At 39.9% G+C, this 72,089-nt stretch overlaps 1 protein-coding gene across 2 annotated transcripts; it reads right to left on the bottom strand.

Moving 5' to 3' along the window:
• Positions 1–566: 566 nt before the first annotated feature.
• On the bottom strand, positions 567–55,177 carry PPP2R3B (protein phosphatase 2 regulatory subunit B''beta). 2 transcript variants are annotated; one of them, XM_086460321.1, is made up of 14 exons: positions 55,002–55,177; positions 54,830–54,950; positions 22,387–22,572; positions 20,570–20,673; positions 19,906–20,008; positions 19,114–19,188; positions 16,033–16,119; positions 15,479–15,635; positions 13,525–13,573; positions 12,149–12,238; positions 11,270–11,445; positions 7,074–7,192; positions 6,882–6,988; positions 567–711 (listed from the first exon to the last, which is right to left on the bottom strand). In XM_086460321.1, the coding sequence occupies exons 1-14, from the start codon at positions 55,175–55,177 to the stop codon at positions 567–569; spliced, it is 1,695 nt and encodes a 564-aa protein (XP_086316447.1). The 2 variants fall into 2 exon arrangements, with proteins under 2 accessions (XP_086316447.1, XP_086337953.1); XM_086481827.1 differs by having other exon boundaries at positions 54,830–55,177.
• Between the last annotated feature and the right edge of the window lie 16,912 nt (positions 55,178–72,089).

Here is a 72,089-nt window from a genome sequence, read left to right on the forward strand (position 1 = left end):
CGCTTTCCTTGTGCACTAATACGCTCAGCTCGTCAAACGAAACTGCTTGTGAGCGAGCGCTGAACCTTGCGCTCACAGTCACGCCTCTGCCTTGCCGAGGCATAAAACCCCCCCTAGGGCTGTCTGTGAGCGTGTCGGCATCGCAGGCCAGGCATCAACTGTCTCTGCACCTCCCATGCCAGGACAGGAATACCTGTTCCCGTGGGATGGAGACTGTCAGTGCACCACACATCAACTTCGAGTTATTTACACAGTTCTCTTAAAAACAGCAGATTAATTTCCTCTAAGGTCAAATATTGTTATTCTTCCAAAAAGGAATTATGCAACATCTGTAAATAAATATTTTAATCTATTTTACAAACTATAGACTATTGAATAAATACAAAAGTTTCATCATTCCATACAAATGCGCTTCTTTTATTTAAAACGTAGTGTAGTGATTAAATACTTTTAGCACAAAACTAAGCTGACTTCTTGGAAACAAACCCCGCTGAAACGTACAGGTATGTAGCAGACCTGCTGCAGACTGTCCCTTCTCTTCTGCAAGTGTCATCCGTAAGCAACCACTACTCAAAGTCCTCTTCATAGTCGTATTCATCCAAGTCTACATCTGCCAGGTGGGAAGGCATTTCAAAAAATGGTCTTTTTTCCATTTGATACTTTAGGACGTTGGCCTTATGATGGTCTACAGGATTCAGTTCTGCTTCATACCTAGGAGTGGGCAAAAAAAAGAAAGTGAGAGTCTGGCTGTGCCAGGAAATGCCTAGAAGTCAGAACACAAAACAAGGCACCTGTAGGAAGAACACGATTTCCAATATTTTATATTTACAGCAAACAAACATGTAACCATGTCCTGGTTTGGCTGGGACAGAATCACAGCCCAGCCATGCCGGGCAGGCTATTGGCAGTTTCAGGTCAGCCAGGGCAGCTGCCCTGAGGCAGCTACAGGTGCAGCCCGTACCGTACGGTCATGGTCGTTATAAAGGGGGAAGGTTTGCTGAGGAGGGGGAGTTCCTGGGCAATCCCTGCTGGGGTTCCTCCTGCCCCTCCCCAGACTTCTCCCTGCTCCCGAGGGCTGCTCTCCTGTCAGCTGTGAGAGCTGCACATTCCCTTGGCTGCGCACAGCTGCGGGTACCTTTGTTGGTGCTGCAGATGTTGCACTACATGTGTTCTCAGTTCTGCCCACGGGTCTCCTCACCTTTTCCCCAACTCCCCTCCCTGGCTGCTGAGGGGTCACCGGGTGACAGAGCAGCTGTTACACTGTAGCCCTGGGTACAGGCTAAGCATAGGCAAACCAGAAGCAGCACGAGGCTTCCGCACCAACTCATTCCATTTAAGCTAGCCTACTCTCCCATCACATGCAGAATTCAGTGAGATACGCAGCTTTAGCGAAAGGATTCAAAGCACGTACTGCTCTAGTGAACTACCTGTGGGTTAGAAATGGTCAAACACGAGACTTAAGTACTTGACGGAAACCCCTCGAGGTGTTTTCAAGGAAGTTGAAATTAGGTTCGATTAGGAGGCACAAACTACACCTGCAGTAGACACAACAGAAGAGCAGGAATACTGAACTGAAAGTCTTATTAAAGCGTGCATGGGCACAAGGCAGTGATGGAAACCCTGTACTTAAAGCAGCCACTAGAAAGCAACAGCCAATTGTTCAACCAGAAGTTACTGATAACCACCTGCTGCTGCTGACAGTGAAGAGAAGGATAATGAAAGGTAATGTTTAACTAACTCAAGTCAGTGAAGGCTGATACTTGAAAGCTTCAGCACTGTTTAGGTGGGATCAATCTATAATTGATTGCTGCTTAAAAAGAGAAATGTAAATCTCTGGAGGTTTATGATGTCAGATTAAAGAGCTGACCATTTCCCGCGCTAGGCTGACCCCGGCTCATGCACATCTTCCCAAGCGCTGCTGAACTTCGCCTCAGCATGTGATTATTTGTATCTCCTTAACAAGACTAGGCGAAGAACGAGCTCTAGGTACTGCAATATCTGTCCTTCAAATGCGACTTTAACGGCACTAGGTGGTGACCAGGAGAAGTATTCTTTCAGAGAAAGACAGGGCAAAGAAGAGTTAAATACCAAGAATCCACTATGAACACTACAACAGAGGAGCATTAACAGCAGAGGTGGGAGGAAGAACAACATTTTCAATTGTGAATGCAATTCTTTTGAAACACTTCATAGATAAACCATTAAACATATGAAGGCGGCTTCACCACCATTTTGCGTAAAAGAAATCTAACAAAGATGCTTTGATAACATCAGGTAAAGATTAAGCAGCAAGTAAAAATAGTTCCTGATTCTTTCTCTTTTTTTTAATTTGTTATTTCATCCTTCCCACAGGTATTAAAGCCTCAATTACGTGAGCATCAACCAGTGCTCAGGCAGTGAACAGCAGAACAGCATACCTTGGGTTTCTCCCACAAGCTCACCACCGATTTGAACAGGAAACAAAAGTCATTCCAAGATTTACTTCACTGAGTTACACGTTTGAAAACAAGGATTTGGAAGAACGATGCAGGTTCTACCAGAACAGGTCTGGCTCACACCTGTAATGTACAGTCTTCTACACCAATAATTCCTTCTTTTTGAGAAGGGTTTTTTTTTTTTTCTTAAACAGAAACACCTCGAATGCACATTTTGGATTTGTTTATTGCATAGTGATACAGAGAGGTGACAGCAGCTTTTCCAGTTACTAAAAATGGCAGCATGAGGATCTCTCGGGTACTATTTGTAGTTTCCACCCATCCTATGCTCGGAATGCTGTTATTCAAACATTATTGCACCAAATTAAAATCCCGCTCTCTTCCAAAGCACTGGTGGCCTCATGGAATATCATTTTTACTCCTTTCCAAGATATTTAAGTTAAGGAAATCTAGAAACACCATCCCAGTTTTACGCATCTGGGCACTAAAATAATTTGAGTTACTTATGACAGTATTAGAAAGTCTATTGCTACTTCCCAGCGCAGAGGTTTTTATAAAAAGACAACCGTACAGCTACAGCACTTCTAAAAAGCCGTTTTATCCCCTCCTCGCATTTCTAAAGCTCATGTACATGTAAAGAAAAGAGCCTATTTCTAGAGTTCTGTACACCCCTCCCAACTTTCAGATCAACTGAAAGGAAAATATTTACCATGCAGGTAATAAAAAATTCATACTGGGTTGTCAAACAGTCACTTCGGTTTGGGAAGGCATTACAACCCTTTAAGTACAGTAAGCAGTTTTAAGGAAGTTTTTGTACAACACAGTAGCTTAAAATGTTCATAATATTTTTTTTTTTTTTAATGTTTTTGTTCATTAAACTCTCCTAACAGCAGCAAGGAAACTTTTAGCAGTCTTGTGTTTCTCTTGGCAATAGAAAACAAGCTTCATTTTTCAGAACAATCATAGGAAAAAAAAAAGATTCAGACAGTCCTACTTCAATTAAGTTTTGAAGATGCTTTTGCTGACCTTCACTTTTAGAAAGCATTCAAACTTTAAGTCAGGTTTGGCTGTGCCTCCCTGAGCCAGATCAGAATACTTTTGTTCTCTCTAGGTTTTCATCTGTTTGCTCACAACTTCGATCCAGTTGCTTATTTGATACAGAATTTGGAAACTATCCTAACTTTGCTCTTTATTAAAAAAAAAAAATCTCAATTCAGCAGTTTAAATGCAACAGCCTTCACAAGCTTCCGACACAAGGGCAGGCAGAAGTCAGTAAGATGAAGCGTAATACTTGTTTCTATTTAGCCAGCCCAAATACATCTGACCTGTGGTTGTGTACGATGCTTGAAACCTCCGACAAATTACGAAGCGGTAGCTAATGGAGACAAGGAGCACTCCCATCTCTACTCCAACGAAACAAAGCAGCAAAACCTCAGGAACACTTGGATAAAAGCTTTCATCCATCCCTGTGGATGGCCAACAGTTAAGCTATGGCCTACGCATCGAATCCAACTAGGGATACAGAAAGTAGCTGCATAAAGTGCGTGATTTTTTGGGCTGTGCTTCCATAAGACACAATGTTTTTCTTTAATTGTCAGGGTTTTTTTCCCTACAAGATCTGTAACAAATCTGCTAATGCCAGAAGAACAGGCAACCTACAACCAAAGAGTTGCTTGAGTTTACAAACACCAGGCTCAAAAGAAATGAGAAACTGATGTTTTAGCATCATACACCTCCTCTCCTCCATATCCCAGCGTACTTCGCTACGTTATTCTTACAATAACACACTGGTTTTCCCTAAGGGCTGTATTTGCAGTTGCACTTTAAGGTGCATTTTTTTTTTTCAAGTTTTAGGATTATTAGGATTCTGCTTTACATACCATAAGTTCCACAATATCACTGAAGTTGTAACTGCATGGACAAAGAGGACAACTGTGCCTATACCATGGAAAGAACAAAATTCATAGAAGCATCTGACACACCAAGTGTCCAAGACCCATTAGAAGTTTACTGAAGAGTGAAGATTTACATTAGATCTTTAAAAATAATATTAAAGTTTAACTTGAGAAATGCTTTGTATTTTACTTTTTATTTTGCCCACTGCCTGTGTAAAGCCATAAAGCCATGGCTTCAGGTACACTGAATACATTTTTTGTGGAAAACAGAAATTATCTGACCCTAAGAATAATGGCTGTGAATTTTGCAGCTTTTGTCTTCACCAAGAGCAAACATCCTGGGCAGAAAAGGGGGACGGGAGTGGGAAATACACAAAAATGAAATAACTTAGTCTAAACAGTAACGACGGAGCAGCACTTCGCTCAAAGAAATGACTGCAGCCAACGAGCTTGCAACTGAATCCGAGTAAAAGCACCTTGAGGCTCACTCTTCATATCTGGTTTGTGAGTGGAAGTGTGCCTAAACATTATCTTAGAATTTTACAAAACTACACTTGTCTACAACAGCCCAGCAACTTCGAACCCTTAAATCGGAGGTGCAGAGTAACGTGACTTCCTGACATGCAGGTCCCTTCCTGCCCACGTCAAAAGGGTATTTTGCCTCCAGTGAGTTTCAGTTGCCAGCGATACTGGCTACAGTCTCAGAACAGAAGGCCAGAGGAACAGCTGAAAGCCGTCCTTGGCAATCTAGCTAAGGACCAGCTTTTACAGACCATACAGTGCACTTCTGAACCCTGAGCCTGCCTTAACTGACAGAAGAACTAGTTTCTCAGGGTATGCCACAGCAACGCCGTAAGAGGCTTTAAGAGCTCCAAGACAGAATAGTAGGATCTTAATGGAATCAAGAAAATCTACATTTAACTATCAACTTTAAGATGAGCTTGAGGCAAATTTAGTCAAAAGCCAACTGAATTCTGCAACTTCGTACCTGAAAATGGGCTTACCACTCAGATTCTAAAAAGTCACAACAGCAGCTGAATTTAAAACAGGAAGGTGGAGACACACAGCTACTGCGGCAGCAGTAAACAAGCAGACCATCAGAAGAGAGAAAATAAGGCTAAAACAGCAAAGGTGTAAAGCATTTGAGGAGGTGGTTCTAGTTAAGATTTAGGATGTTCAGACTTAACAGTACCTCAAGTCTCCTAAATGCTATTTGTTGGTGTCAGGCCTGGGCTCTCACACTGACATGCTGATGCACTGGTTTCCTGTGTTCTATTAAGGGGCCCCTCAGACACTGAGATGATGGCAGACACTGTAGGGGCTGGTCTGACCCTCTCAGGAGCAGCCTAAGTCCACCAGTAACTTCTTAAAATTTTGACTCCTGATAGTTTAAACATGTTAATTTTATCAAGATATTCTGAAACAGAGGGCCACAAATCTGAATCCTTCACTGGTTTATAACAATCCCACTAGTGTCAGATGAGTTACAAATAAATAACATTTCACAGCCAGTAAGACTGTAGAAACTGTTCTTTCCTCTGATCCATCACATTTAAGATATTATACTCTGCATTGCAGTGTCCCAAACAACTGCCAAAAATGTACATACGTATTCTGTACCTTCCCCAAACTTGATAAAGCCTAAGACCTTAAAAGATTGAACGAGACAAAAAACATTGAAGGCTTAACTCAAAGCTCCAGTTAATTTTTTGGCTTGTTAATTTTGTAATATTAATCAATTCTAGGAGAGGATTCCATGAAGAGTTAAGAGTATGATCCCTCTTAATGCTGAAGAGGCTGGGTGATAGTCGCAATTCTCTTCCTCCCCTCATATGCTTTAACAAAGTTCCTTGAAGTCAATGCATTAGGAGGATTTTACTTTCTCACTTTCTTAAATACCAAGCTAGTCATTCTCTCAATGCTTGGCAAGAATGAGAGATTTTTAAAATGGAATACTGATGCAGGAAACACAGGAAAATGTGTTTTCTCTAGATGGATCCATCAACTTAAAACAAGTTATATTTGTACTTGTTTTCCTTAGCTTTTGAAATAACAAAAACAATGAATGGCAAATTCAGGACTTTGAAGTCCAAGAGATTCTGGAAGCTACATAGAAAGAGTAAAGGAGCGATTTTGAAACAGGGAGATTTATTACCTTATTTACTCTTAGAGAACTGTGAGAAAATACTTCAAAGCTGATATAATTGAGTACAGAAGTGAGATTCCCCCCCTCCAAGCTCTTCATGAAGCTCTTAATGCATTTAACAACAAGCTACAAAAACTAATGTAGTATTTTGTTTAGAGTTTAAGCTTTTTCAAATGTTTCCTCCCAAAGTTTGAAGTAGGACATTTTCTTTGGCAAAACCAATGTGATCACAAACTGTCAAGGAATATTTAATTCGAGATACGAGAAAGGTTCTTCTGCCCTCACTGAGTACGTGGCTAGACACGACAAACAGCAACGCTCTACAACAGCATCAGGGATGACAGCGATGGTGAGGCTTCATGCTAGCAGAGAGGATTTGTACCAACCCTCCTGCTGCCATCTTACCCGTCATTCCACTGGTCACTTGCTGCCTCTTCTGCTACCAAGATATCGTACTCTTCAGCAGCGTACTTCTCCCAGTCAGAGACCTCTTGGCTTTCACCTTCACTATCCTAAACAATTACATTGCAAGTTACACAAAAATCATATTAACTGGTAACCACATAGCTAAAAAGACATTCAAAGTTTCATACTCACCCGCAACATAGAAAACTGATCCTTCTGTTCATGGTCAAGGTATTTTTCAACGTTGAAAAAAGTATCAAAAAACACATTTGTCAGCTTACATCGTTTTAAATCATGCAGAGTAATCTTTCCTGTAAAGAAGAGATAAGATATTTAAAGCTGAAATTATCCTTTCTCCAAAGAGGAAGAATGTTATTCAAACGTTAAGTCATCATTATGCTCAAGAACATTTGTCACTCATGCTCAACACAATGGGAGAGAAGTGAATAGATGAAATACACACGATGTGTCCTTCAAAGCGGACAAAACTTTTAAATATTTCAGATTTGTTACTTGCTTTAGCTGTCATCCTACTGTCCTTCAATATGTTGGAGTGAGGTGCAGTCTACCTCGCTTAGCTAAGATCATTTTAAGATAATTGTCTCAGCTTCCTCAAGAGACAGAAGCCTCCTGTGAGCTAGCCATTCCTCCCGAAGGAGTGCTTGGGTAGCAGGTAGGAATCTCCTCTAGCAGTGGCCCTTTCTCTTCCCTGACTTGAAAAGAAAAGTGTATGACAGAGATGACAGCGTGTGACTATGCTTCACGCAGACGAATTTTTCATAGAGACTGGTTTGCCACACTTGTCCAGCCTGATCGATATTTACTGCTTGAGAGGAGAGCTAAATGCTCAGAGGTAGGGTTCTTTGTTTGTTGGTGGGTTTTTTTTTTGCCTTTTTTTTTTTTAATAAAGTGGTACTTTAAAGACTCAAATCAATGGATCTGTTAAGTGTTAGAAGTATTTGTCAAGCTGCTCAGAAACGTTACCTTATTTCAAAGCTAAACATTAAGCTGCTGCAGAAAGACTGAAAAATACCAGATATCCAGGGAAAGACAGATGGCTATCCTTAAAACTCCCTTTTGTTGATTCACCTGAAATATGGCCAATCCTCTGTTGTCAATCAAAGAGAGGCTTACTGCAGATATTATGGAAGAGTTCAGTAAAAGCCAGACTTATAACAGCTTACTGTCCCAGCCTCTAACCAAGTATAACTCAAGGACATCGGAGGAAAGCAAAATCTGACTCCCAGTTGGAAATGGTTGCCACACTTGTGTCTGTCGCCACATGAAGTGCCTTAGTGTATTCTGCCTGGCTTATAGCTGATGCTCCAGAATGACACAAATCCCTCGTGGCACCTGTGTCATATCTGTCAGACCCACACAGATGTCTGATGTATTGGGCCATCTCAAGTGGCAGCAACTCTCCACAACCAAGAAAATGATTTGAGTCCTAGTTACATAAGCTCCCAGTTTAAGTTAGACACCTATATTTGGTCCGTTGATTTGCTCTCCAGTTTCCACTCATTGCAATAGGAGCTTAGACTCCTAACACTCATGTAGATGACTACCATTCTCTCTCAAAGTACAACCAAAAAAGAAAGAAATTGAGATAATTAACTTGGGTCTCCGCAAAGTAAAGAATTTGCTTTTCAGTACACAGAGCATCCTGTAGCAAACTGTGTCACAGTTTAGCCATAACTGTCTGAAAGTACCTTCTTTTATTTCAAACCTACTGAGTGAAGTGTCATTTTATGCTGCTAGTTTTTGTATTAGGAAAACAGAAGAGTTTTTCCTTAATCCACCTTTAAAACATCACTCCATTTTTATAAACTAAATCGACCCTTCAAAACCGGCTTTCATTTTTCTTGCCCTAAACTCTTATCTTGGTTGTGTTTCACAGCCTCCTTTTATCATCTTCATGATACAGAACAGAAATATCAATCTTGTTTCATTTGAAATGCAGAACAGAAACACTATTGAAAATGTGTTTTAAGAGAAGCATAACGTACAAGACTCCAAGAACCCCTGAGTGTGGGAGGCCATAAAACATAAATGTGTTCCTCTGAGCTTACTTCACTTCATCACAGCCAGCAGGTCAAGGGAGGTTCTCCTCCCCCTCTACTCTGCCCTGGTGAGGCCACAACTGGAGTACTGTGTCCAGTTCTGGGACTCCCAGTTCAAGAGAGACAGGGAACTACTGGAGAGAGTCCAGCAGAGGGCTATGAAGACGATGAGGGGACTGGAGCATCTCTTCTATGAGGAAAGGCTGTGAGACCTGGAGCTCTTTAGCCTGGAGAAGACAAGACTGAGAGGGGACCTTATCAATGCTTATAAATATCTAAAGGACAGATGTCAGGAGGACAGGGCCAGGCTCTTCTCAGTGGTGCCCAGTGACAGGACAAGGGGCAACGGGCACAAGCTGGAGCACAGAAAGTTCCACCTCAACATGAGGAAAAACTTCTTTACCCTGAGGGTGTCAGAGCACTGGAACAGGCTGCCCAGGGAGGTTGTGGGGTCTCCTTCCCTGGAGATATTTGAAACCCGCCTGGATGTGATCCTGTGTGACCTGCTCTAGGGGAACCTGCTTTAGCAGGGGGGTTGGACTAGATGATCTCCAGAGGTCCCTTCCAACCCCAACCACTCTGATCTTAAATGCTCCCCACACCCCATGCATTACACAATGTTGGTCTAAGACTTAATTCCACTGATATCTAGGATTGAGGTTCCAGCCAAAACATACCTAATACTCCTTTTAATTTACAGTTTCTTAATCTGCCTTTAGAAATGTATTTTCACCTTTCAAATCCATTTTAACTTAGTTTAAATAAGAATATTAAGCTTTAAGTTCTAGTTTTGAGCTATTTCAATTCCCTTAGCAGGCAAAGAAATCCTGTCTCAATAAAAGACAGCTGCCCTTAAAATAAAATTGAGTTTCTTGTGATCTAAATAGTCTTAATACTAGAAAGAAGGTGGGCAATAAGCAAGACTATTATTAATTGATTCTCTAACCATAATTGTACAGACAGTTAACAGAACCATCCTCTTACTCAACTAAAGTGGCACTTGACAGTCAAGTAGGAAAAACTCCATGCTTCATCTAGAAGTGTCTAAATGTGAAACACTAGCACATTACATTTGCTAAACAAAAGCATTAAATAAGATGTTCGACAGTTTTCTTTTACCATAAAACCCAGCAAAGATTAGTATATGCGACCAAGATTGCTACTCCTTCAAGAGCAAATAGGCAAGTTCTAGATTTATTGCAATGCAGAGTCTGTACAAAAACAGCAACCACGCTGTATTCCAAGTCCTTTTACACACTGAAATTCATACTAAAAAGTATAGCCATAATAAGGGTTATTAGTGCTAACTGTGGTCAAGTGTTGAGACATTAAGTTTAGATACAGGTTGACCTCAGTTATGTTGAGTTCAACAAATCCCTGAAGACAAATCCATCACAGCTACAATAGTTTTATCAACTTGCAAGACAGATATCAGAAGCCAGTCCTACGTTATTTAATCTAGGTGGTAGTCAACCAGGTGCTTCCTATAAAAGCTGCAAAAGCCACAGGAGCAGAGACCAATGAGCTCAAAGCCGAAAAGCTTCTGGAAATAACAGTTATCTGTTCTGACTTTGGCCAAGTTTCAAGCTGAGAAGTTAGAGCAGCACCCTGAAGGCCCAGCAGCGTGGAAGTCAGCTGCTTACAGCTGCACAAGAATTCCTCTGGTTTTGGGGAACATACAGGTGAAAAACAGAGCTGCCTCTACAGTGAGCATCATGCTCACTTAAGGTTTTTTTTGTGTAAAACGTAAACTGAAGCTTCATCAGTTAAAGATAATATATGTCAAATGCAGGAGAGTAGCATACAGGTCTACAAAGGTTCAAGCAAATGTAGAAACCAGCCAAAAACTAAGAACAGTTTAGTATTCCGTCATTTTTAAGCCCCTTGCCATGAATTTCCTAAGGGCAGCTTAGGCTTCTAACCTAAAATAAGTCATTACTGATCTACAGAGACAAACACTGTTTAGAAACCATTTCCTCTGAAGAAAACTCAATTAAATGAGTACAGGAACAGGTAAGAGGCAAGTGAAGAGAACACTCAAGAGCTTTTCTTGAGAGCATCAGCTCAGCCAGATAGTGACAAGATTTCATTTAAGACTAAACATAGCTACAAGCCCAAAATAAAAGCATAGGAGAGACTTCAGAGCAGCATGCTAAATTTTAGTACGAAAACAAATGCCTGCCTGCTGTTGGAAGTCCATTCGATTAATAAGCTCTAACAGACTTTAGAGAGAGAAGACAACCTACAGGCATATTCTTTGCATGACCAAGTGCTCTTCACTCCTAATCCAGAGCAACAGAAGTTACAGGTAGAAAAGGAGTTTATTACCTTCATATTGAGGCTTCACAAGATCCAGCATCTGGCACAAACAGTCTTCAAATGGCAAAGGTTCTATGGCCATGTTATCTAATTTTTGGCACTGTTCTTCATAAAAATACTCCAATTCATACATAGACAAAGCGCCATCCCCATCAAGATCCATGCAGCGAAACCAGTATTCAATGCTGAAATTCAGTAACATTAAAGAACTGTTTACACAAACTTGCAGAATTTCAACAGTTTTTGTTGCCTATTTTAAAGGCTACGCTACTTACAGATGCAAAACCAGACCTAAAACTACATTCCGTAGTGCCATAGAAAGTCATTAAACATCACCTACCGCGGTAAGGGTTTCTGGTATTTGCCATGCCACGCATTACTGCATTTGAAGACACACTTGTTAATTGAGTGGGCGGAGGAGGAGAGGACTAAAAGATGTGGGTTTGCATAAAAGCTCAAGGGAGCCAATGAAACATTGAACTTTGCATCAAAACCCAAGCTCTTTTTTCCATATTGAACAAGCCACTGACACGTCATGCAATATGTTTCTTATCAATCTCCTAGCTGTATAGTTTCCTAAAGTCACTGGCATCATGACACAAACTGCAGTTGCCTTTATCTGTGACCCTGTCTATAAGCAGGCCACACACACCATATGGAACAGTAACATTTAATTAGCCTCTTAAAAGTTATTCAAACAGACTTCTACAGCAACATGAAACACTGATAAATAAGAATGATGCAATGAACTGGGCCGGTTTTCCACTCATGTTTTTGTAGTTTAGCTTCTTCCAGCAGAGTTCCAGCTGAGCATCAGCAGTCCCCCTTTAAGGGCTGGAAAACCAAAAAAGTCAGTCTTCATTTCTGTTAAAACAAATTCATTCTTACCTAGTTGGTGTCTTCTTGTCCTCTTCAGATATCAAAAACCAGACAAAATCAGCGTAGCTAATTTTCCCATCTTTTTGTGCTTTTCTACCTCTTGAAGGCCAATGAGGAAAAAGACAGAAAATTTATTTTAAAATACCTAGCTTTTACTAAAGAAAAATCAAGGATTATTTGTGCTACTAACTATTTACTCCTAAACGATGCTGTGTTCATAAGGCGACCTGTCACAGACTACTTTGATCATTCAGGATAAGGAGCTTGTATGCTCTGTTCTGTTTCTACTGCAGTCGGTAATAAGGAAGGGAGCAGCTGGAAGAGAAAGGAAGGGAACACGCTGTCCAGAAGAACTTACAGCTTTCCTTCCTGGGCAGCAATACCCCTGCTTAATTGTTAATAGAAGAGATATCTTCAATTTTTAAAAAATACATTATATACAAATACACACGCTTTTTAGAATTTCTGTTCAGGTAGAAGTGATGAGAACTTAAAGCTCTACAGAACTCCACTAGCTGAAAGTGTTGTAATGGAAATCTGAAGACAAAAGTGAAATAAAAATATTCAGGAAGTGCTCATGGCAAGAACATAGTTGTCTGTTTCTACTCTCATACCACAGAACACAGCATCCAAATATGTTCTGAAGACACATGGTCAACCTGTCCAGTAAAAAGTCAGGTAGGCAGTTCCCAAACATATTACACTTAATTCCTAAAATCCAGTTTTTGCTGTCTTATCCTCACGACGTCTAGAAAAATACGGTATATGTTTTGTCATGCCCAAAAAACTTGCATAAAGGAGTAAGCTCTAGACATATGCCTGCCAAGTGTCATTTCACTCATTTCAGCTTGTTATTTCTGTTTATCAGTCGCTTTCTAGCTGCAGATATTGTGCTAGCAAAATGTTTCAAAAATGAGTAAAATGCCATAAATGCACAAGAGGAAGTCAATCCAAGTGGGAAAAATGAAGAATAACTGTCAAAAATGTGAATTAACTCAACTGGAGGCATTTCTGTAAATTTGTTGATGTGGTAAGCATTGATTCCACAAGTAGTACTGAAAAGCCGAATTCCCTTCGAAAATTTTACAGGTTTGAGGGATGGAAAAACAATAATGCCAACATTTCTTCCCTTCCTTATTCCCATCCCTGCTAAACCACATGATATCCAACAGCAAGGTTCATACAAGTAAAGAAAGGAGAGTAAAAACTTGGACTGAGCCAAAGGTTCCAAGAGCACTCTAGTACTACCAGAGTTTAAACTGCAATACTGAACCTTGAAATTCACTGCTCCATTTCAAGGGGAAGGCATTTTTTTTCCTGAAAATGTCACACAATTTAGCAAGCAAATACTAAATTGGATTTAGATCGGCATACAAAATAAGTACCTTGTTACTGCTCCTGAGAAGATCCGCTCTATCATCCTACTTGAAATTGCTGTGAAGCAAGGTTTAAAATAGTGTCAGTTATATGTAAGTTATTTTTGCTTTGTATTATCTAGTTGAAGAGTTTACTGGAACCCCCTTATATATACAGATCTGTGAGTATGATCAAGTGTAGCGCTCATTAATCCCTTTCAGTCCTCTTGGAGAAAATCACTTAACAGTTTTCAAAGCAAAGCTAGGAACAACCAGCTTTGAATGCAGACTTGGTGGAGAAAATAGCAGTGTAATAAAGGTAATAAAATCAGCTGATTAATACGACAGCATTAACCAGTTCTTTGACAAGTAAATCATGTTTTCAAGTGCCATTACATTTTATGTGACCTTGGCAAAGAGCCAAAATAGAATTGGCATGTTCACACGTAATGAGCATACCAAACTGATTCTGACATGGGTCTATTTCTGACATGGTTCTGACCCATGCTTCTATTTTGAAACCATTTCAGGGATTTTTAGAGACACGTCTTAACCAAGCACTACCTCTGTAACGGATACTCAATTTATCCTGAAGAATTTGTGGAGGGTACTCAAAGCAGCACATGATACTACACTTGCAGGAGAATTAGTTCTCATTATTCCAGCTCTAAAACGCTTTTTCAGCATTGTAGAAATACTGATAATTAAAGCAGGTGGTTAACCATTCAAATAGTTCACCTGTTTGATGCACTTACGGTGATGCTATCACCATGTTATTCTACTAAGAACACTAGAACACTTAATATTTATCCCCAGAACTGTAGGACAGCCAGTTTGTTTCAGACATATGTGGTGCTGCTTTTTCTTATCTACTTTCAAATCACTGAAGTTGTTCAACCTTCTCAACAACAGCTACACACTTTAATATTTTTTTTATTACATACAAGTGTTTGATCTAGCCTAATTTTAGACCAGTGACAGTACGAAAGGGATTGATGAAACCAGATTAGCCAATTCTGACATGCAAAAAAAATAAAAGTTTAAGACTAAAGTTGGGTTATCATACCCATTTTATGCTCTAATTTAGTCTAGTTCTCATTAAACAGCAGCTGTTAAGCTTTAACCAATATTCCATGGTTTAAAGGATGCAAAACTAAACTGGAAGTGACACTGTATCAGTGCTGCTTCCTTTCTATAGTGTACTACCTCAGTAGAGCAACGACTCAAACGAAAGCAGCTTCACTTCCTCAGTGTCCTAAAGCATAGTCAGACTTCAGCAAGCAAATTTTCAGAAGCAATCAATCAGAATTGTGTTTATTTTTTTTAGTGTGGGATAATATTCCATAATCACTTCATGCTTAAGTAAGCTTTCCAGTTCTGAAGGGAATACTTTTAAGATGACAATAGGCACAAAGCATCCAAAAAACCCAACAGTTTCATACAATCTACAAGAATATTTAAAATAGGTACGTGTGCAAGACTACAGAATGACACGTCACTGAATATGGTGAATGCAGAAAATTTAAAGCTGCTAATTAGTATTAAAACAAAACTTACTGCAGCTGAGTTAGCAAAATTTTAAAACAAGCAACGTACCCAAATGCACGTTTGCCTTTTTCTGCTCTTTCCATACCTTGCCATAAAGGCCATGCTACTTGAATAATATCAGTGGAATGGATTGTTTCCAAGATAACAACCCAAAACCACCAGTGCAGCCATTTATAACATACCACAACCTAAGTGATTTTTTCCTCTACTTCTTTGCCAAGATCAGAATTCAAGTTCAGAATTTTCCTCAAATTTGGTATTGCTAAGACACAAAGCAGCGTCACAGATGACTTGTCCTGCTTTATTTCACTGAGTCAGCAGGATTAGCTGTACCGACAGACTCACGAACACTGGCCTTGGCCGTTAACCACTTCCTCAGTTGAAAGTTTACAGGTCATTTAATACATGTAAACACAAGGCGCTTCATTTGTCATACCATGATCATTATGTCGAGCTAAATCCTTCCGATCAATATAGAGGTCATGGTCTGTATCCAGCTCCCAAAATTTGCAATAGATAACATAAAAATGTTCATATGAGAAGTATTCTGTCAGCTGGTTAATATCAGCTTCCTCTTCCAATAATGCCACATTCTATTATCAGAAGGATAAATAGAACACATTAAAGAATTTGTAAGACATTTGTTGAATGATCAGAGGTTCTCATAACCAAGTTAATATCTAATGGTATTTCAGCGGAACAATGCACACCATGCAGCATGACAGCAAAGACTGAACCCACAAGGTAGAAAACTAATGCATCCACAGAAGAATGAGGAGATCAGCCGGACTTCTGCTAAACATATATGCATATATACAGCTCTAGATAAAAGATGACATTTAAACATACTCTGTTGTATGAGAACTAAATGCAATGGAAGTTTTCGGAAAAGGAAGAAATGCTACTTATGTTACTCCCTTAAGAATTTAACTAATGCTGATTTAAAACTTGTAGAAACATCTGTCTTGCAACATTTTAGATATTATGTACCTGCAAAAAGTTGCTTTTCCTGAGCTCGTTACAAGTTATTTTCCCAGACCAGGACCTATTTACTGTGTAAAATATTCTCTGTATAACCTGCAAGAAACAGAAAATGGAAAGGTGATCTTGGGTATGCTAACCAAATACCCTCCCAAACATTTGTCAAAGATAAGCCTCAGCTCAGCTGCATTACAAAACTCCATCTTCCCCTATTTTTATTATTCTCATTACTTAGCAGATTGATGCTTCTCTATGTCACATGACCAAAACATTCTAAATCTATGTCTAAACTCATCTTGATAAGTCTTATTTCAATGCTGCGGTACCCAGAAGTCACACAGTTGCAGAATACTCGTATGCTATCCAGAATATGTCTATTGGCAATTTTAGTACCTCCCAGTCTTCCAGGCCTACAGGATATAATCTAATAAACCTATTAATATGCCTCATTATTTCAGATTTAAAGACCTATATTTACTATAAGAATATTTTACTTCGTAAATGTAGATACGAAATAGAATTGGGACTGTTTAAGGATCAGAGTACAGAGGGATATTATTTTGCTAAACTCATGCATTCAGCGTAATTTGCTTAGCTTTAGTTTACAAACAAAAGGCTTTAAAACAGATTTTTTTTCTGTTTCTTAACTAAATTCAGTATTCACCTCAGTTTGACTTAAGTCAACCAGATATAGATTTCAAGTCAGTTGTTCACCACTAACAAAAGCAGACAAAATAATATAAACATATTATGAACTATAACTGCTTAATTGGAGATTGATTATACCAGCTAATTAGCAAGACTAAATATTGCATATGTAGCATTTAATTTGCACCACAGTAGTTACTAGCTAAAAAGCCCCATCTCTTTAGGAACCGTTTCGCCCCGAATAAAACCTCTTCTCAACTAAAGAATTAAATAATTAAGTTTTTATCACTTCAGACTTCAATTGCAGTAAATCAATAGTTTAAACAAACCAGTCATTTCTAAATTACAAATAGAAGAGTAATTTATTCACAAAGTTTTAAGACAAGTCTTAAACTGTAGCATGCAGCAAGCTCTACAGCTCTTATTTTGAAGAAGAACAGCTGGTTCAATAAATCCAGAAATCGGAATAGACTAGCCTACTTCTGAAACTTAATTAGCTTAATTCTAATTGTAAGTTTAGGGAAGGCCCATTTTTGGCTTATACTACAAAGCAATTTTTTCTAAAAAGGTTTTTGCCTTAGCTTTGCAACTTAATCCATCTGCATGTCATTATCTCATCTGTTACACATTTAACTGGTCTAAAAATAAAACCAAAATTGAATGTTTGCTAAAGACAACTGGGAACAGACTTAAAACCCAGTTTTCTAAAGTGAATTGAAGCAGAGTATAAGCAAATTGTCACATAATTGTCGTCTTTACTATGCTGCACAGTGGTTTGTCACAAGGGAGAGGAAATGGGGCAATACAGAGATTACAACTTCAAGAACTCAGCGTTCAGACACATACATTACATCCTTGCAGCTTAAATGCAATCTCTCATTTGTCAGGGCAAATGTTTTTCATATATTTCAGCTTTATTTTGGATATACGTACCTAACCTTACCATTAGACAGACCAACCAACATATACTATAGCCTAGCAGACAGAACTGATTGCTTCCATGGTCGAATAACACTTACAAGACACTTGCTTCACTCAAGAGATGTATGTAATGTACATATGCACACGCATATATGTACATAGTTATCTACAAACTCACACAGCAGAAGAATGGATCATTTAATTTGTAACGAAGTCAGCATGAACAGACATTAAATCTTAACTGCAGTGCTTACAAAATCCATTAGATAAAGCTTCATGTAGGAGAGTAAAGCTAATTGAATACAGGTATGAAATGCCTTATTTCATTTTAGAGAATATAACCTATAATTACTAGCAATAACTTGCAGGACAGAATTTTAGAATACTGTATTGGGCAACAGTTACTCCATCCTAAATTATAACAAGAAAGGACAGAGTCCTCCTACTATTTCTTGATCTGCAGAATAGTATTCCAAATATTATTGCTATATTCATAGAAATACTAGTTTACTTTGGGATTTTTGATTAAACACTGATTTCTGTTGAAGACTACACTAAATTTTGTCAGTAAAGTACTGCCAGTGCCAATTTATTCAATATTGCTAGACTCAGGCCTACTCAAATAAGCTGTTCCTCTAAAAGAAATGTAACTGGAAATGGCAGGACCTTTTCCCTCCTACAGTCCTTCAGGACAGGCAGCAAGCTTCCACAATTTTAAGCAGAGCAGGCTTTGATACAACCCAGAATTCATTAAGAAAGAAAACTACTCACAGGCAGAACATTTCCTTCAGTCACATCTGACAAGTAAGTTCTGGGAGCTCACAATCATTATAACAAGAAGCAAAACCTAATGCAGCAGGACATACTTGATAGGCCAGCAAGTCTCTAAGAAGGATATGAGGAACCAAAACCAAATCCTTTCAAAAAAGCTTCCAGTTTCGGTCTGGGTCAAACTGTACACTGGATAAAAGATGATCAACTCTGCATGTTTTTTGTTGGAGAATATTCATTATGCTATTTTTCACATGCACAAGGAAAGTGAACTGAATGTCATTTTGAAGACTTTTGAGACTTCAATGGAATCTGCTGTCTAGTCTACAGTTGAGAAAATTTAATGTCACTGATTTTTCCCTTGGGTACAGAAAGAATACTTCAGTCACATAACCCTAGGAAGAGAGAAATGGAACTTTTCATGTGTAAAACCTGCTTAGAAAGAAAAATCCCCAGAGATGAAAGTGGCAAGCAGCTTCAACGTTATCATTATTTTACTTAATACTGAACATAATCACGTTAATACAGACCACTCATTCAAAATTCCATTTAATTAATCCCAGAGTAAGGTCAGGATTCTAATGAGTACAATCTATAGCCACAATCAAGTGTTTAAGATAACAGTCTGCTCTTCCTTTAATGTTCATTAACTCTAACAATTCAGTGTTTCCTTTACTAGTATTAAGGTAATCATTTTGATTTTCCTGCTTTGTTAACCAAAAATAGCTTTTCCAAACACAAATCACTTACTGTGGTGATGTACCGAGAATGAAATTCAGATGCTTCTTTTAAAAATGATAGGCCAGGATGACTATTCACCACATCCTACAAAAAAAAAAGAATAACAATATCCCAAACAGTACTCATTAGTGACAATATAAAACCATTAGCACAGAATAGCACATCTGCTTTAACCAAAACAGTTTAAATTAACTACCACAATCATTAATGATAACTTTATTTACAACATGCTTCATGTGAATAACACTGCTCACTCTTTAAAAATGAAACTATCTTTTAAAGAAGCCAGATAAACAAAAGCTTTCCCATATTTTAGGTAGGCTGAAGATTTTGAACACTGATGACAGTTCTAGCTTGTAATTCTCTGGCTGACTGATTCAGTAAGAACCAATTTAGGGTTTAATCATTCATTAGTTAAGGTGGTGTTTGGCATTCAGAGGAACTGTATTAGGTCTTGAATTCACATGTCACTTTTCCTCTGCCATCCAAAGGCCCTCCCTGACTTCAAAAACTTCAGCTGCCTGTCTAAACCGTAAGGATTCTCCGATATATGTGCTACTCCTGCAAGTAATTTTAAATTCATGCATCTTACTGTAGCTCTTAAAAAAAGACTTCTCCTTATTAAAAATTATTAACTGTAAAAGAAGTCACTCACTAGCACCTCAGTGGAACACACAAAGTGAGTTACACAAATATTGTCAATAAACTTTAATGAAAAAGTATATTTCACTCTAAAAAAAATTCAGGGCTTTGCCAGGTAATCATTTTGTGTTTCTGGAACTAGTTTCAGTTGCAATTTACTTGTAAAAAAGGAATGAAGTCTTCTTGCACCAAGTAGTTGCATCCAGGGTTCATTAGAAGATGAACAAACTTTGCAGCATCATCATAGCAGGTCTGAAGTATTCTGAAATGTAAATATTTCCATTTAATACTCTACATAGAAAACTGCTCATACTACCTTGTACAGGCATCCTAGAGCAAGGCCTATGAAACTGCAACCACAACATTTAATTTAAAAGCTAGTTACAAATGTTAAAGTACGCTCCAAGTGAACTTATCAAAGCAGTACTGTCCCATACATTTACGTTAAAGGAGGTGGGTACACCATGTAATTGATTACATGAAAGGACATTTTAAAGTTAGAACTGGAAGGAGAACTAGAAAGAATAAAAAGCATTTTGTCCAGAACTGGCATCTACAAGTTAGAGCCACGGTTTTCACTTTTCCCATACACAGCCAGTCATTTACCAAACATTTTAAAGTCTACAAACCCTGTAAATACAGATTTGTTTGTTTATGTTAAAGTGATGATTTAGTTACATTTTCCCAGGTACAAGTTCGCCATCAATGGCTGATTATGGGAGAGGGTTTTATTCCCCTTTACAGATTGGATCTCATTCAGAGCTTAAAATATCACATTTCAATTAAAAAAAAGCAGTACTTCTAAAAAAAGTAATCTACTTACTTCCGCCACATTGCAACAAATTTATGAACTGACACGTATCCTGTTCGTTCACCTCCAGCACAATAAAACAAAGGACCTTTCCAGTAAAGTGGGCATTCACAAGCCTAGATTCAAAGTATACATCAAGTCAGTTTATTGATTGCTTATCTGAGGGTTAATCCCTTATTTATAAATATTTCAAAAATTAAATTTTTACAAGTGTTAAGAAGAAAACATTAAGCCACAGATCTTTTTAAAACGGTTTCCAAAACCAACTGCACCTTCCAAAATAATTAATTTTATGCAACTGCTTTAGGCTGAAATCCAGAAGTAGAAAGCAAAACACAGGGCAACTTGCAGCATTCCTAACAGATGAATGCAGTCACATGTCTGCTCTGTCCACGCTCCAAGCAGCTGAAGAGAGTCCACGCTAATAATCTCTGCTAAAGGGCTGGATATCTTCAAGCTCAGCTCAAGACAGCACAAACACTTACACAGCTTCTGAACTGGAGCAAATTTACATTTGTCTGGCTCAGAGGATGGCTCAACTTGTTTGCATCCTTGCATATGCAAGGCACATCTGCTACCCAGTTTTAAGTAGTAGGCCAGCCTGCCCTCAGCAGCAGTGTCTTGCTTCAGGATACCCAACAGTTACGCCTTCACAGCTTCAATGCTCCCACATATACCTACAGGGCTGCTTCTGTGTCTGCTCCAAGCTCCCTCAGTCATAACAGCTAAACACCTATCTCTTGCCTAAACCTGACTGCGACTTGAAGTAGTCAGACATGCTGGCGTACGAGAACCTCACATGGATCTCAGATAAGATTGTGAATACTGTAAGATGTGTAAGGTCACTGGAGCAAAAGGACAGCTACTTCTCATGCAATCGTTTAACCAGTACTTAAAAAAAATAAGGAAAAGTGAGTTTGATGAATACTGTCCTCAGACTAAGAGGCTTTTCCCTGTTCTTCAGGAAGGTGCCTTTCACCACTGAATTGCAGGTGCCTGGACCCTTCCACCTTTCTTGCTGAGAGGGAAGGGTATCTTCCACCTCTCCCAACTTCTAGGTAGAAAGGAGCTGTGGAAGGCTGGAATCCTATCATTCAGCTTAGTAGTTAAACACTTCTGGTGAGGCAAACAACAAGTTTCTGAACCCTCAGTCCTGCTCTTGTGAAAAGTCTTTGCTTCTAGACCCTGGACTTTAAATGCAAAGTGACAGGACAGTGACAAGAACCTGAGACTCATTATCAAGACCATGAGTTGCAGTGATATTTCAAGCATTGATTCAATATAACGAAATAGAAATTTAATTTAACTAGCTTATTGTCTGTTACACAGAAGTTTAAAAATATTTCCTGCTTCCTAAGCTCAGTATTTTGTCACTGACATAATTCTAAATTAGTTGTTCAGAAATAACTAGACGGCTATAATCTCGAGTTAGGAAACCATCCTGTCTTTCAATGTCTTTAAAATGGAGGTTCATGACACCGCTGAATGAGAAAAACCAGTGTGGACACCTTTTGGTTCAAGTCTGTTGGTCCATATAGAACACATATATGTGCCCTTCAGTATTTGGTTGTTTATGCAACTAAAAAAATAGTTCGAGTTTTGTTTTAACATTGGTTTCTTTTTGTAAGCAAAACATAGGGCCATTTGAGACATAGTCAGTGCAAAGATTTCCACACATAACTGTGCTATCAACAATATTGAATATGATGTCTTACTGGTACTACCTTGTAGGAGATGAAAACACAGAATGCAAGAAATCAAAGCACACAGGACTCATGTTTCCTTTCTATAGGTGTACAGTACCAAGCAGACAGGCAGCAAGTTCTCACCTTTGCAACCTTCCCCATGTCTTCTAACGTTGCCCTCTCATTTGGAAATTCAGAGAATGTTCTCTCAATTTTGGCAATCACAGCATCTATATTCACTTTTTCCTTAGGACATCCTCGAGGAAAATAGAAAGTTGGAATGTTTTGACTAAGTGATGGTGGCAAAGTTTCTTCCTTTTTTGTCTGAACCTAAATAGATAAATACACATTTGACAGTCAGGTACAATGAAATCACATATAATAGTCATCCTCAGATGATTTGAATCTCTTGGTATTTTATGTTACAACACACCTTCAAAAAGATTTCTGATGATAGGCTGAATGAGCTATTTAAGAATGAGAGCACATTGGAAAAATTCATGAGTATTTTCAAAAACTGTCATTTAGAAAGATTTCCAGGATGTTAAAAATTTAAAAACAGCTTCAGTCTTCAACATATCAAGTTTCAAGATTAATACACTAGACAGCTTCTTGGAGACAGCTGAAATAACTCAGGTTATATTATCAGTTTCAGAAGAAAAAACTTCAACTTCTAGCTTAACAGACAGGTCATGAAAGATTTTGCTTTTGAATTATTTCTAGTTTTACAGCTTCAAATTTTTGAGATAAGGGTAACAACTTTGTTACAAATTACCAACCTGTTTTAATTTAGTTATAGTGGAGAATTTTTTTTTAAATGCTTAAAAATGCTCAATTTCATAAAGGTAGTAATTATCAAGAATTTGTGATATACCATACTACTATGAAAAAAGATGACCAGTTACAAAAGAAATTATTTATTTAAATGGATTTAGCTTCAGTAAAGAAGAATTTACCTTGTACTTAGTTTCCAAAATAAAGTCCAATAAGGCAGAGAAAGAAAGATAACAAGCAAAGTAACAATAGAGATACGTGGCAACTCAAAATTAGCAATTAAACATGAAGTCTTTCATCCCAAGACCACTATTCAAATGAAGAAACAACAGTTAATGCTATATGGTGGCTCATGCTAGTGTTAAGTATGTTCAAGACCCTAAATTCCATCTCTCATTTCCAAACAAAATCAGAGGGGGAAAAAACCCCCAAACCCCTCCAAAAAAACCCCAACCCTCACTTTACTCCTTATCGCCTTTGCCAGAGTGCCTGTAAAGGCACCCAGCTTTCCTATCATAACCAAAGTCCTTCCTTAAGACAGTGAAAGAACGAGGTGCTTATAGACAGCAGATTTTAATTCACAGGGTTCCAACCCAGGAGCCTTCACTGGAATGCTACAGATACTAAAAAAAGCCTGAATTAACCTTTCCTTCCCTTCCTCTGCATTTGAGGCAGCATTCCCGTCCACAGCTGCAGAATTACCTCAACTGAGTTACAAATTTTATCTAACAGAGAAAAAAGTTACCTTGAACCTGTGACACCTAGAGTCAAAGTCTATCATTTTTTAAGAATCCTGTAAATTACTTTATGTAAATTACCTGATCATTAGTTCAGTGGTCCAGCTAATGAGGCAACAGCTTAGAACAAGAATGTCACAGGGCATCAAATATCCCTTCCAACCATTATACTTCCCAAAAGTTTGTAAGTCTAAGACAGCAACATTTTATTCTTGAAGTAACATTACCACCATCACTACAAATGATGTATGTCATTGGATTAACACCTTGTTTCATCCTAGAAACCCAGCCCTAGACATCAGCACTTCAGCAGCGCCCTAGCAGTTATCCTATGCAAAAACCAGACAAAAAGACCTATTCCTTGGACTGGAACCACACAGCCAGAAAACTACTGTGCTTTTGAGCACCAGCAAACAAAACGTCTTTTACTGGACAAAATCAAACTCTTACATTCATTCCAAATGAAGCAAGGTTATTTTATTTCCCCTTTTCCTCATTTACAAGATCTGCCTAGATAGGTACTCCCACATGAGCTGCTCAAATTGCCACCGAAGCGGCAGGTGTTCCAGTTCTTCAGAGCTGGCCCATGAGGTGCATCTCATCTGAGGAAAGGGTAAGTGTCAATTACAGACTAACTAATGTCCCCTGAATGTTTCAGGTAACATGAGGTAACTCAGTATTTCAAGAAAACCTAGTGCAGACAGACAAGACATTTTTAAAATCCACAGCTAGAAAAATTTAGAGCCTCAAATTAAAAAACCAGTTTCATTTAAAAGGAAAGGTAGGGACAGAGAGAAGATTACATTGGAAAAGGTCCCAAGAGAAGAAGAAAGGCTATCAACAGAACTATTTGTTCATTGGAAACTATTTTTTTCCAAAACTACTAATTTACTTCAGATACCTCAGAGAACACGATAAATTATTTCCATTAGTCCAGAGTAAAAGCTGTTCTTAAATGCATGTGGACATCTCAGTTCAGGATTTGTAGTAAGACCTGTCCTAGTATGTATAACTTCCCTGGGTGTTATTTAAAAGATTTATACAATAAAGGATTGCTTATTTATTTATTCATCATCTTTTTGTCTGTTTTAAACATGTTCCAGACCATGATTATGAGGAAGAAGTCAAGCCACAGATTCAGAACTGAAGACAGACATACACATGATGAAAACTGATTTTTCTAAGATGAAAAGGTTACGTTTAAGCACGACTTTGAATTCAGTATGCTTAGTGTAAGTATATGCAATATTTAATCTGTAACACCGTGTATTTATTTAACTCTAAACCCAAGTATAGAATACAAACCTCTCACAAAATAACTCTTCCTATATTGAATGATGTTGCCTATTTCTACATGCTGATTTCTCAAAGTTGGTGAAAGAAGAAACTATAAAAACGCTTCATTCACATCACAAACTGTATGATCACTTCACAATCATTTCTGATAGATTTATTTGATGCCTACATATAGGCATCTAGTGAGAATACCATCTAGGGCACAAACCAAAACGCCCTTAAATATTCCATGTGGTATCCAGCAGCCAGCTCAGAGCACAGCTCTCGCTCTGCATCTGCCACGCGGGTGTTCTGAGCACACTGATGCTTCTTAAATGCCACTAGCAACTTGCAGCTGGACAACTGAATTGTACTGTTAACGTCAGCCCACAGAGGGGTAAGAGCCTGTACCAAAGAAAGAAACAAGTCATCCAAAACTATCAGCTCCAACTAATGCACTATGAAGTTAGTATCACATCTCCTCTCTCTCCTCACCCTCCCAAGAAGGGCCAGGGATTCTTCTCTTCTCTCAGCCTGAATACCATTCCACAACCAAAAGGCTTCTTGTATAACTGAGGCTGCTCTGCTGTATGTGCTCCAATGAAGGAACATGCGATACTAAAAGGGCTCTAAACTTCTTTCTATAATTACAGCTAGTTACTTCTGTAGGTGCACATATTGTATACAGCTGATGAAAAGAGTCAGTTCTGTTATTTCAGGGTAATCAATGTACTGAATGTGTGAGATTAAGCAGTTCTAAAATTAATTATAACTTTAACCAGGGTATTTCTTCATTAACAAGAACTGCTAGAAGTCTGCTAACACTGAATCTTTGACCAGAAAATCTGCAGCAACAGTCCATTATTCTTTTTACACAACTATTCCATTTCAGTGGTCAATTTGACATTTAGAAAGTGATCTACATTTTCTTATGGCTTTAAGTTAAAACTTTTAATACTGGTACCAGTAAGCTAAACTGATGAAAGAGACCGGTTTGGTAAGTGAAGATTTTCCCTGCAACTTGCTGAGAAATAGCATAAACAATAACATGCTTGGAGTTAAGGATAACAGTTCTATAAGCTTGTAAATAATTCATACAAGCAGATGTGTGCTCCAGTGTCAGGACTGAACGGTGCATGAACATTTGAAGTATGTATATGTGAAGTCCAGAATCTGTAATTAGACTGCAGTGGCAACTTCACAATACAAGTTTTACGTAAAAGAGGATTCCTTGAAAATTTCTTCTCTGTAATAACTTAAACTTATGTAAGATTTGTCTGTAACAGAACTCAAAAAAAACCTTCAACACATAACCACATTTCATTCCTGACATATAGAACCATAAGGACTGTCCACAACTATCCAACACTCACTTGCCTTGACTTTAGAAAGGAGGAAGTGGAAGTTTATATCCCACTAGGGTCACTGTTCAAAGGGCAAACTTCCCATTTTATTTTGCAACTCTCCAGATCCTTTTCCAATTGTTTTCCAGAAGTTGCTTATAATAAAGTTATAAAACCATTACAATTACAATATAGTAGCATATCAGTAGATACTAGAGAACATTGATATACCTCAAAGAGAGAAATTCCATCTCCTTGCTACATAGTCTTCTTCTACCTACTCAGTTAACTTGATTCTAAGCAAGACAGCGAGGATATTAAAGTGAAGTGCCCTTTTTCCTCTCTCAACTCAAAGAAAGAGCTGATGCCATGATGGAGTCATTAAGTGACAGGATATATTTCTGAAATAAAAAGGAAGGGGGTGCTTGTTCCCAATTTAAAACTGTACACTCAGTAAAGTCTAGATCTACATCTGCACATAGAGACTACCAACCAGAAGTACTGAACCCCACAGAAGGCTTGAATATGTGGATTCAAATGCAAGTGAGTGAAACCTCACTTAAAAAGCACTTGCTGGAAAAGGAAACAAGGTAAATATATTTATGAACGTAATATTTTATAGATAATTTAAGACGCAAGTTCATTGAACTGATTTGGTATTCCCATTGTTTTGACATGACTACAGAAAAAGGTAACTTCATTTAGAAGTGCTGATGCTTTCTAACATCTGACAGACACCAACATTTGTTACACCTACTTCTCTGAAAAAAACCCATTTTAAATATGTTTACAGAGTTAGCGTTCAGCTCTTGCTGTATTATTTGACGCGAATTTCCACAAGGATGTCCATATTAGAAAGAAGTCAATGGAACACATTCCACAGGGTCAAGACAACAGGACCCCAAAAAATTCTACCTTGCACTTACGCCCAACTTCACATTAAGTTTTTTTACTAAAAAGTGGTACATTGCAATCCCAAACAAAAAGTGGCATTAAATACTGAAAATACCATAAAGATATTTTTACCTATCAAATAGGTAAAAGTTTGGTTCAAATCCTCAGTACATTTAACTAGGGAATTAAAAAAGGAATGTTGCAATATTTTTTCAAATGTGCAATGCCTAAGTTAATTTAGTTCTTCAATAAACTGGGTTTTCTATATCACACTTTATGCTAATCTTACCTGGGTAAAACAAAGTGCATAATAAGCTAAGAGGATTTTCCGCAGAGGTACGCTGCTCAGCCTTTCAAAAACCTACCATCCCTGCAACCACCCACGTACAATGCTTATAAACCACCCAACAAACTGCATGAGGCTCCCTGATACACAATAGAAAATGGAAGTCAGAAACCCAGAGGTCCATAGGGTGGTAGTGATGAGACCCAAGTGCTGTTTGGGTTGAACTTGAAATTTCTAAGCTTATGTTATGCCTTTTTTTTTTTAATGAAAAAATTAAAAAGTTTATTAAATTCACTAAGTTCTTACAGAATACAAGGTGTCCTACAGTCTATCACAGTTAAATGGTCTTTCTAAATGGAAGAAAATCTTATCAGTAAGCAGGCTCGAAAGGAGTACCTGACCAGCCTTCCCATCTCTCTTAGCCTTCAGGCTAACTCTGACCAGTAGTCACAGGAAAATTTCTTCTTTAACTTACTTCCTATTTGATTGCACAGTGAAACAACATTTCCCTCTAGATAACAAGTGACATGATCAGTAGTTTTATGGAATTTAAATCTTGAAAACACCAGGTTTATGCTACTATTGTCTAGAAAAGGGTTCAGTCTCATTTGGAAGCAAAAGATGTTAATTTAGAAAAATCTGTCCCAACACCTCAAATATTCTGGCATGTTAAAGTGCCTTCAGAAGTCTGCTTCAGGATAGGTAAAGTAAGCTTACTACCAGAGCTTCCCTCAGGACAAGCGCAAAGAAACATTTGACCTTGGGGTAGACATTTAGATCTCCAATTACCTAAGTTAAAGAAGTGATGTTTTTCCCTTGTTGGCTGGGTGCTCTTCATTAGCCTCTTTCTAGCCAAACTAAAGAGACAGATTTATTACTGCAAGAATTCATTGACTGTACCACTTCCCATTCAGCTTGATATACTTAACAGTATTTTTTCCTCTGTGAAATGTGATCCTTTGACAACTTAAAGCTTTCAAAACTAGGTTTTTTTTTTCTTTCAAGCTAGCTTTCTCTAAAATCTAGCTATTGCCCTGAAAAATAGCTTGAAAACAGTAAGTTAATCTAAAAGCTTGATAATAACGTTTCACAGCATGGCATAAGCTAAACTACACCATAGTACACCTGCATCTGCCCCCACTCCCATAACCAGAGTTGACTGACCTGTGTGTCAGTACCAGTGATAGTGAAGCAGTATAGCAGTATGGTGAATCACCTCAGGTCACCAAGACAGCTAAAAAGCAAAGTTAAAAAACCCTATTTGTCCTCATCCAATCTCAAACAGTTGATTCCACTTAGAAGCAACATGGTTCTGATGCTAACATAAGGAAGATTAGAAGGAGGTGAGACACTGGCTCAGGTTGCCCAGAGCAGCTGTGGCTGCCCCCTCCCTGTCAGTGTTCAAGGCCAGGCTGGATGGGGCTTTGAGCCACCTGGTCTGGTGGAAGGTGTCCCTGCCCGTGGCAAGGGGGTTGGAACTAGGTGATATTTAAGGTCCCTTCCAACCCAAACCGTTCTGTGATTCTATAATACTGTGGCAGTATTGTTTGAAATAAGCTTACATTAGGCTTAAAACCATGCTAAGATTGTGATTCATCTTGCCTAACTTGGAAAGTTTAAGACATGTGAATGGTCAAGCTCAGAGAGACACCTACAGAGAATGAACCTATGCTAAAAACAGGTGTTGGGGGTATATATGCAAAAGTCTTTCCTCTGGCAACAAATGTTTTAGTGCCAGTTGCTTCGTCCTGTCCCAGACTTCAGTTTGCTATCCTTCAGTCACTGGCAGCTGGTTTTGGATGTGCTGTAGAGACTAATTTTATCATACACACCCCTCTTTCCACAGTAAGAGATAAACCTCTATTAATTTTAACCCTGATGCAGTTTTAGACTAGCTTACTTTTGCTGTTAGCCTTAACTCGGATAATTTCTCTGATCCAGTTTGGTCTGTAGTCACTTAAAATTTGTGCTACAATGAGGGGAAGGAAATGGAAAAGTTAATATAGTTTCCATAAAGTTCTAGCCATATACTATTAGAAGAAAAAGTACTTCAAACTGCACTGTTTCTGATTTTATACATATTGGTCACCTGAATTAACACAAGGGAGTTCAGCAGCCTTCCCAATGCAGTCTGTGTTCCTGTTAGCAATTCTGTGCTCACCTTCAAATTCCGACCAAATACGCTGGCATTCTCCTGCCCACGTGCCAGGTTTGCACTCGCCTCAGTTTTACACCGACTGACTGCTGTCATTCTCATCTCATTTATGCATGTTCTTGGCAGTTTACTCTCAAGCCTATTTCTGTACATGAGTCTATGGTCATTTGGTCTTGTGATTCAAAGCAAATGATCACCTTGATGCTAAACCAACTTTACTCTAGAGACTGAGCCACACACTGCTCTGTCCCATTTTGGCAGAATTAAAGTGCCCTGACTTTCTGGGATTGACGTGTTCCAGGAAGTAGCAATTCCATAAGAAAATCAAAAGCGATTCAGGGAGCTATACAGCAGTCAGGAATCCAGGATCCTTCTTCATGTTACAACAGCAAAAAATGGAGTGTAAGGAATACCCTAAACTTGCACTACAGATTGCAGAAGGAACAATATTATGGAGTTAGAACTAGACTTCCATGGCCAAAAAATATATTCAGTTTCTTATTTGCTATAAGCATATTAAACCAGCTCTAAGAATGGGTAACCTTTTGTACATTTGGTTTAACTATGTTAACCTCATCATGTTCAGAAGTTCATAGTGCAGACACTAAGCTGAGATAAAACAAATGGTGAATCTAACTGATTTGTTCCCTCTTCTGTCTACTGACCACCTGAGTCAGGCAAAACCCTTCCTGGTTTGGCAACTGGCAGCCAAACTACAAATAGAAAGCTCAGAAGAGTTAGTTGATTTGCATGCTTTTGGGTTTTTTTTTTAATCACTTGGTATCAATTTCTACTGTACCTTCAGTGCAGTAACTCACCACTACTGTGGTTCATGCTGACAGGAAACATCAACTTCAACAGCAAAATACAGAACAGAATCATAGAATCACAGAACAGTTTGGGCTGGAAGGGACCTTCAAAGGCCATCCAGTCCAACTCCCGTCCAGTGAGCAGGGACATTTTTAGCTAGAGCAGGTTGCTCAGAGCCCCATCCAACCCGGCCTTGAATGTTTCCAGGGATGGGGCTTCTACCACATCTCTGGACAACCTCTTCCAGTGCTTCACCACACTCTCTGTAAAGAATCCCTTCCTCATATCTAGTCTAAATCTGCCCTCTTTTAGTTTAAAACCATTACCCCTTGTCCTATTGCAGCAGGTCTTGCTAAAAAGATTGCCCCCATTTTTCCTACAGGCCCCCTTTAAGCACTGGCAGGCCGCTATAAGGTTTCCCCAGAGCCTTCTCTTCTCCAGGCTGAACAACTCCAGCTCTCTCAGCCTGTCCTCATAGGGAAGGTGCTCCAGCCCCCTGGTCATTTTTGTGGCCCTCCTCTGGACCTGCTCAAGCAGGTCCATGTCTGTCTTGTGCTGAGGTCTCCAGAGCTGGACACAGCATTGCAGGTGGGGTCTCACCAGAGACCTAGAGTATCCCTGGCTACCAAGTGGCAGGGATAAGAATCTACATTCATTTTGAAATTTCATGCTGGAAAATTAATCTTACTAGCAAACTAGAATTCAAGTGTATTTTGTCACTGAAACACTGTTTGTAGGATAATCTCTTATTTTGAGGCAAAAGAAGTTTGTTAGTTGTTTGCTACCCAAAGCCAATTTCTCCCCTTAAGTCTCAAAACAGCAAAGTAGTTCAGCTAGTTACTCTTAATTGCATGATAGCTAGGGAAAGAAGTACCCCACCCAGTCTGAGTGAAACTGCTGTGGTAAGGGCCATCACTGGATGGTCTTGAGAAAGTCTTACTAAAGCTTAAAGAATTCTTTCAACAATTTTTTTTATAGTGGAACAACTATCAGTAAGTCTTTTCCGCTTTAAATTACCCAAGCCATATTGAAACAGTCAAAGTGAGCCTCAAGAGAAAGGCACTGAAGCCTCAGAATGTCAGCAGAGCATGCAAACTTTGGACCATCTACTCAAACCTGTTTGGGATAGCGTGTTAATTCTCATGTAGGAGACGGTAGGTAGTGGCATCCAGGAAAAGCTTCCACCCAAAGCCATGAAATACATTCCATACACACCATCTTGCACATTAAAATTAAAACCACATTTAACTAAAAGCATGTGTAAATGGTCACCACAGAGAAGTCATACCACATGCAAACATACAAATGTAGCATGCAATAAACAAGCAAACATTGGAAAACTTTCAAATGGTCAAAACCTGATTTTCACTGCTTCAGTGAAGACCCAACTCTCCACCTGAGATAAATTAGCACCACTTTTCTGCATGATATTTAACATTATAGCATGCTGTAATGGGTTTGCATGGCAAGGTTTTGGTAGCAGAGGTGTCTACCACAGGGGTGGTTTCTGTGAGAAGCTGATAGAAGCTTCCCCTGTGTCTGACAAAGCCAGTGCCAGCCGGCTCCAAGATGGACATGCCACTGGCCAAGGCTGAGCCCATCAGCTACAGTGGTAGCACGTCTGTGATAACATGTTTAAGAAAGGGAAAAATAGTTACTGCACAGCAGCAATTTCAACCAGAGAGGAGTGAGAATATGTGAAACAACTCTGCAGACACCAAGGTCAGTGAAGAAGGAGGGGGAGGAGGTGCTCCAGGCATCAGAGCAGCAATTCCGCTGCAGCCTGTGGTGAAGACCATGGTGAGGCACGCTGCGCTGTCCCCTGTAGCCCATGGAGGTTAATGGTGGAGCATATGTCTGCCTACATCTCATGGAGGACCCCACACTGGAGCAGGTGGATGCCCAAAGGAGGCTGTGACTCCGTGGGAAGCCTGTGCTGGAGCAGGCTCCTGCCAGGATCTGCAGACTTGTGGAGACAGGAGCCCATGCTGGAGCAGGTTTGCTGGCAGGACTTGTGATCCCATGGGGGACCCATGTTGGAGTAGTCTGTTCCTGAAGGACTGTACCCTGTGGAAGGGACCCACAGAAGAACTGCAGCCCATGGGAAGGACTCACATTGGAAAAGTTCATGGAGGACTGTCTCCTGCAAGAGGGACCCCACGCTCGAGCAGAGGAAGAGTGTGAGAAGGAAGGAGCAATAAAGACAACATGGGATGATCTGACTGCAACTCCCATTCCTCACCCCCCTGCACCACTTGGAGGGGAGGAGGTAGAGGAATTGGGAATAAAGTTAAGCCCAGGAAGAAGGGAGGGGTGGGGAGAAGGTGTTTTTAAGATTTGGTTTTATTTCTCATTACCCTTCTCTGATTTGACTGGTAATAAATTAAGCTAATTCCCCCAAGTCAAGTCTGTTTTGCACGTGACAGTAACTGCTGAGTGATCTCCCTGTCCTTATCTCAGCCCACAAGCCTTTCATTATATTTTCTCTCCCCTGTCCAGCTGAGGAGGGGAGTGATACAGCAGCTTTGGAGGGCACCTGGTGGCCAGCCAGGGTCAAACCCCCCCGCCCCCAACTTCCCAGTCTCCTCACTTTCAGTAACACATATGCTGCACTAACAGATCTCTTACCCAAGTTCTACAATTCTGATTTTGGAAATACCAAAATTCTCCCGATTTGCAGTTTGGTATAGCTGACCATAGACAAATCATATTAGTCCTGACAGAAACTGGAGGATGCTATTGCAAATGCATTATTGCTGTAGAAACACCTCCAAACATGGCTCCCTATGTTTGGGGTTTTTTTGTACAGTCATGTAAAGCTTCAGCATGAAAAAAGTTCTAGTTAGGCAGTTAGAAAGAGTTTAATGATTTATTCAGAAATGTCCTGTGGTGGGGATGAAATTGAGAAAGGTAGTTACCACCCTCCCAAAGGCGTAGGCGCAACAGATGCTGGCGTATTACGTGCATATCCATCAGTAACCTCCTTAATTTGCTGGCAAAACTTTTACCAAAGGCTTTAGAGGTAGGACCAATGAAAATACTTTGTCTCCTCCACATGCCCTGATAATTTACAAAAGCGAAAAGGTACAGATTATAAAATGGAAAAAAAAAAAGCAACCAAGATTTTCTAGAGAAGTTTACCCTGTGAAAGGCAACTTCTACATTTTGTGGTAAGACAGATGTGGTGCAAAAATATTAGTCACTGGCTGTGAGCTGTTGTCAAACAGCCTCCATTTTATGAATTATGTCAAATCAAGTGTCCCAGTCACTAATATACCCAGTTTCTCAGAAAACACTCTGATTGTAGGTTAAATCAGTACTGCTATTCTTTACCAATGCATTCTATTACCTCAACTGTTTTCAGGAGACAGTTTGGTAAGATCCACCTAGTACATAATCATTTTGACTGTATGCAGCCAGTGGACCACACTGGGATTCACTACCTGCAAAGGAGTCATGACTGCCTAAATATCATTTTAATGGTGAAAAACTGACAGTCAGCTACACCTGAGGCAATTCTAACATTTGTCTACAGAAAATAGCCCTTGTCAGGACAGCTATCAGTTCAAAACATCAAAAGTAACAAATAGGGCTAAGACAGACATCCACTTAATTCTTAAACTCTGCAATAGCTTCTCATCCTTCCATGTTTACAACAAAACAAGTTTCAATCACTCAGTGCAGTTGAGCTGAGGAAAAATTCACTCGAACAAGAAAAATATCAACAATCTCAGCCTTGTTACTGAGCTGCAGAGTGAACAGGTGGAGCAAGTATTTGTTAACTTCTTGTCTGGCAGCATCCCAACAAATTCTGATTTGGACAATTGCAGAAACAATCTCATACCCCTCTGATCTTGTAAAAGTTGAAGGATATTTTATACAAAGATGTGCCAAACTGTTTCAGGCTTTCTAGCACACAATGTACTCCATCAGCAGTCATAGAACATCTGCTATTAGTAGCATTAGTGATTATAAAGGTATGGGAAGTATGTTAAAATGGAGAAAAGGCTAGCGAAACTTTTATTCCAAGGGAAAAATAAATAAGTTTTAACTCTTCAATGTCTGAACTGTTGGGTGAAAAAACAGCTGCAGAAGGAACTGACATCTAGACTCTTAAACAATGCATGCAAGTAAAGAAAGCTATAACAAACTTGCACCATATTGGCTTTTCTACAGAAACACTTGCATAAACTTATTACCAGACACAAGCAGGTAAAGAAGTTACTACCACAGGAGTCTCCATTGCAGAAACTGGTAAAAAAACCTACCGGTTTGCTTACAGCTTGCTTTAAGAGGATAGAGCTTAAGACCTGGCAATCCACTAACAAGGGGCCATTTATGGAACACCTCTCATCTTAACTAGCAAGTCCCAGCAGGCAGCTTAGATATTTCCCATCTATCTTAAATGTTGACATCTGCTCCAGAAAATCTGCATTATATCAGCAAACTAGCATCAAGGATAACTATTAGCTACAGCTGGAATGAGACTTCTATTCTCCACCCCCCCAGCAAACACTTGGGTTTTGTTCTTTAAAAAAAAGCCTGTTTGTCTGATGTAAAACTATTACATAAAAATGGATATCAGGTCCTCCCTCTGTGGTGTTAAAAGGTCTCCAAATAATGTTAAATTAGAAACTTGATGCTAATAGGAAAGCTGGCCTGCCAGAGACCTCTAATTGCTACACAACATACTTCTGTGACTATAGTTGCAAGGCTAACTGCCTCACTTAAACTTTTTAAAATTCAGTTTACCTCACAAATGTGGAAGTTATCTTCATGACTGAAAGAATCAGTGTGCTACTGCACAAACACACACCAGCCCAGCACACATTAGCACCTACAGGCTCTGTATTTGTTATGGTCTTGAACATGCCCCAAGCATTTATGAAGCATTTTGGTAACAGAAGAGTGCAACAGTGACCAAGAGGCACTAAAGTCTAAACTTATTTCACTCAGAAGGAAAGCCAATCTTGTGAGGCACTGCAGAAGTTGAAGAAATATTTCTCATGCAGCCAACATAAATAGCATGTGTAAGCAGCATTTAGTATCATTAACAGGTGGTCATGGAACTAGCAGTTCTCCATTTCCACACTGAGGTGTGATGCATGCAACTACAGGAATCACCAAGTAGTAAAAGCAGCTAAAGGCATGATGCAGTTCAAGTATCAGAAGATACACTGGTACGTAGTTTTGGCACTGACATTCAGAGGGTTAATTCAAGATTTAGGCTAAGTTTTCTCCCTGCCCCCCCCCCCCCCCCTTTTTTTTTTTAAATGATCACATTCAGCACAAATTGACTTGACTTTAAGGAAGTCTAGTTTCAAAGTTAGAACTCACCTGTTTTACAACATGGTGTGGCCTCTAAGTAGCAAAAAATATCTATTTTCTTAGTTTAGCTAACACTGAGTTACATAGGTATAAGTGTGTCACTATACACAGATGTATTCTCTCCTGTTATCATTTTGTTTCTAACTTCAGACATATTTTCCTCACATAGCCTGGGTAATGATGCTGCTTATATTCCAGCTCTGACAGGTAGGGATGTCACCAGCTGTTGGCTAAAACATTCTGCTCAGCTATCAGCAGGTAATAAGCCTTTCAGTTCACATCTTTCAGTTGCCAGTACATTTGACATGGTGATAGTTTCTTCTCCCTCCAAAGTTACAGAGAAATTGATAAGTAAGATGGACACAGTGCCTCTTCAAGTGCTACATTTCCAGTCCACTATATTCTGTAGGTGTTAAATTACCTAAGAAAGGTCTTTCTTACAACCAATGTCAGGAGAAGACAAACTGAAGTTCTGCTGAGCTTTACGCAGAGTTATCGATTCAAAAATTCAGCTCCCCAAAGTAATAGAGAACATCTCAGCAGTTTTGTATTGTTTTAGCTTCCTTCTGAGAAACCGATCTTTCCAGAAAGCCCTATTTTGCTTGGGTTTGACAATTTTCATCAGTAAATGGGGCCAATGAAAAACAGCCTGTTCTACCACTTTCCAGAGCCACCCACCTCACTACTGGTTGTCTGTTTAAAGACTTTCACAAAACATGATTTGCTACGCTCCCGTGACTGCCCCTTCCAAAACACAAGGGATCACCAACACAGATTTACATGGATCTATGCAAAAAGCCACTGCCTTAGTATTCCTAGAACCTGTGGAAGACCCGGTCACTCCAACCCACCTCAGAGCAGATGTCAAGCCGTATGTTATCTCACCATCCACCAACATTATACCATTTTTATTTTAAGAGGTTGGCTTTAATAGCACTAAACATCTTAAGAAGAATCTTCCATTTGTTTAACAAGTTATAGAGACTGCATGGACATGAAAAATTAGAAGATTAGTAGAAGTATAGAAAGACAGGTTGGCTTCCATTTCTGCTTGATTGTAGCATTCTAATTTTACATCATATTCATGAAATGTTCTGTCTCCAAGCCAATATCACAATGGTATAGGAGGTTGTAAACTCTAATGGCAATAAAGCTTAGCAACTGAAATGAGAAAAAATTTTCAAGTCATTCTACAAAAGCTCTAAGCAGTCTTTTATTTCAACATGAAATTTCTTCAATGATTACGTAGCTGATGAACAGCTCTTCTTTGAAATGCACCTAACCTATGAGGACAAGTTGAAATTAACATGAAGTGTCAGGTAAAGAATGTCTATCATCATCTGTATCCAGTTATCAGCATTCATATTTTGTTTAAGGTATTTTCAGAAAGGTCTCCTTAAAAATCACAAAGTTGAAGTGAAGTACCATTTAAAAAAGGAGCCTTGGATAAAATACTTGATATCAAATTGAGCAGACAGATGTCAGGTTTTAGTTTTATACTCCTTTTAAGTCTGTTTTGCTCACAGAATTTTGTCTGTAATATAATTAAGCGGTTTAACATACGTTAGTCTACAGTTGCCATTAACTCAAGAAGTGCAAGTCTGGTTAAAAATAAAAAATATTTGTTCATTGTCCGCACTATAAGTTTATAGCTGTCAGCACACTAAAAACAGGAAAAAGCCCCTATATATTAGACAAGCTGTTTTCTAAAGTACATAGTTGCTTGTAGGTATGCATTACTGTACTACATCAAGATGTTTTCTAGCTCAACATAAAAAAGGCCTGTAGAAGTGCAAGTGATCCAACTATCATTCGATGAAAGACAGATCAAGTTCAGGGGCACCACACAAGGTAATAGTGTGTTTGTTTACAACAGGATGCCATGACTAGACTAAACTTGCCTCATGCTCTGAGGTGCCTAAACTTTAACTGGTACTGCTACTTTGGTGTAATTAAGACAGTATTTTATTTTCCTGCTGCCTCTAGTCAACAAGTTTCCTTCTCTGTCTTCAGTTCAGCACAAAAAATACAAGTCTTAAAATCCTTTCATTCACAAGTTTATGCTGAATGGCATAAACCAGCAGGGTCAGCACTTGCATTCTGGTTTGCACAAAGGAATAAACATTGCTTATATTGCTGTGCTGAAACAAATTTGAAATAATAATGTAGAAGACAGAAGGCTAACACATTTTTAGGGGCATAGGGCTCTACAGCTCTCTCTTGAAGGTCACCTGAAAGGGACACTAGTGCACGGAATTAAAAATTAAGTATCAGGCTATATTTAGAATGACTTTAAAAACCAGAAATCCTAACATTATATAATTTTTACTCAACTGCTAAATTTTCCTTAATTAAAAAAGGTTAAAAAAGTCACACATACCATCACTGATATACCTTTAGTACATCAACTAGAAGTGAGGGTGAAGTAAGGACAAGGTGAATGCTTTCACATAACACCAAAAGCTTTAAAAAGTTAAATGTGTCTGAGGAAATACCAAATTTCAGTTTCTCCAATAAAACAGTTGTATACTTTTTCCCCCTCCCAAAAGATAACCTCTTTGAACATTTACTCCATAAGTAGTTTTCCTTCTAATTATATGTTTCAAATGCTTCTATTCTCAATTATGAGCTCACTTTAAAATGGTGGATTTAACTCACTGCTGCAGAACAGAGGCACACATGTGAACCACGTAGCAACAACTGATCTCATTCAAATACAGAGTCCAAAATAAACATTATCTAAAGGATTTCAGGATCATCATGCAAGAACGAAAGTGTCTTTTAACATATTATGTTTGAGTTAGTAAAGTTACAGCCTATTTCAGTGTATTTTATATGCCCAGTTTCAGTAAAAGGCCAATTAAAACCCCTGGGGAAATGCATGCAGATTATGATTATGCAGATTAAGGAAAAGAGTCTTTAAAAGTCTAACAGTGCTAAGCACACCAACTTTCCACTGCATATGCCCCTGTGTAAACAAAACTACCTGCACAGTTTTCTAAAACACAGAAGAAATCATCATACGTGGAACAGACTGTTGAAATCCTGCTAGTTTAGGAAGAACTTCCATGTATTTTCTGCAGTTTGCGTGGTCACGAAGGTACAACTGACAATAACTTAATCATTTAAGAACAGAAAGACTAACCTGGACCTGCTGAAAAGCTTTCAGTCTCTTCTTGAATCTAGAAGGTAAAACAAAATCACATCCTCGAGCTAGCAACGCCAACTCCTTTCTTAGATCAGGATCTTGCCGCAAAGAAATCTCCTTTATCCTCATGCTTTCGGATTTCATATAATGTCTCTGTGTGCCAGTCCAGGCACTTGAGTCCCAGTAAATAGCAGAGCTGTTGTATTATCACACAGTGCCACTTAAAGCAGCAGCTGCGCCCGAGTTCCGTGATATTATAAGAGTCAGCTCAACTTCGCCTGCTCCATACATTAAAGGCAACTTGGCTGGAATCGCAAAAACAGATTGGAAAGTCACTCTGGGGGCCTGCCCTTTCGTACATGCATTCCAGAGTCTAAACGGGACAGTATGGAAAAAAAAGAAACCTGTTTGGAGGAGCATCTATAAAAGCAGCTTCCAATTTTAAAAAAGCAAGCCTTACTGGAATGCAGAGAGGCCAGCCGTGGTCATTTTGTAGCTTCCTCCTCTTCCCATCCCCCCCAGCTTTTCCTTCTGTCACGGAACACTCACTGTCTAGCTTCAATGAAGTACCTCACTGAAGGATAACGCTTATTACACAGCAATTAAATTACTTTCAAACTCTTCAGTCCTTTAGCAGGAACCCTATTACACTGGGAAAATGACGGCAATGACAGAAAAAGCTGCAGACTGACTTTCAGAGTGGCTCACATAATTCAATGAAATAGATATTTATTTTTTTTTTTAAACACTCATCTAGATCTAAGTTACTGTATCACAAGAATCTAATAATTCAAGTGCTAAGACAGAAAGCAGTAGCAGGAGTTAGGCAAACGTTACCACAATGGAATGCTGCTTTAAATCATGTTTTACAGAAAGACTACATTAGAAATATCAATGATGCAATAAAATCTGAAAAAAGTTGACAGGGTTTTTTGCTTAAAGAGGAGTTTTATAAGCACTAACATCTACATACTAGATTGCATACCTGTCACATTTCAGTAGCACTAAAGTTAGAGCCAGCTACCACTCTATTTTCAGTTTATTGAATCTCAGATACATTTTATGCAGGGGTGAGGCCATGTTTTAGTCCACAGCAATATTCTTCACAGAAACAGAAATCTGATAATCTTTTGTAGCAATTAAAGTGACCTTCTGCCCTTTCTCCTTTACAGTTTTGGGTACATTAACTGATAACTGGTTAAATTTTCACATTTTAAATGTGTACACCTTTACCACAGCAGTCTTTAGAAAATGCTATTTTGATGAAGTTTTTTTTTTTAAATATCACTATTACAGCTATGAGTATGGCAATGCTCGCTGTTCCAGTTCAATCTGTGAAGACACTTAGCACCCCTAAATTCTCCAAGATTTTCACATGTTGCCCACTTATCTGCACCTTGTCATGCACAAGTTGAGTTACTAACAGCATAAAAGGAAAGATCTGGCCAGTCTTACTCCATTTTCATCCTTCACACCTTAAATAAGGCCACTTTCTTGATTACACAAAGATGTACACAGCCCAAGAAACACTAAAACAATTCTTTCACCACAAAGTTTGAGATTCTTATTTTTTACCCCCACACTGTTATCTACAATCTTTAGTCCTATTTGTCCATTTGCCATTCTATCATAGCAATATATTAGAACCCCACTCTAAATACCATTGTAAGATTAAGAAGAAAACAAAACTATGAAAAAGTACTAGTGAAACATTATGTGTCCTAATGGATCCTTTTTAGTTGATCACACACTGTTAGAGAGTAAATGATGACAAAAAGCCTGTTTTTTTGCTTTTAATTTGGTGTCCAGTCCCCATCTCCCCCATTTCTTTACTGCAACTTGTTATGAAGATATTTATTTCTTTCGGAAGTGGGAGACCAAGAAAGGAATTGTCAAGGCAAGAGTCAGACATGTTGTGGTTGGCATGACCAGACTATCAAACTGCATGGAGCAAAACTGGCTGTCACTCACTGTCTTTTAGGAAGATCAAGTCAACTAACCTGTGATAACCCTTGGACCCCAGGGAAGCCAGCAGGGAGCTGGGTGTGCAGCACACAACAGCAGCATGCCTGGAACTTGAGATGAAGGACTGAGGTGTTAAGAGTAGGAAAAGAATCTACTCTGGCAACACACGCCCGTTCCAGATCAAGATGTTTGGGGAAGGTCAGGAAGGTTGTATTGCAAGGCAGATTGCATTTCTGGATAGGCAAAATAGGCCTTACTTAAAGTAAGGAAAGGTATCTTCTCACCTAAATTGCTTTCTATTTTCACTCCTTTTCACCAGGTGATGCACTCTCATTCACAACTACACTCATGGTCTTGTTTGAGGTGGCTGTAGTACATCATTAAGATGACTGACCACCACATGGAGAGCTAACCTGAAAGACTGGAGCTCCAGTTCACCTGAACCTGCTGAAGGAGCCTCAGAAAGCAATCAGTGCTCTGAACTCTATTTTGGAATGAGTTGCAGATTTCCCTCCTTTTTTCAAATGGAGCTCAGAGTCCATCACCACTTAACCAACATGTTATGTTCAGTATTTTAATGTTCTGTACTTCACTGTCATAACACTACTTCACTGCCTGAGGTAGATGTTAGGTCAACCCATCATCAGCCTAATATTGTTGAAAAACTATTGTCACTAGTCTGGTTTCAAACTCAGCATTTACATACTTGTATGCTGTATAGTTGTCAAAAGTTCACAGGTTGCAACATATGAAGAATCTACACATAACTGAGCATTTAGTTGCAATTCATTGTGAGAGGCAAGTACACTGGCAGCTGCCGATTACCTCCTTTTCACCATTTGAAGAGAAAAGGGTTTTGTATCGCCACATTTAAGGAGATTGAGCATTTGTAAAGCAATGTGGTCAAGAACCTCCTAAGATCTGTTTTAACCTTTTCAGTCATTAATTAGCCACCGGGGAAAGGGAAAGTCAGCTTCCATCCAGACTGAACTAGGAGTGTTCAGGGTATAGTGTTACATCTATTCTAAATCCAAATTCTCCCCAGTGAAAGCTAAGGCAAAATCCTTTCCTGGGTGAAGGGCTGGATGCCAGCCATGAAGCTGTTCAAGTATCCTGGCAGCATATTATTAGCTAGATAAACAGAGGGGAAGATGCATGCTCAGAGCTTCCTTCCAAAGCTAAAGATACACACTATGAATGGATCTGACTCAAGGGACTGTGGCTAAAGAGTTTACCACTTTAACAGAGATCTGAACATACACAATAGCAGTGTAATATTTATGTGGCTTTAACCCAAAAGTATTCCAGTGAGACAAAGATGAGGATCACTAATATTTTGGGTAATTGGAGGAGATAGAAACCTGAAGAATAACTCAAAAAACCTTAAGCATTTCCCTACAAAAATGCAACTTCTTGTCAGAAACATACACTGACAGTAGATTAAAGTCTTAAGAGATTATAGGAAACCGACCTCAAGTCTTTGGAAAAAAGCATCCCAGCATTACAGGAAGCTTCCACGAAAATAAGTTAAATATGTAGTGAGTAAACATTAATAAGTAAAAAGAAGTAAATATGTAATTCAGTCATACAAAACCTTTAGTTGCTGGGGTCCAGTCTTCAACATGTGAACCAAAATGACAGAAAGCCTGTTTGGCCTTTGGAGACAGTTTAAATAAGGCTGAATGAGCAAGCCCAGGGGCAAATGTGCAACCTAATAGAATACCGCAGCCTGCAATGCTGCAGAAATTAGAGTGGCTCCTGGGTTAACTGTGCAAAGAGAACTGTCACATCTCCACAACAGTCAAGGCAAAGGATTATGCAACTAGTGTAACCCTTTCCAAAAGTAACTGATCAGCGAGGGACAGAACAGAGGGAAGACGTTAAAGGGAAGATAATTAGGGCAAGGTAGCATCTTTCTCAACATAGAAAAATGATGAAATGTCTCAACTAACTTAGTACTAAATGTGTATTTCAGATGTTTAAAGTAGAAAAAAGTCACTACTATAACAAGCAAATAGTTGAGGAATATATACAAAAAAGTCAAGCAGCTAACAATGCTGAGTAACACACAGCTACTATGAGGCAGGAAAGGCAAAGAAGAAATTATATAAATATACTAGAAGATGGACAAATGAAAGCAGCAATTCTTTGCTAGACTAAGAAAACAAGCAAACAATACAAAAAATACCTGAAATGCTGGGTTCTTTTTTTCCTCCTCAGTCTTCACAAAAGATGACTAGAATATCACCATTATTTAACATTATCAAGAGTTATTTCTAGACCAGATAATCCATACCTGGCCTTTGATATACTGAAAGATGCTGGAACTAGATATGCCGAATTGCATAAACATTAGGCACTGGATAATTAATTGGTTCCCAACTCCTTAGCTCAAAGCTCCATAGTTAGACTGAGCCTCTAACAAATCTAACCCAACTTGCAAAACACATCACACAATAGTAGATGCAAGTGACACTGCACTTCAATAAACAAAATGCTCATTGAGTAGATACAATATTTACATTAGTCTGCAGATCTTTAATTTACTACTGCAGATCAGTGGTAGCCTGTGGATCATTGTTGTAACAGCAGTTCTGAAGGTACTGAGTAAAAACCAAGGGGAAATACTAGAAGGTAACGTCCATTTGTCAGATTTGATTTTATGACCCACAAAGTGAGAAAACACAACTTGGGCAGGCTTGGTAGCACCTGCAGTACCCTTCTGCTTAACACTATATATAGCAATGCCCAGTGTTGACATAGTCTAAATACATGAGTGAAGAATGATAGTGCTTCTCTTTGGAAAGAATTCTAAAACTCCCTCTCAAGTCTTCAAAAAGGCCCTTGCAGGGGAAAACCTCTTTATAGCAATGGAATAATGTCTCAGTTGTCCAAGGGCGTTATTTTACATTATTATGAGCAATAAACAAACCATTCTCTTCTCAGGAAACTACAGTACATAGCAAGATTTACAGACCTTGAATTTTAGTAGAGCAGGTACTATAAAACATGAAATATCTAGAGAATGGGAAAACATAAGAATAAATGGGAAGTAGCAGAGAAAATTCGGCTTTTTATCCATATAACTGCCTAAGTAATCAAGAACATTAACATCTATTGTCAAGGTGACCCACTCCGGGGTGGGGAGGAAACTCACCAATACTGATTTATTCAATATTGAATTCACAAATATTGATTTTTATTTTAATTTCCCAAAACTCCTGACTACCCTGAAAATAAGGATGCACAAGGTTGAAACCTATGTATCCCTATACTGACAGATAAGGAAAGGGATTTCCCAGACACTTAACTTGCTTCTTGCTAGTAACTTCCTATTTCTAACTGCTCGGTATTGGAAGAGAACAAGAGGACAAAGCACTTATAAGCTGGAACAGAATAACAAAGTCTATACCTAACTCTCCTTTGGATGAGTCACCCCTTTTCAACAGTACACTGACAAAACCCAAGGGAGATAAAGTCTACCATATCTAGATCACAAAAGGAATCAAGTTGTTATGCTCTTACCTAGCTACCCAAACTGGTTGTTTTAAAGTTACTGACAGTCATGGTGTGTACTACACTGATGAACAGCTAGATGTTGTCACTGTGCAGTTATGAAATCTACCTTCCCAGGGAGAAACTGATCCTTTGGCCTTGGAAGGAAGCTCTGTGAATCTGGGTCTAGATGCAGGCTTTTTTAACCACCATGGAAGTCTTGCATGTGCATACCTTCTCTAACGATTATACAGTGAATAAAAAGACAGCACTTAGATGTGAGATATATGGTCATGCTGGTATCCCAGGAAGGATGGGCTGATCAGATTCTCTGCACATTACCAAAAGAATGCCACGTATGTACACCACGCCATGGGCTGTTATCAGATTATAAGGAAGATAAGATACATGTCACCTTGCTATGATTACACTGCCTGGACTCCAAAGACATAGCATGGGTCTTTTTAGATTGCTAACTGCATCTGGCAGACTAACTTCAGCAAGCGTCAACACTAGGTACTACAAAACTGAAGCCTTACAGTTAATGGATGGTTTACATTCCTTTCAGAAAAATTCTCACATTCTCTGTCATCTTAGGAAAACATTATCAGTTTACATTTTATTTATTTGTATATAGCATAAACAGTTTTAATAGAAACAGATTGTTGCAATGGGGTTCTAGAGATGGAGACTGTTTACTGTTAATGATCTTCAGATGACCCTGTTCATCAGATTATGAAAGTCAGGTACACCTGAATTGATGCTGATGAGGTGGCTATTAAACAGAGGAAGACATAAGCAAAATATCTAGCATGGATTATACAAGTTAAAGTCACACTGCTCTAATAGGTTGCTGGTTTTCCACATTTTAGATGAACTATGATGTTACAGATATTATCCACAGAGGAAGCTACAGCCCACAACAGAGACATTTGTAACTGTACCAAGATAAGGCTCTGAATAGCAGAATAGATTGAAACGAAGAATCAGCACAGGCTGATTCAGAATGCCACTGAGATCTTCATGCAGGAGACAGCACCTTTTATAACAGTTTAATGTGATGCATTATGCAACTTTTTGAAGTCACACAGGTCATTTCTAGATTGCCATTATTTACCTTGTGTCACCTTAATTTTGAAGTTGACAGAATAATCTGGTATCAAGAACATGAATGACAATGTTTTATAACTGTCCAGTAACTTATTTAAACATTTCACCAGCTGTTCAGTACTTCATCATTTTCACATGAACAGAGTTTTCAATTAATCCTTTCAAAAACACATTTATATCTTAGAATTTCATCATTTCCAAAACTAGAATGATTGGTGTATGAAAGTACAACCACTACTTTAATTCTAGCACCACAGGCTAACATGACATGTAATTTAGTCCCTGAAATCACAAGACAGTAATTTTGACTCAGTGACAGCTGCAGGACAGCTTCTTGCTTATGCTTTCACTTGAGATTTCCCTTCCCAAAGATCTTAAAGCAAAATCAACAAACGGGGAAGTTTGAGATACAGACCTTGTTCTACGAGTCTGTCAGTGAGATCGCAAATTGTAATTTACCAACCAACAATGGGATTTCTGGTAGAACTCCTGTAGAGACTTACACTTGAACCAACATGTTGATCATGTATCAGTACGAAATCATTGCTGATATAGGAAATGGAGAAGCAACAGAAAACATACTGGCTTCTACACAGCTAAAAAGAGCCACAGATTTCCAAACTTGCAATCAGTGTACAGTGGTAAAGGACAAAGCAAAGAAAGAAGGCAGAGCAAAGAAGCTGGTCACCAGTAACCAACTGAACTTTAGCTTCCAGTATGATAATTAAAGGGGCAACCATTACACATGAAGAAATAAGACTTAAGCAGTAAGACAACTTACAGAGGTATAAAACCACAAATACAGTGCCAGAGCATCCATTCTGCATCACTGGAAGTCTTGATGTGAATTGTAAATATTTTTTCAAACATTACAGAAGATCCTTCTGAAACACTAGGCTTAAATTTGTTACTTAACAAATAAGTGGTCAGAATTTTAGGAGGTATTCTTTAGTGCGTTAACAGGAAGAAAGACAAAGTTGGTAACCTTTCATTTAAAAACTTAAGTTACAACAGAAGACTTTTGACTAGTCATTTACAGGAAATACTTTTTATGATGACTATTAGCAGAGGGAAGTAAGAATAATCTAGCCCATTAAGTGTTTTCAACATTAATTTCAAAATTCGCTTTATTTCTTAGTGAATGAAATATGCCACAATGATGAAGATTATTTACAATATACCAGTGATGATTATATCTAGTAGAAATGTTTACAAAATCTAGACTATTAACTATTTATCATTACAAATCTAGCTTCTAAAGGAATAAAACTGTTTAGAAACTGTTCTCCTAGTTCTGATGATTTCTAAAGACAGATAGAGTCAAGCAGTTTCATAAGCTCTACAAACCTTGTTTTGTCAAGATAAAGTCAAAAAGGTCCAATTGAACCTTGTCTGTGGTGGCCACATTTACAACTCCATTTTATGGATATTTTGCAATGTTTCCCTTGTCAGCCACTCATAAGGTCTTTCCCTGCATTCTCCTTGCATACAGATTTCCAGAAGTGTTGTGAAAGCCTCCTTGTAGTCTTCCAACTCATCTCAATTGTTGCCTGAAATCAATCAAAGTTTCTAGTAATATCTGCATAGAACAAACACAAACAATAGAACAAAACCTCATAAGGTTCAGCAAGACCAAGTGCAAGGCCCTGGGTCAGGGCAGTCCCTGGTATCAACACAGGCTGGGGGATGAAGGGATTGAGGGCAGCCCTGCCGAGAAGGACTTGGGGGTACTGGTGGATGAAAAGCTGGACATGACCAGCGGTGTGCTCGCAGCCCAGAAAGCCAGCTGTATCCTGGGCTGCATCAAAAGCAGCGTGGCCAGGAGGTTGAGTGAGGTGATTCTCCCCCTCTACTCTGCTCTGATGAGACCCCACCTGCAGTGCTGTGTCCAGCTCTGGGGTCCGCAGCACAGCAAAGACATGGACCTGCTGAGGCAGGTCCAGAGGAGGGCCACAAAAATTATCAGGGGGCTGGAGCACCTCCCCTATGAGGACAGGCTGAGAGAGTTGGGGTTGTTCAGCCTGGAGAAGAGAAGGCTCCAGGGAAACCTCACAGTGGCCTTCCAGGGCTTAAAGGGGGCCTGTAGGAAAAGTGAGGGCAATCTTTTTAACAGGGCCTGTTAAAAAGAGGTAATGGTTTTAAACTAAAAGAGGGCAGATTTAGACTAGATATAAGGAAGAAATGTTTTACACTAGGATGGTGAAACACTGGAACAGGCTGCCCAGAGAGGTGGTAGAAGCCCCATCCCTGGAAACATTCAAGGTCACATTTGACAGGTCTCTGAGCAACCTGCTCTAGCTAAAGATGTCCCTGCTTGCTGGAGGGGGGTTGGACTGGATGGCTTTTGAAGGTCCCTTCCAGCCCAGACTATTCTATGAAATATATAAGGCTAGTTCCATATGAAATAAAACTAAGCAGTATACAAACTAATCTTATCTACCAAGACATTAGTACCATCTGGTTAACTTGAAGACAGCACACTAATACAACACAACACAAAGGAGTTATCTACATATTATGCCACAGTTAGAACAGTAAAATTAGTAACTATTTGTTGTGGACTGCAGAAATCAATGAGCATGCTTAAATGGTACCTTCTCGAATCAATGCAACTACTTAAGTTGCCTAACTTCCATTGAATTTTTCAAGACAGTTGTGTGTGCAAAGCCTCTAAATTTGCAAGGCTCAGCCATATGATATTACCATTGGTATCTTGTAGATTTTTCTCATAACATTGCTTGCTGAAAAATTCTGTGCAGTCATTGACTAGGTCTATCAGTGGGCAGTTAACTGAATGAACTGCATTAATCATTTTGTACTAAAGTAAGCCCATACATACTTTTGGCCTCAAGCTTATTTCTTGCTGACAGAGTAAGTGTGGGGCATATGGAGAGGTTCTCAAAAATATAAGACAGGTTCTCAAGCATCACTGAAGGGAAAAAAAAAGAAAGATCTCTGCTCTATATCAGTATCTAATTTCCTCCCAGACTGACCACCTGTTAAAAGAATGAACTGTTTAAATGACTGATGTAAAGCTATAATTAAGCTTAAATGTTTTCAAAGACTGGGCAGAGAGAAGGAACTGGAAGTCAGTCATGATCTCATACAGCTATGTATGTCCTGTGTCAGGATCCAGGTGAATTTTAAGTTTGAAGAAAGCCATGTATAATTCTGAATTCAGTTTTTCAGCACTAGAAATGCCAAAACCACCTAAGATTGGATGCAACATATAAGAAATATTTAAGGGTTTCTAATAGGAGAGAAATATCTCCTCTTTCAAGTGCAATTTCCACTTTGAAAGAGGACAAAAGATCACTATTTCTTCTAAAAAAACCCCATCATGTGTAAACAGAATTAATAATACTGCTAGGAAAAACATAACATTTACATCCCAGAGTACCAGATGCAGTTAGAATAAGGGGCACTACCAAAAACCTACAACAGTGAATAACTTTGCTTCTCATTTATACACAAAGTGAATAGCTGGTTCACTAAACAGGATAATGATTCTTCTATTCCAAGCTATTCAGCACAGCAAAGCTTAAGAATAACAACACAACATACTACCAGTGCTGCTTATGCTGACTACTATTGTTTCACCACACTTAAAACTAATAATGATTTTCTAGGAACACCTATAGCTGCACTCTTCCAGACCTTAATATGAACTTCTGGCTGCCCTTCCTTTGTTGGCACCATAGAAGGAGCTTTATTGTGAACACATTAGTGCTGACATCTGTCATAGTACCCCGTTATCATCATAAAAGTACATCAGTTTGATACCAGGTTATTTACAGTCTGCCTTTAAGTCACGGGCTTGAGTTGGAAGCCAAGTCCACCATCCTCCCCACTTAGTGATGGGACACGGCACCATTAACACTAGCTTTGCATAATATAGAGTTAGGGAGCGTATGTGCTAGACCACACTCAGTCCTGCACAGAGTAATCTGGTGTGCAGTGCAACGCTAATGCAGTTTACGTAACCCAGACTTAATAGTTAACATTGCTTCTAGTATTAAGGTATACTAGGTAGCAATTCAGATCCAGACAACATATAAGACAAGACACTTGAAATGTCAAGGCCAACATCAAAGCTTAATAACTACTTCAGTGAAAAGCTGGCAGGATTAAAACACTGTCATTCTTCTTACTTTTCTGATGTTTTACAAACATAATTTCTTCCCTTGCTAGTAGAAGGCAGTCCCCCAAAAAACTTAAGAGCACACCTGGAGAATGCTGAGATAGTCCACCACTGGTCTAACAGATGCAGGTATAAGCCTAGTGACCCTTTAACTCAAGTCCTCAAGAGGACTCAGTGGTTCCAAAAAGCAACTGTTAGATGTTACTACGCTCAAAGTTCCGTCAACATTAAAATGGTTTATGCTAATCTCCCTTTAAGCCGAAATGGATTCTAGTAGTACCACTCCATTTGAATCAACTAACTGGTAATAAAAATTGGCAAGAACGGTAGCGACAAAAAAAGCTATGCAGCTATATAGTAAAGTAGTACAACAATTACAAATTAGAGAAAGGCGGGACAATGAGCTTTAGTAATTGTCACTGGATAACAAGCAGGAACAGAATTTTTATCAAGCAAAGGATATAGAGAAACCAATCCAAGTACCACCTTTATTTCAAAGGTTGACCCTGCAGAGAAAAGGATAAAAGGTTTGAAGTACTTCAGATCATATCACATACTCTCTGCACCACCGCGTGCGCCCCCCCCCCCCCCCCCCCCCCAATGCCCATAGGGAATTCTGTGAATTGTTTCCCCAGATGCCTTGCTCAGCAGCTGGTTCGGATTAAACATCTTGCCTGTGGCACCTTTTAGGCCTTGAGGCCTGGCATTTTTGACAACGTGATGAACAGTGTACAGTTGTGTATACCTCATATGTTTAAGATAATCTAGAGTGCCAGAAACACTGTTAAAACCATGTACAGCAGTGATAAGGGTTAGAAGAAAGCTGCAAGCTATTTTTCAAGTTTGAGAGTTACACTCTAGAGTTCCCTTTCTTTACAACAATATACTCATAAAATATTCAAGACTTAAATGTTGAGATTTTTCTATGCCTCTGATTTTCTGTTATTTTATTACATTCAGTACATAGAAATCACAAGGCTACTTGCAGACTCCTAAGTGCTAGCAAAGCACTTCACATCACATAACAAAGATGACCAGAACTTTGCAATTACAGTGTTCATACAATGGATGCAGTCAGACACTAACCTCACTGTGAGTGACAGTACGCAAGTGAAGGGAAGTACCTCCCCTAAACGAAAAAAACACACCCCAAAACCTAAACAAACATTGTTTTGTTTTCATTTGCACCAAAACACACTACAAGATGAATTTTCATGGTAGAGTTCTGTCTAGATTTCAAAATGTGCATGTGGATTAAGCCAATAGTTTATTCTGAATTAGTGTTTTTCCAGTGCCCCGTCCAGATGAACAAATTCCTGTTTGAAGCGCCTCATTTTTTTGTTAATCTTTAACATAAAGGCCATGTAGGTTCTTTCATTACCTGAGAAAGTACTTCAGACTTGCTAATCAGTGGAGGGCTTCAACTATCTTGAAAGACAGGAAATTCACTTCTGACAAGATGTTAGTGTCTCAGCAAGAACATGTGGCAACTTCTGAATTCTGGATAAAAATATAACCCTCAAACTTCAATTACAAGCTAACCTCTGAAAAACAGATCTCCTCGAATACAATAGCTGTCATCTACTGTACTTTCAATGCTATTTGGCAGTTGCCATCAGAACACCAACTTAGTTTGCTCATATGCTACTGTTTAAGCTGTTATAGATTAATTATCTAATTAGTTCAAGACTGGTCTTCCAAGAATGCTCCTCATTCTGCAAAACTGTTTTTCTAACAAGAAACCTGTAGCATGAAAACATGTGGTTTCCTACACATTCATACTTACTAGCTGGTAATAACCTGAGCATGGCAGTTTTCTGTTATCAGCTTTATTGTTTGGCGTCCTTCAAAAAAGTTGCACAAATATTTCAAGAAACAGGAAGTGTAAAGCAACCTTACCCATAATCAAAGGTTATTGATTGAGCTCAGTGATAGTGAAAATGTATCCTGCCAAAATAAGTTTCCTACTTCTATGCTGCATTATGAAAATTCCTGTATAAAGTAAGAAAAAGTTTAATAGGAAGATGCCTAAGTTGACTTATATAGTCCTAAAAGAAATAATTCTCCAGCTCTTTATTGCTGGATGTAAAAGTTCTTTCCTAATATCACCCTCAAGCACACAGAGTTAAGCACATTAACTTTTACCATTTTCTAGGACTGCTATTTAGAATTTAAATCCATATTACTGGACCTACAGTACAAGCTCTCTTAAAAAAACCATCTGAAATGTTTTCTTCCATTTATAGAAATGAGACGAGGACCTCAAACTTAAACTCAAATGAGGTAGGTGAAACCATCGTGGCTATTTGTGAGCAGTGATTAAGTGCACAAAACCAGATGCATTACTTTTGACACTGCAGTGGGTAGTTCATGGATGTATGAGAAGGAAAAGGGGTATATTTTGCTTTCTATGAGAAAATATGCTGTCATGGCAGAACATGAAATTATGCAACTCTTGGTGGTATTTTACAAGCTGATGCCTGCTCCAAATGTAATTTACACTTCTTAAAGATTAGGAACCTTTTGGATGAAGATTCACTTCAGCTGAATAAAGCCACAAATAAATTTCTTACTGCTTGGGAACTTCCCCCTGCTCAACTCCTTGAAAAAAACAACCACCCCACCAACCTAACCCTCTAGGCTCTCTCTCAGCACTATACAAACTATTCCAATTAAGCAAAGAATGTTACTCTTTGTTAATCTCTTCCGGTTCTTCTTTATGGGATCTAGTTAAAATGATCAACCAAGACACAAGAAAAGAAGTTACAGTACATGAGTTAGCAATCAAGTAGCAGTGGCTTTCAACAGAAACTCTCCCTTTGCTCGCTTTTATCTGATACAAGACTAAACCAAGCATCTGCTAACCTTCTACTTTTCACTAGAACAGGAAACATAATGGTATGAACATAAAGACAAAAATTAATCACTTGTCATGCCCTGCTGTCTGGCTAGTGATTACTCATAAAATACAAGTCCCTGTTATTACAAAGTCAATCTAGACAAACTCTAGACTGGAAGTGTGATGTCTTGAAACTAAGAAGTGAGGACTTAAGAGTTGTCAAGCTAGATTTGAATATTGATATTTATGAAACCAAGACAACACTTCAGATTAAATGTTTTGGTGCAAAACAGTAGTCATGTTGTTACTCCTGGGGGTCAAAAGGTAAGTATATACATTCAACACACACCAATAACAGACAAGAAGTAACCGACACTCTTAAATATCCTCAGCTCTAACCTCTCTTCTCTTACCAACCTGAGCAAGCTTCCCTGGGACACCAGGGGCTTTGACCAGTGTAACGAGTTAGATACCAAAGTACATAGACTGACTAGGAGTGATGACCACTTACAACTTATGCGTATTATTAAATGATACAAATTTATGATTCTATAGCAGTAACGGTATGCCTCTTAACTCCTTTGATAGAAGGCAGACCATATATGCAATGCTTAGTTTTGTCAGTCACATCATCTTCTATCCAGTTTTGTTTTTACAACTTATGAAAAGGGCTGGAAGTGAGATTGAACTGAACTGCAAGTTAAAAAAAATATCTCAGGTTGAGGGCAGGGAGTGTCACTCTTGCATAGCAAGCATTGTCTATTATAAACGAAGACCTCCTTAAAAAGGCAGCATTGAGTGTACCATGCAGTACCAAAACAATTACACTGTTAATACCCAGATTCAGCAGAGCCAAATTTGAGTCTTATACTAACAATAGTGCCTGGTATCATCAGACAAAGGAGTATTTGCAGTCAATGCAGTATGTTATAAAAATAACACTGCAAACACACTCAGGGACTTCTATTTATCCACAATTGGACTGCATTGAACAGCAGAAGGGCCTGTTATTGAAAGCGTGGCATCTGAAGCATCAACACCTGGTTTGGGTTACCTCTGGCAAAAGTAAGTTAAACAAGATGTATCCAGCAACTGTGATCTATTTACTAAACTAAACTGCCTTTGTAAACAACCACATCTGATAGAATGCTAGATTTTTCTTTTAATATAAAGTGTGAGATGTATTTCACAAATGACACTCGGTTAGCCACGGCTATCTGACCTATCTATCCAAGTTTTGGCTTTTACAATTATTTCTTTTTGATTCTCTATCCCTAAATATGGGTCCTCCCCTGCACTGGATACTGCTCAGTGGGCACAAGGATGCTATTGAAAACTACTTCTTTATTATAAGGCTATTTCTAGCTTTTCCACCACTTCTAGCCTATTCATGCCTGTTAAGAAATGCAAGACTACAGATACCAGCCTGTCCTGGTTTGAGCTAAAACAGAACTAATTCTGTTTTAGCGATTTTACTTTTCAGTTAAGTCTCTTCTAAGTAACAGCACTTTCTGAAATCAACAGCGTTTTTCCAGACACTGGCTGCTCCTAGCAGCGATAAGGCCTGATGTTTATAGTTAGTACCAAGAAATGGTATGCAGAGAGGCTCTTGCTTATACTTGCTCCTATAGCAACCAAGGTCACTGCTAAATCTTGTGCCCCATGTTGAGGTGCCGGGAGTGAAAAGGGTCACAAGCACGTAAAAGGTCACATCTGTGGGGAGGACCAAACCACATAGGTGACCCAAATCTGACCAAGAGAGTATTCCATCCCACATATGTCATACTCAGTATAAAGCTGAGGGATCACAAGGGTCAAGCTCTCTTCTTCCGTGGCCAGCATCTGAGGAGGACTCTGTCCACTCTTCTATCTGTGACTCTGATCTGTACAGCCCTGAATCCAGTGCCTGAGTCCAGCCCCTGTATCTGGTTCCTGTCTGATGCCAAGTCCAGCCTGGGACTGCCCCAGTGCCAGCCCTGCAGCCTCATTGGTGACGGATCATCATCAGGGGGGTGGGTTCAGTAATGTATATTTGTATACATTTTATCTTTATCTGTTATAAAAAGCAACAGAGCTGCAAGGAGCCAAGACAGCCTTTTGGAAGTTTAAGCCACCTAGCTGTTAGTGCTAATGACACACAGACACTTTATGCTCAGTGCTGCTGCTTCACCCTACTCCTGATACCTCCTGTGGGGAAACCAATTACTTGCATAATTTGCCAATACCACAAACACAAAATTCACTTCCATTTAAACAAACAGGTCTAATAAGTAAGAAACAAACTTACTACTTTGTTTCCTGAGGATCGACGTGTTGCTCTAACATTAGAAGTGTTCCTTGTGCTGGCTGGAGTTGCCAATGGAAGAGCAGTAGAAAGCTGAGGAGGACTGACAGACGTCAAAGGCAATCTGGTATCTCCTAATATGCATTGCTTGGAATTGGAATTTATATTAGCCAACCTTTCATTTTTCCCATTTCCTGAATCTCCATTACCAATCTCCATTTTCTCCTCATTCTTGATTTTTCTCAAGCAGTCCTTTAGTGTCAGCTGAGTTGCAGGCTGACTCAACCAGCACAAAAAGAGTTCATCCACCTTCATTTTCAGTACAGGTTGCAGAACTTTCCCAGGTGACATCTTTTACCAGTTTCCCTTTTTGTTGGATCAAATTCAAAGTAAAGGTTTGACAAGAATCTACTTATTCCACTTGACTTTCAGTGTTTCACAAACTCCAGGGTTCCTGTTAAGAAAAGTACTATCATTTAATCTTAGTTTTAACAAAGTGTTGGTATTTATTCCCTCAAGATACCAGCAGATGTTGTGAGACACATGCTAACATGTCACTAAACCAGCATTTTCTAAGTATAAGCCATTAATCAGAGTGAAATCCAGAGGATAATTTCTTATAAATGCAAACTGTGTAAATGGTGGAGATTGGAAAGAAAGAAACTGCACTCAGACTTTCTCAAAGAGCTAACAAATATTCTCCAAGCACATGTGTTAAAAAACACATTTATTATGACAAATAGCCTTGAAAAGTCTTATAATTGAACTTGCTAAGAACAAATGCCTAAGCAGTTTATGCAAAGCCTTGGTGATAGTACAATTAAGGTTTAAGAAGCAAGCCTTTCAGTCAAGAGATTTAGAGCTAAGACTGAAGGCTCAATTTTCATTCTGAAGTCTGTGCTTCTGATTTAAAATCTCGCATAAAAGCATTCCCATATGAGTGATGCCCAGCTGAATTACCAAAGATCCTTTCTCAGGACTGGATTTGCCTGCCCACTTTGTATCACACAGTCATTTGATATTTTAAGAACTGATCTATTTGACATTCACTTTTACAGCTTTTTTTAAAGCCAATGTGACTCAAGAATTGCAAAAGTATGATTTCGGGTTCAGTTGCTCAGCTAAAACAAAGAGAATACGTGAGTTTTTTTAGAAAGCCAGAGGACTGGAGCTAAATACTAAGAACAGAACCCAAATTACTATCATCTCCTTCACAATCAAATTACTTAGTGATCTGGTACAGTTTAACAAACCCTGTGCTTCCTCCTGCTTTGCTTTTTTAAAGCCCGTATCAACATTTGATCCACACGCAGCAGGCAGCAAAGCTAGGCAAATAACTTGCTGAAGGAGCCTTAAAATAATCACTTGAATTCGGAAGTGAGTAACACCTAGAAAATGAATGCACAATTACAATCCAAGCTCAGTATTCATCCCATGGCAAAACTATAAACCTCTTAATACTGCACCAGTTAATTTTTTAAAACCACTTAATAACGGTTAGGCTAGTCCGTTGCCGAAACCGAAGGCCACGTTGTTTCACCACCGTTTCAGATCAACACGTCTACAGCGGCCGCGCCAGCACGCCCCGGGCGGGAAGGCGGGCGGCGGCCCTCCCACCAGCGGGTACCCCCGCGGGCAGAGCCAGCGGGCCGGCCGCGAAGGACGGGCGGCCATTCCGCCTGCCGCCGTGGGCCGGAGCGGACAGGCCTCCCCCGCGGGCCGTTTAAAAGCGGCGGGGCGCAGACTTGGGCCACCCCCACTGCGGGAAAAGGCCGGGGCTGGCGGCGGGGGCCCGGCAGCGGGGAGGGGAACCGCCGTCGCCGCCGCACACCTGTTGGCACCCGCCACCCCCCGAAGACGGTTGGGGGCGCTTGGGGCACGCGACCACCCCCTTCCCCCCCCCCCCGAGCTCAGGGGGGGACACGGCTTCGCGCCGCGCCAGCGACCCTACGGAAGGGTGCGCGGGACGCGGACAAACCCCCGGGAGAGCTGCCACAGCCCCTCACCTGCGCCCCGCCGCGCCGCGCCGCGCCCCCCCCCCTCCCGCCGCTGCCTTCAAATCCGCGCCTCCTTCCGGCCCGCCCCGCCCCGCCCGCCGACATCTCGCGAGAACTCGTCTCTTGCCCCGCCCGAGACGCGGCCGGCGGTCACTATGGTAACAAGGGAGGTGGCCGAGGCGGGGGAGGGGCACGCGGCGTTTTCTGCGTGCGTCGTGACGTTAAGGGCGGAGGGTTTTGGTGGGTTCCCCGCTCCACGTCGTCCCCTGCCTTCCCAGCAGCTTTTGCGGCGGGAGAGAGGGAGCGGATGTGCGCAGCCATCGCGGTGCGCGACGGGTACCGGGCACCGGGTACAGCTGCCTTCGCCCCTGCCGCTGGGGAGCTGCCCCTCGCCCAGCTCGGCCTCTGCCTCCGCCTAGGGGCCCCTCTCGGGCCGAGGCGCTTGGTTAGGGGCAGGGCGGGGAGAGCGGAGCGCTCGGGCTGGTCGGCTGGGCCCTCCGCCCCGAAAGCTGCGGGGCGATCGGGAGTCAGACCGGTGCCCTGCTGGCCGGGTTGGGCTGGGTGGGATTGCTGAGTTGCGGCGGTGCTGCCTGCCTGTGTCACCGTGGTCCTGGTCCCCGTCCCCCGGTGCCGTCACCGGTGTTGAATTTACGGGGTAGCTGTGACAAGACCTCGGTTTCTGACCTGTGGCTCACAGGCTGCGCCTGGCTGGCTGGTTTTCTGAGAGGAGCTGGCAAAGTCTGTCAGCTTAATTTCGCTGATTCCAGCTGCTAAAGGCTGTTAAAGGAGAACACGAAATACGATTTCTACCGAAACAATTGCTGTGGTTGCCGCTAGTGTTACAGGATGACAAACAGTAGGATGAAAGGGGAAGTGGAGGCAGCAGCAAATAAAAAGATAATCCCCTTATTAAGAGAACAGCATGTGCCAATCTGTTTGCAGCCCCTTTTTGCACTGGATAACACACTGGAAAGTTGCGGTTGCCAGCCTTCGCGGGCACCTCTGCAGGGCTCTCTAGGTGCACCTGTCAGTGGAGTGTTAAGTAGCTGAGCCTTACCCCATACAATTTTTTCCCTTGATATTTTGTAGGTCTGCGTTTTTACGTCAGATCCCTACTTCCACTACGCTGTATTTTCCTCGTGTGGCTACACTTTACTTTTGTTTGTTCATTTTACATTGTTCCACTTCCTTTACCCTGAGATATACTCCAGATTATTGTCACAAATCTTTGGAATGTTACTACTGTGGACCTGAGGCTGTACCAGAGATTATACCATTTGCATGCTACAGTGGTTTGAAGGAAAGGCCTAAAAATACAAGATCAAAATAGGTTAAGGAAGTGAAGGAATGATCTTGCTTTCTCATTTCTGGGGGCTTGGAGAGACTACACAGAGATAAGAAAGGGCTGAGGAGAAGCAAAAGACTAGATGCTGTGAGAGAGATCTGGTGCAGTTCAACACAGTTACATTTAGATAATATTCAAAATATCTTCTGGCAAAAACCAGTGTTACTCTTGTAAGTGTATCAGAGGGCTTTGACTTACTGCTGTAGACGCTGAAATACATTTTCACGTCTTAAAATGAGATTCTGCATTCAAGAAAACGTGCAAAGTGTTGGAGGTTCTTGAGGGAGTCTCCACTTTTCAAAGCAGAGTAGTACTCTGTTTCCTGCCTATTGTTTGGTGAAGTTTAGAAAGTATGTTTTTAGAAAACTGAAGTGGACAAAATGGCATTATTTTAAACTGGAGTAGAGCATTCGACATAACACGGATGTCAAAGTATGGACAAGTTTGCAAATGTTACGGAAGTAGCTTTAAAGCAGGGGAAAAGAAAATGAAACCCCTGCGTTTTGGCCAAGAGCTGAAGGGCTGAATTAAGAAGACTGATAGCAGAGCCGCAGACATGGAACAAAGAGGACTTTTAAAACATTTTGAATGCCTTTGAAGCATTCCTTAGTGATGGTGTAGCCATCTGTTGATTGACATGTTGAAGACAGGTGGCAAGAAGGGGATCAGAGAGTGAGTTGACAGAGTTGTAGAGTTGGATATTGTCTGCATAGAGATGATGCCCTTTGTTTAAACTGGCAATGAGACCTCCCAGAGGAACTTGAGAAATAAGAAAAAAGAAATGAAAAAAACCCCCACCTCTGAGAAATACACACAATCGCAGTATTCTCTTGTGCATGCTAGTATATATTCAAAGCAATTCTAATTCTGACTTTATTACAGTTTGTCATGAGAGAGGAATCAATTCCATGTGTCTTCTGTTAAACAGAAAGTGCTTTGGGCATCATCACCAGGTCGTACTGCTACTTGCAATTGACAGGGATATTTTGAATGTGTCTCTGGATGGATCCGGTCTACTCAGCGGTGTCGCTACTGCTAGGGATGTGTGTTTGTAGAGATATAGGAGCCCAAGCTTGGCCAGAAGTGGAAAAATACCTAAATTGAACCTTTTTTTTTCAGATCTTCCACCAAGAATTGAAACTTGAAATTCCTTTTTGACTGTTGTTTCTGTGTTCTTCACAGCAAGTACAGAAGCTGTACCTTTTCTTTGTTGCTTTAAATGTATGGAAAGCAGAATTCTGTTCTATTTCTGTGAAATATATCTATCTGGTTTAAGGGCAGGCTCCTTTAAAAGTCCATTCAATAATTATTAAATATAAAAGTACCGAGTGTGCAATATCCAACTGATATCTGAAGGTTAAAGTGATGGGGCCGCACTTAGCATTGCTGTGAAAGATGCACGCTACACTTTAGGTAAGGCAGGGGGCTGTTTAACACCTGCAAGAAAGTATTGTGTTGGTGTAATTCATACCAATTAATAGTAAGGAGTAGTTGGGTCTAACTGTACAGTGCAGCGGAGTTAGCACACGCATGCTAGCGTGCCCTCGTAGCACAGTACTTCCCTCCATGTAGCATGTGGAGGTGCCAACCCCGCTGCGGACGCTGAAGAGCCACACTAGCTTCCAGTTCTTGTAGGCTCTGTTGTTTCTGACCTCGTTTTACTGGTCTTGATGCAGAAGGTGATACTAGCAGTACTGCAAATATACACTAATAGCTAAATACCAAAGTCCTTCTTTGCCTTTATTTGTCATTGTTATGGTGACAAAGGGCAGTGGTGTTCATTAGGAATATTCCTGTTCCCAATCAGCATTTTGCAACGAGGGCTGGGCTTCTTCCCTGATAACCTTGGGTATGTATAACTTGGACATAGGGGGTTCTTCCAGTTCACTGCAGGATCTTTATGAGTCCTTATTCTAGAGCTTTTCATACGCCTGTCATATAGGGAAGATAACTGCAGTCCTCCTTAGGATGTTTCTCTTAAGGAGAATCTTGCATTTTGATCAGGCTTCTTATAACGCTTTTGCTGACACATTTCACAAATTTCAAATTTAGGCATCTGGAGTTCGGTTCTAAGCTATATATAAGCACTAAAATAACTGTGTCCTGATTTCCTAATGTGCTAGCTTAGTTGGAAACAAGTGTGCTGTATATATCTCTGACAAGCCGGTCACTTTTGTTTAAGTTGCCGTCATTGAAAATTTTGGCCAGAAGGGCTCCTTGAGGTTGCGCTGCCGAGGTGATGTTCCTTGTAAACCTGCTTATGGTATGCAGTCAGAGAGACTTCAGGAGAGTATAAATGTTGCTTTCTACTTAGTGAAAGATAAAGTCTAGCATTCTGTCACTCGAACAAAAATTGCTAGTCCTGGTACTATTTTGGCGCGGGAATGGATTGGACTTTGGGTGCCTTATGCAGCCTCACTTAAACTGAAGGGAAAGCTTAAGAAAATGGTAATAACTGTGAGTCCCTTAAGCTATGCACCCATGCCGGCTAACCATGCCACTTCATCCTTTCGTGCGGCAGCTTACCAAAAATAGAGTGAGGATGGTGAACTACAGGTCATATGGCCTCCAGAAGTAGCATCATATGCAGACAAAAAAATGTCAGCAATGCTGACTTGGTGCATGTGTTCGGCAGCCAGCAGTGCTCTCAGAAGAGCCTGATATTGAGACTTGAGGCTTGGATTTTCTCTGTTTCCTACCACTTTGGCGTGGAATACTGCAGTAATATAGGCTCTGGTTAGCAGCTTGCTGATGCAGAACTCTTTGAGAGCAAGTCGGAGGTATAATTACAATGCTTTGTAACTTGCCAGCTTGTGTCATGAGTACAGGCATTTAAACATTCTGTACTTGCAGACAGAGGAACAGGCTGCCCAGGGAAGTGGTGGAGTCACCATCCGTGGAGGTGTTCAAAAAACATGTTGATGTGGCACTTCAGGACGTGGTTTAGTGGGCGTGGTGGTTTTGGGTTGACGGTTGGACTTGATGATCTCAGAGGTCTCTTCCAACCTAATGATTCTATGATTTTATTTCCTCCTTATCACATGTGTAGTTAGACTAAAGTCTTGTCACTGGCTATCTCTTAACGTGAGCAGGTGGTTTAATGTGGGGCTATTTACATTTCTGCAAGAAAAAAAAAAAAAAAGATTATAAAAAGTAGGTACTGTAAGAGCAGGTGCACTACAAGCCAAAGAAGAAAACTGGTTCAGCAGTTGTTTGCCATCAGGGTTTTAGATTAATTCCTACTGCATAGCACTTCAGGGCTAGCAATGAACATTTCTTGTATGTTTTTCTGAATTACTGTTGGTGTGTTGGTTTTTTCCACAGGGGCCTTGGATTGAGCAATGTTTGCAGCAGTCCAGATGTGAAGACTGGTTCCTCATTAAGTCACCCTGATCTTCTAATCCCAGGTTCACATATTTCTGGTGCTATATTTTAGCTGATGGTTTTATCTAGCATTGTATCCAGGTCACATGGAGTTTATGGAAAACTGCTTGAAATGCAGTCTCTAGGGTGGTGTTTAACAAGGTGTGCGTGAGGATGTTTATGGGGTGTGAGAACGGGAGTCTATTCATTCTGCACATTGAGTGTTACCGAGCCCAGTTCTCTTCTAACCTTGTCCTGGTGCAGCCATTAAAGAGGAGAGGAGACTCTGAGCTATGGTACTGAGCAGCCTGCAGTGTCTGCCAGCTACTTGTCTGCTACCGTACCGTAGACCGTGTCTGGGTGCTTCGCCTTTGCATCTCCACCACCTGGCTAGGGCCCAGTCTGAAGAACTGAGACCTAGACATGTTGTTTTGGGATAGAATGCACATTTCTATGTGTTTTGTCAGAGCAGTCTGCGTCAGATTGTCAAGGGGGCAGTGTAAAACTCATACTGTCTGTACTCTTTTTCTACTTTGACGGTTCTAAAGAAATGCAAATCATGTAATGGGCAAGTATATTTTTGTCACTTGACACCCAGACTATTTCTGAAATAATGTGTATATTTCTAGGGCATGGTCTTTGACTGTCTGTGTACATATGTATGCATGTTAAATGGAAACTGCAGTAAAATACAGGATTATGCTACCAGTGCTCCAATTAGCTCACTGAACTAAAAATAATTAATGTAGTTAATCGTTGGATTACGACACAATGAGAAGCACACACATAATAAATCACTTTTTTTTATTCTTATCTGTTAAGTATCTGGCTGCTTGACTAATATTTTACGACTTTGGTTAAATTCATCTTGTGCTCTTCAAAGCCAGTAGCACAATTTCCAGTTTTCATAATGCTGTGGGATCAGACACCTATGCTCAGGGGGTTTTAATTCACCACTGCATTACTCCGGTTCCAAGATCTGATCTGTGCTTTGGCTGCTATTTTCATTCAGCAAAACTAAAAGATTAACTATTTCTAAATTTATGAGCTAATTAGTACACTAATACAAACCACATTTATCATTTCCCTGAGTTTGCTTAATCCTTCTTCATTACAAAAGTCAGTTCAGATGTCCATAAAAGCTTACAGGAGAAAAAAAAGAAAAGTATTTGTTTTCATTTTCATTAGGGAAAAGCGAAAATTCCAAAAGATTCTGGGCAGACAGAGCCACATTCTTTTGCTCTCATTAAAGTCCTTTTAGTTACAGTACTTAGAGGAGGAAAACACTGTGCAGCTCTAGGCATATGTCTGCAAGGTTGCCAACACCAATAATTTTATCACAAGTTTAATAAGATTTAGTGTTTTTCTTATAAAGCTCCAGCTCCAGAGTCCCATGATTATGAAATAATATTATCTTCCATTAAATGTCTATGTTAAAAAGAGCCCTTGTGGTTGCAAAGAAAGTCTTGGAAATGTAAAATCAATGGCTCAAGAATTCTAATTAAAAAAACTGTGAGTGCCCCAGAATAATTTCTCTAAAATCAAGATTTTAGAAGCAATCTCAGATTTTGAGAAGTGTTTATTAATCTAAACATTGTGTCAGTAGCAGCACTAATTCCAGCAGTATTTATCTGGAAGCATTTCTGTATAGGATCTGGTGCTACATTCTTGATATTCTTTTCCTACTCCAGAAACTTAGTTGGAGACACAAAAAACCTACATGTTTTTGTGATTTAAACGCATCAGAGCTCCGAGACTTAGGGTTAAGAGTTGGTTACATATTTTAGATATTGGAGCCAGACAGCAATTCAGTCTAATAATGTGCATGTCTACTATTTCCTGAAAATTTGCTGGTACATGACCCCTTGTATGCATATATGTGACCCTACAACAAACTCTCTTATGTGGTGCCAAAAAATGGCATTAGCTTCAGCTGCTTTGTTAAATTGCTACCCAAGCTGCCTTACGTTCACAGTGAACAAGACACAGCATATCAGCAGCTAACGTGTGGTGTGCCAGCTAACATGGGAACCTCTGCTCTCCTCCACGTCCGCCGGGGTTAGCTTACGGAGGAAGAGCAGAAGCCCTTTGAATGCTGGGCCAGAGTATTTTGCACACTGTCACAACAATGTTTGTCCTGCTCTCTGAAGAAGGCACTTGAGGTGCACTACCAAATGGCTACCATGAGCCAAGTCACTCCTTTTAAGAGCCCCCAACTTCCCCAGTGGTCAGTGAGACAGCGTACCCAGCAGACAAGTAGTCTGGCTTTTAAGAAGCGCTTATCAAATAGACTGCAGCTGTGATGGACTATACTGTTCCCAACTAAATATTCTGTCCCAGAGACAAGGTTAGAGAAATAGTCCCTGTAATTAACGTTTAGCTTTTAGTATTATCAGCTGAAAAAAGAAGTGAATGTGACAGCAGTCAGCAACTGCCAAGATATAGATCCAATACTTGACTGTTATGGAAATGAGAAAAGTGCAAACCAAAAGAAACAAAGCTTTCATAATGTCCCACGTGATCCTGGGGAAAATAACTGAGGCTGAAGAATATGATTTGAATGTATGGGGAGCATTTGCAGGAGCTAAATTTATCTGGGTGATGCAGACTTATCTGGGCTTGAGCTGGGTTCCTGATCTGCACCGCCCTCCAGGAGAGCCTGTTGGTATCCCTTGGTTGTGAAAGGTCCCACATGGGGCTTGGTGTCTACAGGGTAATATGACCTTTTTGGAATGGTCCCCATGGTAACAGGAAACCAGATTGTATTAGTATTTTAATATTGGCGTTTCCTGACTTTTAAGCGCCTCCTCACGTAGCCTTACTGTCCTGACTCTGTACCTAGACCTTCTACAAGTATGGGTACTAAGAACTCTTCTGGAAGGATCAAGCTCCAAATGCAACTTTTCAACAAAATTAGAGCATTTTTCTAATTTGCTTTTGTACTGTGTCGTGCAAATTTCTGTCACTGTGTGTCTTACGCTTTTTCTGTTCCCACAGAGGTGTTCACAAAAGAAGTTCCAAATAAATGTCAGCAGAAGTAAGGGCATGCAGCAAATGTCATTAGTGTTCTGGACCTGGAAATGCAGCTAATAGGTTAGTCAGAAGTGTGTGTTGATTTCCCATTCTGTTCAGGACAGAGTGCAAACTTCTGCTTGAAATACTTCAAAATCACATGCTTAAATCCTGTTCTATGACATCTTAAGCTTATTTCTGTGTTTCTGATTATGTAAAACACCCCACACTTTATTCTTTTGTGTATCTATTTGGTATCTATTAATTTTAACCTATAAATTAATGCATTTTAATGACTTCTATTCCTGCTAGTCCTGAAGAGGTAAAGGATCTGGGAACAGTAACTGAGCTCTGTCTTTTTACTCATCAGTGTACCTGTAGTGGCTTCCATTGCAGAACCTCTCTTACACCAATATAGTGATGTCATGTAATGTTTGGTTTCTAAATTCCTCTCACAGAGCTAGGTTGGAAAAACGCGATCTTTGGGTTTTTTTAGCTGAGGCTTGACTGAAATGAATAGATTTGTGTATCTCTAGGTTCAGTTCTTCTCCCGTGACTGTGCTGGTGGATCAAAAGTTAATGTTCTTACTAGCATTCACCATTTCCTGCCAATGTTTCTTAATTTGGAAGAGTTTGTTCATTAGCCGTTATCCTCAGTAGTCTGAGCACTTATCCTTATGCTTCTGTGCATGCTTTTTCCATGTGCCTCACACCCCGTGGCTCTGAAACTGCACAAGCTGTTAAGGAAAACTCCATTGACAGGTTACTTACAGAAAGTAAATGCCCAGTGAGCATGCCTAGCATCATGCAGAGCTCTGTGTTTCCACATAGGAAGCTTGAGTCTTAGCACTGTCCCTGGAAGCTGCGTGTGACGTGGAGGAAGGAAAAATATTCTCCCCCCCTGGTTGTGAAGGTCACCTCACATCTACCAGGGATGGGGAAGTTACTCTGAAGGGGAGTTCCCCTCATCAGCCTGGCCTGGGTAACGGCCGTGCAGCAGGTGCCTGTGTGTGAAGTGAGAGCATAAAAGTGGAGAAGGCTTCCCCTGTCGCACACGGTACAGCACAGTCAGTAAAGGCAACCCAGGACTACATTTTCAACACAGTGCCTTAACATTTAGGTTGCTGCACTGCAATTTTAGTTAAATGCTAGTGGTGCCTAGTTAAGCATTCCTTGTGGCTTAAATACTCCAAATAAATCGAAAAGAAATAACTTTAATATAGTATTTAAAAAACAAACAGGGTAATTCCATGCATCTCTAGAAGGGAAGAAAGGAACTGTTGATGGAGTTTTTAAATCAAACCATATTTATGCAGCATCATTATCTTCTTGCTTTGCTTTCCTGGAGACAACTTGTCCAAATCCAAGTGTCCAAGCATGCTGCATCCAGTAGGGTGGTGCCAAGCTGAAGTTGTTCAAATCAACTGTTGTTTTGGGGTTGAACTTCAAAAACAGCAAGAGAGTTTTCTAAAATGAAACCAGTAGTCCTCTGGAAATAACGAGATACCTGATAATGTTACTTGACAAAACTTTTGGGGATGGAAATGAAGCATTACAGTAGTTTAGTATATCAAATGATTTGAAGTGGTTAAAAATGCCGTGTTTCTTTCTCTAAATGCATTTGAAAACATATTAAAAGGCTTCAGTATGCCAACATTTAACATTGCAGGTACATACTGGGAACAGATCTGTTTTGGTTGATGAGAAGCTCAGCATGACCTGGCAATGGGCATTTGCAGCCCAGAAAGCCAACCATATCCTGAGCTGCATTGAGTGTGACCAGCAGAATGAGGGAGGTGAGACTCTGCTCTGGTGAGACCCCACCTGCAGTGCTGTGTCCAGCTCTGGAGCCCCCAGCCCAAGAAAGACGTGGACCTGCTCGAGCAGATCCAGAGGAGGGCCACGAAGGTGACCAGGGGGCTGGAGCACCTCCCCTGTGAGGACAGGCTGAAAGAGTTGTGGTGGTTCAGCCCGGAGAAGAGAAGGCTCCGGGGAGACCTTATAGTGGCCTTGCAGTGCTTAAAAGGGGCCTGCAGGGAAGGTGGGGAGGGACTCTTGATCAGGGAGTGTGGGGATAGGATGAGGGCTTTAAACTGAAAGAGGGGAGATTTAGATTAGATATTAGGAAGAAGTTCTTTGCTGTGAGGGTGGTGAGACACTGGCACAGGTTGCCCAGAGCAGCTGTGGCTGCCCCCTCCCTGGCAGTGTTCAAGGCCAGGTTGGATGGGGCTTGGAGCAACCTGGTCTGGTGGAAGGTGTCCCTGCCCTTGGCAGGGGGACTGGAACTAGGTGGTCTTCGAGGTCCCTCCCAACCCAAACCATTCTGTGATTCTGTGATTTCCCCCAGTTTTGTAGTTGTTCATTTGAGCACTCTTAGGAAGATGCTCACATTTTCCCTCAGCAGTGACTGCTTTTCGCTTGTTCTAACCTACATAAATTCTTAATGTTTTACTATACTTTTTGCAATGGAGATGTTATTGGTTAGGTAATAAGAAAAAGCCCCAGTTCTACCGTGTAATGTGCATTTTTTGCACCTTATGAGAATATTGAATAGACTTCATTATTTTTTTCAATACAAGTCTGAATTCTACCATTTGATTACCTGAACCAAAAGCATTTCAATTTGCCATCCATCACCCTGACCAGTGTAAAATGCTGAATATTCAGATTAAATTGGAACTTTTTTTCTATGAATAAGGAATTTGATTCAATTCTATAATATACAGTGTCTCTGGGGAGAGGAAATTGAGCTGAAGGTCGCTGAAGGCAAGTGAGAAAATTGTATTATCCAAATACAAAATTCTTTTTCTTATCATCAAAACCTGAAATACAGCCATGGGGAATAAGGGGGTCAAGAGAGAATTCAATTAGAGATGAAAATGGAAAAGGTGCATTTTTCAACTTACCTTTCATTTTTCCAAACAAGTGGCAGCAGTGAGCTGTATGAGGACAATGAAATATTTGTCAAGCAGTTTAAACTTTTTTTTTTTTAAATATAAATCAGAAAACAATCTCAATCAGTTATAGAGATAGTAAAAGTCCATATAAACATAGTGTGTCCGATTCTTCGTAGCCTTAACCATTGCAGGTTTAGCTTGTTAACCAGCAGTGCGGGAGAGATAATGAATACCTAATTGTAATGATTTATATGGATAAAATTGTCTTGCTAACAGAGAACAATTCTCAAATATTTATTGTCAGTTTCCCCTCTAAGACAGTTTGTGATAACAATTTCTGCACTTTTCCCTCCTTAACTCACAATGTTAAATGATAAATGTTCAAAATAATTACGGAAGCATGATGGTGTTATGCCATAAAAATGCTTGCTTTTCTCTTTATTAATTTTAGTGTAGACACCAAGAACTTAGAAAATAAACCAGACCCTGTGTCCAGTGTGGCCACCTCTGAAACGTTAACAATTACAGATACAGGCTGTGATTTAGCAAAGAGCTGCTGTGCTTGCTCAGTTCTCAGCTGCATGACTGGTGTCGCTGCTGCCAGTACACCTGCATCTGCAGGATAGGTTTGGACTAAGGCTGAGGCTAATGTTAGAGGAAAGAAGATTTCCAGTGAGATCCTAGAATGCTAATTTAGCAACTTCCTAGACTTGCTATGTGAATACACAGTGATTTACAAAATTAGCTTAAGATAGCTCAGGAGTTCTTATTCTGTGTCTGTACTTGTCAGTTTTGTTTGCAATCATTTCCTAAACATTTGTTCTTTCCAAGACAAAATGACTGCAGTATTTACAGAAACCTTTCTGTATTTGGTAAGTGATCATTTTTAATAGTTTGTCATTACATAACCATTTATAGTTGGTCTAGTTAGAATAGATGGTACCATGTGTAACCAAACTTTAAAATATACTTTATTCTAAGGCTCACTTCATTCGTACTGCAAGTACCAGTTCTAAGTTTGGGTTGAATCCAATATCAGCTAGAACTTAGTGAAAATTTTCTCATATTCTAGGAAAAGTAATTTGAAAATGTTGTTACTCTTGAAGCCAAATGCAGTCATCTCTGAGATATAATCTGGGAAGCAGATCCTCAAACTCAGTGTAACAGCCTGAATCTGAACATTGCCTTTTTGGTGTATTTGTAATACTGTATAATTATTAAAAGCATGTTGTATTCACTGTGAGGCTCTTCTGCTTTTCAACAAAATAGTTTCTTTTCAAAAACCTAAAGTTAGCAGTCACAACCTTCATTCTCTATTGGTGCAAGGATGCTATGAGCAGATGTGAAGTTAGGCCTTTTGCTGCTTTTTGAGCACATGCACTCCGTATTGTCAAGAGGCAGAAACACTGATGTGGTACTCAACACATCTCTGAACGTGTGACAGAGTGCATAGAGATGAATCGTTTTCCCCCACATGCAGGGGTTCTTTAGAACGCATGGCCCAAACCTTCCCCGAAGCAGCCTCTTCTGGTTCCATGGGACACAAATCTCAGTTCTTGGATTTTTTTTGTAAAACAAAATAATGTTTCAATTTTCTTGACTTGTTTCATTTATAGTATAATCGCTTGTGTAATAGACACTGAAATGAGCTGAAATGAAATTATTTCCGTGGGAATTCACTTTCTGTACATTTTTTAAGATCTTGCTGTGCGCCTGCCTGCATTTTCAACTTCCAGAACACCTCTGTAAGCCTTGTGCCTAATAGATTCGCTGGCTTCTGGCTTTTACTGGAAGTGAAAGGGCTCTTCTGTTCAGATTGGATTGCAAGATTGGGGTCTTTGTAAAATAAAATTCCTGCTAGATGGATCAGGAGTGTCTGCGTGTTACTTATATAGAGATTTGAATAATTTTTATTTTTTTGAAAAGCGACAAAGAGTTTTATATTTCAGATCTAATGAAATAAGTCTTACTTTAATTTTCTTTTCAGCCTATCACAGGAACAAGAATTTCATCCACAGTTGCTGAATTTTTCAAAGTGAAGGAAAAACGACATTACATAGGTAAGATTATTCAGTCTGGTTCTATTTGAATCTACTGAACTTCCTCCTATTTGACAAAATGTAAAATTAATGTTTTTGGAATCTGGGGACTTCAATAACCTAAGAAAATTAAAAAATAAAGGGAGTTTTACTGAATTGAAATGAAAGAGGTTGTTAGAAGAAAATCAGCCTCTGGTAAAGGGAAGGGAAGAAAAATGATAAAGAGAAATCGGATTGACAGAAACCTCAAACATTATGGAAACAAGTAGGTCAAAAGAGTTGTTCAGAACAATATACCTTTGGAGTATATATTATCAAAAGCACCATTAATTCTTTAGACAGAAAGACACCTGAGATCAAACAAATGCAAATTTATAGCTAACCATTAAACAACTACTTGGGTGATAGGAACAAAAGGAAATATATACAGGGCAGAAAATTAAACCAAGTGATTATTAGAATTAAAAGAAATTATACCAAAATAGTATCAAAATAAATGTAAAATAAAATAAATGCACTTGATGTTTCAAAGCAAACTTAAGCCTCAGTGTTTGGGAATAAAATTCTATGGGGTAGATAGACCTTCTGTAGAAATTTGATGATTAAATCCTAAGATCTGTGAAAGAGAATTAAAACCAATGCCAGCCACCTGGACTGTAAAGAGGAGCTTTGGTTTTTTAAACTAAGTTTGATGGACTGTGGAATGCTGGAGAATGGAGCAAAATAGAGGTTATGCAGTAAAGTAATAGTTGGGCAGAGACAAGCATCAAGTAGAACTACACATACATTGTGAATCGAAGAACCATTAGGTTGGAATAGACCTCTGAGATCATCAAGTCCAACTGTTGACCTAACACCACCACGCCCACTAAATCATGCCCTGAAGTGCCACATCGACATGTTTCTTTGAACACCTCCAGGGATGGTGATTCCACCACTTCCCTGGGCAGCCTGTTCCAACGTTTGATCACTCTTTCAGTAAAGAATGTGTCAAGATAAAACAGAAAACCTTCAGTTCCCTTCAGAGGTACCACGTTAAGAAAAGCGGGGCCAGAAGACGTAGACAACAAAGAAGGAGAAGGGTTATACAAAGGGCCTCAGGATGATTTGCACTACGTATCTCTTGTAAGATGTTGGAGATACTCAGCTCAGATGAAATCAATGGAAGTTCAGGCCAGGTACCAGCTTGCACTTGCAAGGTCAAACCAATGATGTAGAAGGCCAGAGATAAACAGTTAAAGACCACACATGTATTTGTTAGTTTAATGCAAGCAAATCGCTTAAATGGTAAAACACTGCTTGAAAGTGCAGCCTAATGACTGCTCTGTAGTAAAGTGAAGGAAATATGTCATCTAGGTAAGAGACTGACCTACTTAACCAAATCCTTTTGGGAAGACTTTTTAAATATCAAAACCCTTTCGCACACAGTATTAGGATTATGACATCAAGCATTCAATAGGCAGGAGTTCCCAGTGGGTAAGGCAGTAAGCTCAGCTCTATTGTATTTCACCGTGGGGAAAATATTACACAGATGGAGGAGGAGACAAGGTACTTCGCTAGAGAAACATGGCTGTGTGGAATTGCATGTCCCTCGGGTCCTGGGCTGGCATCATTAGAGCAAAACTGCAGCAAGGCTTGTGTGCTGGTGAAGGGATTGCACTTTTTACCACTCTGCATCATGGGCAGCAGCCCAGGAGATGAGCCAGGCTCCTTGAAGCTTTTCAAACTCCCATCTGGTCCCTCTGTGGCTGTGCCACCCCTGGAGAAGTGAGGGAATGGAGGGAGAAATGTATCAAAAAAAAGTCCCTGTCCCTCATATGACCCCTGCTGGACTCAGGGGAAATAAGCATCAAATGCTTGACAGTATGGGACTGCCTGTTCTTAAATTTGATGCTGTTTTACCAAGATATTTAGAAAAGTCCACAAAGAGTAGAAGAGGTGTTTTTGGAAAGGGGCACCTGGAGGAAACTCACTTGAGTAGGTGAAAAATTTTTAGGGGTGTGTCAGCACATGCAATACATACCTTTTTTCCCTCTGAAGTTTTCGACTTTAGCAGCTTACAAATACTGTTGGTTTTGTGAGCCGTGATACGCCGACTGAAGGATCCATTCTTGTTCCCATCAATATTGCTGGAAGAGTCATCTCTGACTTAAGGGAGCATGGCTTTAGCCAGCAGCCTGCAGTTGTGTACACCTCAGGTATAAGGGAATTTCCTACCCTGTGTCAATAACACAATTTCTGAACAGCCAAGTGTGCGAATGCTGTCGAGTATAGCAGACCACCTGGTGGAAAAGGGGCCTGCCCAGGGAACTGTGATGTGAAACGTACTCTGGTAAGAGGAATACATCAGTTATCTCAATATAATTTGGATCAGAATCTAAGTGAGATGCTGAACACCTTGAGATATCAATGAACCCAGTGAAGCTTAATGTTGCAACTAGCAGGATACTGCTTTAGTAGGACAAATAGAGATGCAGGTGTAGTAGAAGACAGTTTTATTCAGTAAAATTCATGAATAAAAGCAGGCAGAAACTTCCAGAACTGGTTAGCCATACTCTGTGGAATTCTTTCTTCCATTTAATAGAAGTTTGCAGAGTGTCAACCCCCTCC

This window comes from Leptosomus discolor, chromosome 1, assembly GCF_034619465.1.
Source record: "Leptosomus discolor isolate bLepDis1 chromosome 1, bLepDis1.hap2, whole genome shotgun sequence".
Classification (NCBI taxonomy): Eukaryota; Metazoa; Chordata; class Aves; order Leptosomiformes; family Leptosomidae; genus Leptosomus; species Leptosomus discolor.

What these genes read in the sequence shown, in the direction of transcription:
- PPP2R3B (XM_086481827.1), bottom strand. Translation starts at nt 55,177, where the DNA reads ATGTCACCTGGGAAAGTTCTGCAACCTGTACTGAAAATGAAGGTGGAT. An exon ending in TTTGTTGCAATGTGGCGGAA is followed by an intron (nt 20,009 to 20,569) that starts GTAAGTAGATTA and finishes TTTACATTTCAG; the next exon opens with AATACTTCAGACCTGCTATG. An exon ending in ATTCTCGGTACATCACCACA is followed by an intron (nt 16,120 to 19,113) that starts GTAAGTGATTTG and finishes TGTTTCTTGCAG; the next exon opens with GTTATACAGAGAATATTTTA.